At 51.6% G+C, this 70,514-nt stretch overlaps 2 protein-coding genes across 2 annotated transcripts in view; both read left to right on the top strand.

The window, feature by feature from the left end:
• The first annotated feature begins 39,314 nt into the window (after positions 1-39,314).
• LOC119536550 (tumor necrosis factor receptor superfamily member 10A-like) lies at positions 39,315-52,119 on the top strand. Its single transcript, XM_037839414.1, has 9 exons — positions 39,315-39,839; positions 39,997-40,141; positions 40,236-40,315; positions 44,548-44,671; positions 45,864-45,992; positions 47,572-47,683; positions 48,797-48,870; positions 49,679-49,807; positions 50,355-52,119. Exons 1-9 carry the CDS (start codon positions 39,315-39,317, stop codon positions 50,543-50,545), a joined length of 1,509 nt encoding a protein of 502 aa, XP_037695342.1. The 3' UTR covers positions 50,546-52,119.
• A 7,176-nt stretch (positions 52,120-59,295) lies between these two features.
• Positions 59,296-70,514, top strand: part of CARS1 (cysteinyl-tRNA synthetase 1) — a 57,864-nt gene continuing 46,645 nt past the window's right edge. Inside the window, exon 1 of the mRNA XM_037838424.1 lies at positions 59,296-59,378. Coding sequence (XP_037694352.1) covers positions 59,354-59,378 — 25 coding nt within the window. The 5' untranslated portion in view covers positions 59,296-59,353. The remainder of the gene's footprint in view (positions 59,379-70,514) is intronic.

The following is a 70,514-nucleotide window of genomic DNA, read 5'->3' as shown; positions in this document are numbered from 1 at the left end:
AAATGCTCAAATAATTCTGCATTTCCCAAAATAACCCTTTCAAGACAAGCAAATGCCTGGAAGCCAACATAAACTCTAGAAGAAAATAGACCAGCCAAATGAACAAACTAAAAACCTGGAAGAGACACAAAAGTTGGGGCAATTAAAGAAGTAAAAAGAAACCTCCAAAATAATTTCAATGTGATGGCTAAAGACAGAAAAGAAATTCAGAATACTCTAGGAGAGCATAAAGAAGAAATTGAGAGAGTAAATTAAAAATTGCAGATTTTATGGTAATAAAGGCTCAAGACCAAATTAAAAAGAAACCAGAGTCACAGAACAGCAGATATGAAGAAGAAGAGAAAGAACAGATGAACTAGAAGGTACGGTAATCAAGCATGAACACCCAGAAGAACAAATGGTGAAAAAATCGAAAAATTTGAAGTGGATCTCAGAGAAATGATGGAGTACATGAAGTGAACAAATATAAGAATCACTGGTTTCCCAGAAGGAGAAGGGAAGTGCGGCATGCAGGGAAGGGAGTGTAGAGAGGGAAATTTATAGCTCTAAATGCACATATCAAAAAGCAAGAAAGAGCTAAACCCAAAGACCTAACTGAACCACTGAAGGGGCTAGAGAATCATCAGTAAACTAACCCTAAAGAAAGTAGACCAAAGGAAATAATAAAGATTAATGCAGAAATAAATGAGCTGGAGAACAACAACAACAAACAGTAGAGAGAATAAATAAAACAAAAGTCATCAACTTTTGAGAAGATCAACAGGATTGACAAACTGTTAGCTAGACTGACAAAGTCAAAAAGAGAGAAGACTCAAATAAACAGAATCAGAAATGAGAAGGGGATAATTACTACAGATCCTGAAGCAATAAAAAAAGTCATAAGAGGATAGTATGAACACTTGTATGCCAACAAATTAGAAAATTTAAAGGAAATGGACAATTTCCTGGAAACACGTGGACAACCTATACGGACCCAAGAAGAAACAGAAGACCTCAACAAACCAATCACAATCAAAGAGATCCAGTTGTAATAAAAAATCTACCTACAAGTAACCCAGGGCCTGATGGCTTCACAGGGTAATTTTACCAAAATTTCCAAAAAGAATTGCCATCATTCCTGCTCAAACTCTTTCAAAAACTTGAAGAAAAAGTAACACTACCTAACTCATTTTGTGAAGCTAATAAAACTCTGATACCAAAACCAGATAAAGATACTACAAAAAAAGAAAACTATAGGCAAATCTCCCTAATGAATATAGATACAAAAATTATCAACAAAATACTTGCAAATCAAACCCAAAGTCACGTTAAAAGAATTATACACCACAACCAATTGGGGTTCATTCCTGGCATGCAAGGGTGGTTTTCAACATAAGAAAATCAATTAATGTAATACAATACATTAACAAATTAAAAGGGAAAAATCAAATATCATCTTGATAGACACGGAAAAGCATTTGAGAACATTCAACATCCCTTTTTGATAAAAACATTTCAAAAGGCAGGTATTCATAAAACCTTCCACAATATGAACATATATGAAAAAGGCACAGCCAGCATAGTAGTCAATGGTGAGAGGCTGAAAGCCTTCTCCTTAAGATTGGGAACAAGACAAGGATGCCCGCTGTCAACTCTATTATTCAACATTGTGCCGGAAGTTCTAGCCAGAACAGTTTGCAAAGACAAAGAAATAAATGGTATCCAAATTGGAAAGGAAGAAGTAAAACTGTCATTATTTGCAGATGATATGATCTTACATTTGGAAAATCCTGAGAATTCGACCACAAAGCTACTTGATCTAACAAATTCAGCAGAGTGGCGGGATGTAAGATTAGTGCACATAAATCAGTAATGTTCCTATACACTAGTAATGACCTACCTGAAGAGGCAATAAAAAAATTCCATTCACAATAGCACTAAAAAAGTCAAGTACCTAGGAATAAACTTAGCCAAGGGCGTAAAAGACCTCTACACAGAAAATAAGAAAACTTTACTAAAAGAAATAAAAAAGGACCTAAATAGGTAGAAATATATTCTGTACTCATGGATAGGAAGACAAAACATCATTAAGACATTAAGTATACCAAAAATGATCTACAGATTCAATGCAATTCTAATCAAAATCCCTAAAATATATTTTGCAGACTTAAAAAAGTTAGTTATAAAATTTGTTTGGGAGGGGTGACCATGTGATTGGGAAAGCCATATGGACCACACTCCCCTTTGTCCAGTATATGGATGGATGAGTAGAAAATGGGGGCAAAAAAAAAAAAAAAAAGGCACCCAGGGTTCTTTTTTACTTTAATTGTTCTTATTATTTTTGTGTGTGTGGCAATTAAAATGTTCAAAAATTAATTTTGGGGATGAACGCACAACTATATAATGGTACTGTGAACAACTGAATATATGCTTTGTATGACTGCATGGTATGTGAATATATCTCAATAAAAATGAATTAAAAAATTTATTTGGAAGGAAAAAGGGCTCAAATTGCCAAAAACATCCTGCAAAAGTAGAATGAATTAGGAGGACTTACACTAAAGCCACAGTGGTCAAAACAGCATAGTATTGGCTCAAGGGTAGATATATTGATCAATTGAATTGAACTGAGAGTTCACAAATAGAATCCCAGATCTATGGTTGACTGATTTTTGATAAGTCCCCCAAATCTACTGAATTGGGACACAACAGTCTCTTCAACCGATGTGACTGGGAGAACTGGATATCCATAAACCAAAGAATGAAAGAGGATCCCTACCACACACCTTATACAAAAATTTACTCAAAGTGGATCAAAGACTTCAATATAAGAGATAGCACAATAAAACTCTTAGAAGATAATTTAGGGAAACATCTTCAGGACCTAGTAACAGGAGGTAGCTTCTTAGACCTTAAACCCAAAGCTTAAACAACCAAAGGAAAAATGGATAAATGGGAACTCCTCAAAATCAAAAGCTTCTGTGCCTCAAAAAACATTCTCAAAAAGGTAAAGAGGCAGCCATCTCAATAGGAGAAAACATTTGGAAACCATATATCTGATATGAAACTGATATCCTGCCTGTATAAAGAAATCCTACAATTCAACAATAGTACAAACAGCTCAATTATAAAATGGGCAGAAGATATGAACAGGTATTTTTCCAAAGAGGAAATACAATTGGCTAAGAAACAAATGAGAAAAAAATCATCTTCACAAGCTACTAGGGAGATGCAAATAAAAATGACAATGAGATACCAACTCACATCAATAAGAATGGCCGCCATTAAACAAACAGGAAACAAACGCTGGAGAGGATGAGGAGAAATTGCCACTCTTATCATTGCTGGTGGGAATGTATAACGGTACAGCCACTGTGGAAGACAGTTTGGTGGTTTCTCAGAAAACTAGGTTTTCAATTACCCTAGGATCCGGCAATTCCACTTCTCAGTATATACCTAGAAGGTCTGAAAGCAGTGACATGAACAGACATTTGTACACCGATGTTCATAGCGGCATTGTCCACAATTGCCAAGAGATGGAAACAATCCATGGCCTTCAACAGATGAGTGTTAAACAAAATATGGTATATACATATGATCGAATATCATGTAGCAGTAAGAAGGAATAAGGTGCTGACACATGGCAACATGGGTGACCCTCGAAGATTTAATGCTGAGTGAAAGGAATCAGACACAAAAGGAGAGATATTGTATGTTGCCACTAATGTGAACTCCCTGAACAATGTAAAACCAATGTCTCATAATTGAAGACCTAGTGATACACAGAACCTGGTCAAGGGAAATGATAATCTAATATGTTCACAAATGTTAGTGATGGTGAATTCAAAGGTATGGGAATGGGTGGAGGTCATGACTGTTAATGGGATTATAAGTATCAGAGCTGTACTGAAGGTGAATAGGATTGAGAGGGGTTGTTTAAAGGCCTGTATCCCACAGATTAGCACCACAAATATAGAAAGGTGCTTGCATGATATACTTCTAAGGTATGACACTAGTACAGAGAGTTGACAATGAACGGTATATGGGAAAAATCCACCTTTTGTATACTAGGGACTGTAATTAATAGTAATACTGTAACTAGTACCACACAGATACTAGGGGCAAGTAATTTAGGGCTGGAAAGTGCTACAAAGTGTTTTGGGTCAAGAGAATTATATAAAATGGCGAGTGAAGAGTATTTGTACAACGAAGTGATGATAGTGTGAGATAGAGATGGATTATCGTGGACACAACATGTGCTATGTGAACTTTGGAACCCCCTGGTTTATAAGCCAAGCCCTCAATCTTGAGGCTTGCTGTGCCAGTTTGAATGTATTATGTCCCCCAGAAAAAGCCATATTCTTTGATGCAATCTTGTGGGGGAGATGTTTTAGTGCTGATTAGATTGGAATCCTTTGAATGTTTCCATGGAGATGTGACCCACCCAGCTGTAAGTGATGATTCTGATTGGATAGTTTCCATGGAGGTGTGGCCCTGCCCATTCAGCGTGGGCCCTGATTAATTCACTGGAGCACTATATAAGCTCAGACAGAAGGAGCGAGCTTGCTACAGCCAAGAGGGACACTTTGAAGAATGCACAGGAGCTGAGAGAGGAGCTGCAGATGAGAGACAGTTTGAATACAGCCATTGAAAGTAGACTCTTGCTCCAGAGAAGCTAAAAGAGGATGAACACCCCAAGAGCAACTAAGAGTGACATTTCTGGGGAGCTGCAGCCTAGAGAGGAACATCCTGGGAGAAAGCCATTTTGAAACCAGAACTTTGGAGCAGACACCAACTATGCACCTTCCCAGCTAACAGGTTTTCTGGACGCCGTTGGCCATCCTCCAGTGAAGGTACCCGATTGCTGATGCGTTACCTTGGACACTTTATGGCCTTAAGACTGTAACTGTGTAACCAAATAAACCCCCTTTTATAAAAGCCAATCCATCTCTGGTGTTTTCTGTTCTGGCAGCATTAGCAAACCGGAACACTTGCTCTTGTGAAAATTATGGCTGTAAAATGGAGGCTAATCTCATGTATAATTATGCCTAGGAGTCACCCCCAGAGAACCTCATTTGTTGCTCAAATGTGGACTTTCCCTAAGCCTAATTCTTCAAATAAATTCATCACCCTCCCCCCAACATGGAACAGGACCCCCAGATGAATAAGTCTCCCTGGTGACATGGGACACGGATTCCAGGAAGGAGCCTGACCCTGGCATCAAGGGACTGAGAGTGTCTTTTTGAACAAAAGGAGGAAAAGAAAGGCAACAAAATATTTCACTGGCTAAGAGATTTCAAATAGAATCAAGAGGCTGTCTAGAGGTTACTTCTATGCAAGCTTCAACTAGATATGCCAAATGGCAGAGTATGATAAGCCTAAGTCAACAGCAATCCTGAAAACCCTAAAGAATATCTGGTCCCTATCCGAGACTCTATAAAAGTTTCACTCACTAAGTTTATTCTTCAGAAAATGAAATTCTCAGGGAACCCCTATGCCAGCTAAGTCCCCATATCCAGAGGAAACAGCCTCTTCAAGAACATCAACCAGATGTGCCCCACAGAGCAGGGGCACCCCCAGGCCCAGGCCCCACGGCCATCCCCCTCTCATCCCCTCATCTGTCCACCTGGAGCCTCCCAGGCTGACCCAGCAGGTGTTGGTAGCTCCTCCTAGCCGGCCTGTCAAGCCCTGGGGTCAGCCTGCTGGGTCAGGGGTCAGTGTGTGGTGCCCCCAGCACACACATCTCCTTCCTTTCTGCTCACGGAGGCCCTTGGGCTCACTTGGGTGACACAGGAGCTCCCAGGCTCCTGTCATCACAACACTGGGGTGGGGTGTGAAATGCGACAGTGCTCGGGCCTGGCTGATGTCTAGGGTTCCACAGACTAATGTGGTGGGGTGGTTCTCCATGGGGATACCCTCGGGCACCCCCATATCCCTGCAGAGAAAGACAAGTCCCTCTGTTAGAGGCATCGATGCTCCCACTGGGCAGCCAGGCCTGGGGCTGTGTCATCAAGCCCAGGCCATGTCCCCAAGTCCAGGTCACCCTGGGCTCTGCAGCCCCCACTTCCCCACTGCTGTCCAGAGAAGAGGAGAGTTTGCCCTGCAGAAGAGGGGCCCGGGGAATGGGGTAAAGACACCAACCTCTGGGAGGCTCTGGGAGCCTCTGGAATGCTCTACCCATGCACAGGGTCTCCCACCTCACAGTCAATGCCTTAGCGAGCACCGTGGGGTCCAGCCCCACACAGGGAACTCAGAGAAGGCCCCACAGGAACGTGCCTGACGGCCTGGGACCCACCCCCAGTCCCTTCTCCCAAGCCCTGGGCCTGACCTGGGACCCCGAAGTGGGACCCCGGCTGCTTCATCCTCCACAAAACTGCACCTGAGCCCCTGACCCCACCTGCTCTCTCCTCTCCCAGCCACCTGGACCCTAATCTTGCAGCTGCTGGAGCAGAGAGGACAGCAGCCAGGACTGCAGGGAAGTAAATAAACAACCCAGACAGGAGCAAGAAACGTGTTAATGCTTGTTCACTTCTGCTGAGGCCTGTCTGAAGTGGGTTTCTGGGCTTTGAAGAGACTACTTCTGGTTTGCGTTCTCAGGCCTTGCAGGGAAGAGGGTTCTGGGGGCATCTGTGCCTCACCTGGGACGGGCCTGCCCAGGGTTTTCTCAGGATTCCCGAGCAAGGCCGGCCCTGCCCAGCATGGCCCCGAAGACACAAGGTCCAGGGACAGCCTCATCTGTGGGTGGGAGAAAACAAATTAAACCAGAGCAGAGCGCCTCTATAAACCAGATGTTCTTGGGATCTTCATTTGATGGTCACCACCAGAGGGGTGAGCCCTGTCACGGCCACGTTGACAGCTGGGAAAGGCGAGACCAGGAGAGTTAAAGAGCTCGTCCAGGAAATTCTCGGCAGACCGTGCCTTTCCCACCAGAGACCTTGATATTTCCCGGGCACACCCGGCCCCTCCACTGGGTGTCCAGACCTGCCTGCTCCGAGAGTGTGCAAGACCAGGGCAGCCCTCACTGGGCGCCCAGCAGGGGGTCGGGCTCAAGGGAACCTCCAGGGAGACTTTGTCCAGGGACCGGGAGCGTCGGACTCAGGGACAGCAGTGGGGGAAGGGGGTGGCCCTCGGCAGGGGGAGCACACGCAGGAGGCCTGGTGGACCCGCCTGCTCCTCTCTCTCCCCCCCCCCGTCTCCCTCCCTTTATCACACTCATGCTCACTCACTCACTGAAAGATCTTCCTTCTTTACTGATGTGTCCTTTCACTGCTCTAAATTTTCCTCTAACCATTACTTTCACTGCATCAAATTTTGCTATTCTGTATTTTCATTTTCATTTAGTCCAAAATTTCATTTAATTTCTGTTAACACTTCTACTTTAACCCCTCTGTTTTTAGAAGAGTATGGTATTTTTTTGTTTCTATATTTAATTGATATTTATTTCAGGACATGCCATATCAAAATAAAACAAAAAGTCAACCCTTGACTTTAACAATAATGTTGCATTATAAAAGCACTTTATAACTGTGTCCTATCTTTGAGCATAAGCTAGTGGTATGTGGGATAATGAGTGTCTGAAAGCATTTCTCTACTCAGATCCATAATCCAAGGGCTCTCTGATTATTACAAGGTGACAGTAAGTGGGAAGTGGAGGAGGAAGAGGAAACAGAGGGGAAAAAAATTATTCCAGTTAAAGGGTTTTGTTGAAATGAGGAGAACAGGAAGTATGAAGATGTTGTCTTTTCATCTTTATACCCTGGTAAGTAATGCTTAAAACATAAATTCAGCTGGCTGAGCTGTAACTCAGAAATTTTCTTCCTGCAAGCAATGTATTTACAAATGTGTTCAATAACTTACACAGCAATGTAACAATAACCAGTAAAGAGGTTGCACTCCTAGTATATTTGTTTGCAATGTTTTAAGGGAAATATATATTGCCAGGGTGATCACATTTTAAATAGAGTCAAGAAAACGTCCAAATGTTGAAAGCAGTTAAGAAAAGAAGGCAAAGAAATAAACATCACTGAAGAAAAAAATTAACTGTAGGTTAAATATAAAACTAAATCGCCGATTAATTAACTTAACTATATAGATCTAATAAAAAGCAAAAGCAGCCTGAAAGAAGCAACATTTTAAAAAAAGGCATAAATCTGCACAATATTGAGTTTTATTTCCATTTGCTCCCTTCCCTCTTCTTGTATATATGCTTTTCAGCTCTGCCTGTAGGGGCTGATGAGAAAACTGTTTCCTTCTTCAATTTGTCCTCAAACATCCTGAGCAAAGTATTTGCTATTCTGCTGAGGGTTCTGTGATGGTAAGTTTTAGATCTCAAATTGTTTCTATTGCTTATAGTAGTTTTGATCGTAGTGCCAAATTTAAATTCATCCACTGGTACCTCTTAAAGGAATTTGTTTTGAACAGTTCCTTGCCTGCACAGCATTTAAAAAGAAGGAAAGAAAACTGAAGCAAAAGCTATTGTTTGGAAAGGCTTTTCTAACAAACAGAGTAACTCTAGGAATTTTTTCTATCTTGTGAGAAATACTTCATTAGAACTTTTTTATTTTACCATGGAGAGTTAATCATTTAAAAACTGCACTGACTACTTGTTCACTTATCTCTCCCAGAGCTTAATCAAGCACTTGTGAAAGGGTCATTTGTTTTGGTCAGAAATACGTTTTATGTTCTTCTACTTGTAAGTACTCAACATGTTCATTGGGATCCATTTTGGAGATGCACCAAACCCTTTTCTCATTCAAGCCCTGCCCACCATGAAAGCTGAGATTTGACCTCAGAGAAGCTCTGAGGAATTTCTATCAGTGCTCAAGAACACTTTTGGTCATCATGACCAAGGCCCACAGCCAGCAATATCCCTAAACTTAAAGATAATTCCTGTGGGATTGATCTGACTTCCGCCTTGCCATCTCCTGTTTGTTCTGAAGAAGGGAGGGTGAGAATATGGATTGGCTAAAGGAGAGGTGAGAAAAACAGGGAGAGATCAAGCAGGGAGGCAAAAGCCCTTGTAAATATATTGCCCCTTAATCAAACCACACTCGTGCTGTTGAGATTTCCATCATTTTGAAGTTCATTGTCATAACATTAAAAAAGGAAACAAATGTTAAGAAAATGTGTCTCATTTTTAAAGTTATCACTGGAATGTTCTGGTGTTGCCGACAGGGCGGCGCAGGAATGAGACACAGACACAAAGTTAAGAATTAAGGGAGCAGGGGGCCCACTGCATCTCGTGCTAAGTGGACAATAATGCACCTTTGCTCCAGTTATTTATTTCAGAAGATCAAGGAGTCTATGCTAAATGCCCTCAGGCTCAGGAGAGCCCACCAGATACCTATGTTTACATCCTGTTACATATCAGAAGATACAGTCTAGGTTTAGGACAATGGTAAATGTTGTCGTCATAGTCACAAGGCACATATCTTTACAGGGTGGCCGCAGGGCGTTCCATGCAGGCCTGAGGCTTAGTGTTCTAAGCCACCACCCTAGATATGCCTCAGGCAACATGGAAGACTCAGTTTCCCACATTCTGGAATCCTTTGGCTGTTTGTAAACTATAAATGATCTTTTGTGCTTGTGGCGCTAACAGGTCACCTCCAGGGGCTGCAGCCGTGATGAGCTGCAATCCGTCATTCCTGTAGGGAAGGTTCAGCCGGTGCTCAGAGGCCGTCAGAGGAGGAGGAAGGGCGTGAGCAGGGAGCTCCTGCGGGAGGCTGACGAGGCCACGGGGCTAGGGACCCGCGTCCTTCCCTGACCCCTGCTCCTGGGCTTGTCCGGTTTCTCGTCCCTCCCGTCTTCTCTCCTCCGTCCCGGGCTCTCCTTCCCGGGCGAAGCTGCCGCAGCGCTGCGGAGAGGGGCTCCCACTGTCCTGCTCGGGCACCGGCCTCAGTCAGCAGCTCTCCCCTCGCCCTCCTCGGCCGACACGGGCCGCTTGTCAGCAACATGTGTTTTATTGCCCACCAGCATGGCGATGACGTCACTTCCGCTGTCTCTTCTGACGTCATCACCAGGCTGTTTTACTGCCCACCAGCCTGGCGATGACGTCACTTCCGCTGTCTCTTCTGACGTCATCACCAGGCTGTGCTGGCGGGAAGGAGCGGACATCTGCGGTCTCCTCACTCCCAGGGCTGCGGGGGAGCGCGGGTGCGACTGGCCCGAGGCCCCGGGAGCCCCCGGCCCGCAGAGTCCCCCGCGGTGGTTCAGCTCCAGATCCACCGACGTGGTGAAGCGCCAACCGGTGCCCGACGGGGTCGTCAGACCGTCACCCGGGAACCCGGCGATCAGGGAGGAGCCCCGGCCGGAACTTCCCGCCGCGGACAGGAGGGAGCCGCACCCCGCGGCCGGGGAGAGCGAGAGCAGGTGGGCGCCGGGGGCGGCGCAGCCGAGGGGGTGTGTGTGTGTGTGTGTTTTGCGTGCGCTGTGAACACACTTTGAGATGCCCAGAAGAAAACCGCCCCACTTGGGCAGGAGCAGGCAGGGTCCCCCAGGATTTAGGGGCTCTCATTTCCAAAGCAAATCCCATGAGAGGGGAGGGAGCCCTGACTCGGATCAGAATTTTCCGGGGGACACCGTGGGGGGCGGGGCTCGTGCCCACAGCGGGGCGCACACTCGGGGTGCGCGGGACCCAGGCCGGTGGGGGACGGGAGCCCCTCTCTGCCCACGCGCAGTGCGCCAACGGCTCCACCCACCGGGGCCCCGGACACCGCACCCCCCACTCCCCCCGGGGCCCTGGAAACGCAGGAGCCTCGGAGGGCACTGCCCACCACCCTGTCCCCTGCCACCAGCGGGGGTGGCTCTGAGACCTGCGGGCGGCCAGGGCCGGAGGCCAGGATGGGGGAGGTCAGGACCCCCCTTCTCCACCCCTCCCCCGTCCCAGCTGCTGTTGGGGGGCAGCCCCGGGAGGAGAGGTTCCTGTGGTGGTGCCCCGTTTTGTCGAAGGGCCACAGGCTGCAGCAGTCAAGGCCCCCAGTTCTGGAGAACGGAGCCCACTCGGGAGGGGGACTGAGAATCACGGCTCTGAATCCTCCCTGGCCCGGTGCTGACACTCAGGGGCTTGTCCTGGGCTGGGGTCCCTGGTCCCTGGACCCCCTGAGTCCAGGCCCCTCAGGCCCTCACCTGCCTGGCTTTAGTCCCTGCCCAGTCTCGTGGGGTTGGGTCACTCACCACCTTTGCCATCGAGGACACAGTCTCTGAGAAAGTCACCCTGCTAACTTGCCTGTCACGGGGCTGCTCTGACAGGGCCGAGTTGGGGTCCGAACCCCAAAGCAGGGGCTCTGCACAGGAGCCCCAGGAGGGGACCTGAGCCCAGCATGAGGGCGAGAGCAGCATGGATGGGGCGCTCTGAGGTGGGCAGGGGCTGGGAGGTTCCCAGGTGCAGGAGCTCTAGAGAAGGGCAGTGTGGGTGGGGGGAGCCCCTGGGGGCCTCTGGGCCAGATCACGCTGGCTGGGATGCCCGGTGAGGGAGTCAGGGCACTGCAGGGTTGGGGTGAGCGGGGGGACCCTATCCAGCAGGCTGTCCTGCCTGAGCCACAGCCTTCCAGGGCTGGAGGGAGCTGAGGGGACCCCTGGCCCCCACCCCCACCCAAGCAAGGAACCCCGAGCACAGCCTAAGGTGAGGGGCTGGCCCAGTGCCCCCCTGTGCACACGGGGCCGAGGCAGCCTCTGTCTCCCCCCAGGGGTGGGCGTCCTGCCTGGGAGCCCCGACGGGCTACTGGTCAGTGTCCCCCTCCAGGAGAGGACGTGCCAGGGACCGAGGGGACACCCCTGCCCACCTGGATGCTCTCAGACCTGCCCCCCTTGTCCACCTGCAGGCTGACGAGGACGGGGCTGCGGTCGCCCCTGCTGGTTGACGAGCAGCAGTGAGGAGTCACCCTGCAGACCCCTGCGACAGAGCAGGTGCGCACCTGGTGGCCTCAGGCCAGGTGGAGACAGAGGCAGGAGGTGCTGCTGGAGGCCGAGCTGACGCCCGAGGCTCCAGGACAACAGGGTGTTGAGTCCCCAAACCCAGGGGACGGCGAGACCTGCAGAGGCCCTGGAACCTACTGCGCCCCAGGTGGGTGGTCGGCTCCAGGGCTCCTAGAAGCTCTGCTCCCGAAGTGGGTGCAGAGTGGGGTACCCTGGGCCCAGGAAGTAGGGAATGGGGGAGGCAGTCAGGGAGAAGGAGAGGGACAGTCACCTTCTTCTCTGTCCTTCAGGGGACTTAGGGACGGGACTGGTGTCCAGCTCCACGTCGGACTAGGGGAGCAATAACACCCCAGTCTCTACCCCTAGCACCTGGTGCCCTAATCCACTTCTGTCTCTGAGGAGTTACCTTTTCTAGGCAGGTCAGATAGTGGAATCACTCACTCACTCCTTGGCCGTCTGCTCACTTCCCTCAGCCTCACATTCTCCAGCCCGTCCCTGCCGCGTGGTCACGACTTCAGCCTTGTTGACGGCTGAGTAATATTTCATTCTGAGCCTGCTCCACACTGTGCTGCACACTTGGGGGCTTCCCCCTTTTTGGCTGTTGTGAATAATGCAGCTGTGAACCTGGCAGGAAAGCGTCTGTCTGAGTCGCTGTTTTCAGTTCTTTTGGGGATATCCCAGAAAGTGGGATAGTCGGGTTATATGTCACTCTCTGATGAGTGTTTGAGGAATGCCTGTTTATTTTCCACAGTGGCTGCACCATTTTACATTCCCATCAATAACATACAAGGTTACCAGGTTTTCTGCATCTTTTCTAATGCTTTTTTTTTTTAAAATAATAGCCTTACAAATGTTTGTGAAGTGGTCCCTCTTTGTGGTTTTGATTTGCGTTTCCCTAATGCCTAATGATGTTTAACAGGCTTTCCTGTGATTATTAGCAAGTTCCATCTCTTTTTAGGAGTAATGTCTATGCAAGTCTTTTACCCATTTTTTCTATAGTCATATGTACTTTTTTTGGTGACTTTTATTAGTCTTTTATATATTCAGAATAAACAAAATATCAGCTATATACATTTCACCCATTTTGTAAGTTGTCTTTTCACTTTCTTACTAATATTCCTTGATGCACAAAAGTTTTTAATTTTCATGAAGCCCATTTTATCTATTTTTATTTCGTTACTCATGCTTTTAGTGTCATATTTAATAATAATTGGCAAATCCTAGTCATGAACTGTTTGTTTCCATCTAAGAGATTTTTAATTTTAGCAGTTATATTAAGGTTCTTGCCCCTTCTTGAGTTAATTTTTGTATATGGCGTCAGGTAGGGGTTCACCTCCTTTTTTTCACATGTAGACGGCCCCCTCTCCACCTCTCCCTCCAGCACTTCCTGACAAGACTGTTTTTTGCCCACACAAGGAGCAATGGATATTCTGAACAGGCCTGTATCTGTTAAAGTAATTGAATCAGCAATTAACAATCTTCTAGCCTGGGAAGCTGCTGAGTCTCAAGCCTTCCTCTGGAAAATGGGCAGAGGAATGTGGCAGCCTCCTGGACTCGTGACGTTTGCTGCGTTAATAGAGGGACCCGGGCTCGGGGTGGGCACAGGGTGCTCTGCAGCCATTCTCCTGCCCCAGGCGTGGGGTGGGGCTGCCTTTCGGGCTCTCCTTGAGTGGAGCACAGGGGCTGGGGGACGTGGGCACCAGGCCACTGACCCCGTGTCCAAGCAGCTTGTCCCCAAGGAGGAAGAGGGAGAAGGAGAAAGAAGGCTCTGCTCCCCTGGGAGCTCATGGTTGGGTGGAGACACACACTGAGTCCACCGAGGCAGGGACCCCTGAGGATCTGCCACTCCGGGGAGCCCAATAAGCCTCCCACCTGGTGGCAGACAGGGCCTGGAGGTAGAGGCTCTTACTCCCCATCTGACAGGTGAGGAAACGGAGGCTCAAATCACAACTAGGCAGCTGTAGGTGGAACCCAAACCCCCTGTGGCCTCGTCTTCCATCCCTGAAGCTTCACTGATGATAACAGTGACCGAAGAGGCTTTTCCTGAGGTTCTGTGAGCAGGACCCCCAGGGAGGGGAGGGGGTGACCACTTCCTCAAGCTGTGTGTGCGAGTGGGGTGTCTGTGCCTTCTCTTAAATGTGGGTATCCCCACCCACCCTCACCCCAGCACCTTCCTTCTATCCTGGGGAGCCTCTGGGGAGCCCCTTTGCATGTCCAGTGACCCCTCCAGAATCGGGTGTGAGCCCAGAGTCCAGCCTCACCTGCGTGTCTGAGTCACGTACAGGTGAGGAGGTTCCAGGGAGGCATGCACAGGGAGCTCAGCTTTCTGGGGTCAATGTCCAATCTGCCAAGTCCTCCCTTTCCCACCACTAAAACCCTGGAGAAACCCAGAGACCCCCGATTGGCAAGGTGGGAGCCGGTGGTGCGTGGCAGGGCCCTGGGGCTGGGGTGGGGTGGCAGGGAGCTGGCCTCATGACAGGCCCTCCTGTCACCTGCAGGGTCCCTGACGGTCAGGGCTTCTAGGAGTGATGCCTGCAGCCCTCCATCACCAAGGGCAAGGCCGGTGGGGATGAGGACGGCCTCGTCCTCCACATCTGAGAACCCAGGGCAGGAAGCCCACCCGCCAGCCATGCCTCTGTCCGGGGACCCTCACCCTGACACGGACCGTCCACATCACTGACCCCAAACAAGAGGATGCTCAGCCCTGTGGGACACCCTCTTGTCCCTCCAGCCTCCCGCCAGTGTCCACCTATTACAGGGACAGCCCCGGTGAGCACCTGACCCAATCGGGCAGTCTCTTATCTCATCCTCAGGTGTGCCAAGACCTCCACCAACCTGTGCCCTACACCCTCCCAGATGCCCACCTGCCCACCCGATCCTGTGGACTATTCCCATGATGCTACAGGGACGTCCTTTGCCACCTGCTGTAAGTGGCCATCTGCCATCAGGAAGCCCAGGGTGACCTCCTGGACCGACTGCGAGAACTGGATAAGGCACGTGGGGTTGAACTCTGGGCGGGGGAGGAAGATCGGAGGGTCCCAGCCGCATGGGTCAGTCAAACGACAGGCGCCTGGCCCTGCCCTGAGCCCTGGCCTGGGTTCCAGTCCCTGTTAGTGACCTGCCAGTCGGGACACATTGTGCAATCCCCTAACCTCCCTGAGCCGCGCTGACCCCGTCTGTGAAGTGAGGACAGCGGCCTCTGACTGAGCCCAACTCTGCGTCAGGACCTGAGATCCTCCGTGTGCTCAGCGCAGGGCCGGGGGCACAGGGACACACGGACGGAAGCAGATCCCTGGTTCCCGGGGTCCGAAGGACAGGAGAATGCAGAGTGACTGCCGAGTGGAGTGGGGTTCCTGATTGGAGTGCAGAAATGTTCTGGATGAGACGTTTGCACAGCAGGGTAATGTACCCAAGACGCTGATATGCACACTCCAAAAGGGTAAGAAAAACAAAAAATTTAATTCTAACAGTACTTTAAATATGATAAATACAAAAAACCATGAAATAAGTAAAACATAAAGAAAAAACTACTCACCAAGATAAAAGATGCTCTCTCCAGAGACAAAGAAGTGTCCTTTTCTCCCTGAGGCCCTGGCAGGAGCAGGGCAGCCAGGGCTCCATCTGGTGCCTGGGGCGGCTCCAGCTCGTCTGCTGCTGTCCCCGGGATGGGGAGGCCGGAGCCAGGGATGGTGCTGCGTGGAGCTTGGTATCTGGACAAGGGGATGTCACAGGCACCAAATCCTGTGGCTATGGTCCAAATCCACAGTGGTGCTTGAGCTGGTGCCAGCTCTAGAGTTGGCCCTAGATCTGGCAATGCGGTTGACCCTGGCTCCAGAGGTGGTGCAAGAGCTGGCACCTGAGGGGATTCAAGATAGCAGGTGCTGCCCGTTCAGGAGCTGGTGCTGAGCAGGAGGGACAGTGGCCGTGCAGCTGGTGCTGGAGGTGGCTGCAGCTCTGGAGCTGGTGCTGTGGCTGCCGTCTCTGGGGAACACGACTCGGCCTGGCTCCAACTCTGAAGCTGGTGCTAGAGGTGCCACTCACTATCGCTGTGGAACTAGTATGGGAGCTCCATTGGGGCCGGCTGTCTCTTGAGTTGACATTGGCTTTAGCTCTGGAGCTGAGCCCTGAACAGGCTCTGCCTCTGGAGCAGGTGCTGGAGCTGGGGCTGGCCGTCGCCCAGCCCTGGAGCTTGTGTTAAAACTGGAGTCCGTTCTAAGAGTCTGAACTTGCTGCTGACAATAGCTTGAGTTTCTGCTGCCTTGAGCACGGGCCCTGGTGCTGGAGCTTGTGGTGGCCCTAGAGCTGGTGCTAGAGTTGGCACAGAAGTGATGCCGCTGAAGCTACCAATAGATGCGGTGTTAGAGCTGGTCCACAAACCGGTTCTCTGTTTGGATGTGTGCTGGTTTGTTTGGAGCTGGTTGCATATCAGAAGCTAGGGTTGGATCTAACTCTGGAGCGGGCCTTGCTCTGGAACTCCAGCTGGCTTAACTCTGGAAGTGCTGTGAGAGCTGGTGCTGCTGTTAGCTGTCTCCGGAGCTGGCTCTCATGCTGCTGCTGCAGGAGCTGACACTAGAGCTAATGCTGGAGCTGGGAGCAGCCCTGGGCCTAGCTGATTTTCCAGAACTTGTGCCAGAGCTGTCACTAGCTCTCTAGTGGACGCTGTCACTTACTCTGGAGGTGGCTCTAGCTTTGGAGATGTTGCTGTCTCCAACTCTGGAACTGCTGCTGCAGTTGGTTCTAGCTCTAGATCACACTGGACATCATCCTAGAGATGTCACAGGAGCTGCTGTTTGCCCTGGCTCTATTATTAAAGCTGTTGGAAGAACAGGACTATAAGATGGTTTTGGCTCTGGAGATTCCGTTAGAGCAGGTGAGGGACTGCATCTATATCTCTAACCAGTTTTAGGCCTGGTCCTAACTCTGTAGCTTCACTAGAATTGGTGCTAGAGATGGTGCTGGAGCTGGAGTTGGCTGTCATTCTGGAGCTGGTTCTAAATCTCCAGCCGGCTCTGGGGCTGCACCTGGAGCAGGCTGAAGAAGTAGAGCTGGTGCAAGCACTGGTGCTGGGTGGGCACTGTCCCTCCACGTGTGAATGCACGAAGAGTTCTTTGACTTGCTGGGGAGCACCAGAGAATTGCTTCCTCCCTTGCTCATTTCCCCCAGGGAATGCCCGATGTTCCAGCTCCGAGCCAGCTCCAAGCCCACCTGCACCTGGAGGCAGGGAGAATGCGGGGGCTGGCAGAAGTCCTCTGAGCAGCCGTCCTTCCAGGTGCCCAGGAGGGAGGGCATGGCACTCCCTGTGGGGGAGGTAGCTGGAAGGCAAGTCAGAGGCCAGGCCTTTCCTGACCACCCTCTGAGGGCACCCCTGGGGGGACTGGGCTCCTGGGCCTGCTCTGCCCCTGCTGAGCCGGGCCCCTCCCCCTGTGCTCGGCCTCAGTGGCTCCAGGCGCTGCAGCTGGGCCAGGAGAAGGTGGGCACGACGCTGCCTGTCAGTGTGGCATGGTGGGCTGCGGGAAGGACGGGTTCTCTCAGGGGCTGTCTCTGGGTCCCCAGTCAGCCCTCTGCTCCCAAAGGGTTGAGACCCTAACCCCATCTTCCTTTCAATCCTTTCCTCCTGCAGGGAAGCCCCGGACCTCAGGCCTGTAGGGGAGATCATGAGATAGGTGGGAATGGGGTCCTGCCCAGCCTCCCCCAGCGACAGTCCCCCAAGCTGCCCTCCTGGTAGGCGGAAGCTGGGCCCCTGTTCCTGACGTAAAGCCCACTCACCCTTTCAGCTGATCCTGGAGGTTTCCTGAACTGTCTCAATATGGGGGACCCATCTTATCTAGAGGGGCCATGAGGGGTCCCCTCTAACGTGCTGTGCACCCAACCTGCTCGATATGTCTGGAGTCACTATCGACTCCCCGACTAGAATGAAAGCCCCAGAGGCAGCGATCTTTCATTTGTTCACTGTGTCATGCTCAGAGCCTGAAATGTGCCTGCACATAGTAGGTGCTCAATAAATGTTTGTTGATTGAATGAACCTACCTGAATCGTTCCAGGTATCTCAGCACACCTGGGCCCTCTGCCAGCCCCTGGGGAATCGTGTTCTCACTACACCAGGGACAGGGATCCCCTAGATGGACTCTCCAGTCTCCCGTACGAAAGGAAAAGTAGGTTTGTCCACATCTAGAGGGTCGTGAGGGGTGAGGCAGGTGTGGATACATGGAACCCCCAGCCCTTCCGCTGTGAAAACAACCATCCTGAGCAGGATGGTGTGTGAGGCGGGGAGAAGATGGGGAAGGCCATTCCAGCAGATTGCTGCTGAGCTCCCCGGGTCAGAGGGTTGAACCACAAATGCAAGAGCAGGAAGCAAAGATGAACCTGACACAGAGGAATAAAGAGTATAAAGCCTCCTAATTATCAAATTTATTTGGAGGTGTAGGGGCCTCAAACAACCAAAAAAGTTTTGAAGAAGCATATTATAAAGCCACAATGATAAAAACAGCACGGTACTGGCATAAAGATAGACATAATGATCAATGGAATCAAATTGTGAGTACAAAAATAGACCCTCAGATCCATGATCCATTGATGTTTTTTTTTCTTTATTCAATTTTATTGAGATATGTTCACATACCGTAAGTCATCCAAAGTGTACAATCGTTTACAGTATCATCCTATAGCTGTCCATCAGCACCATCAATTTTTGAGCATTGTCTTTACCACAAAAAAATAAAGTAAAAAAGAGAGCCCAAAACATCCCATACCCCACATCCCTCCCTATAATCCGTTTACTCTTTGTCCTCATTTTTCTACTCATCTGTCCATACACTGGATAAAGGGAGTGGGAGTCACAAAGTTGTCACAATCACATGGTCACACAGTGCAAACTATAGTTATACAATTGTCTTCAAGAATCGAGGCTACAGGCCTGCAGTCCAACAGTTTCAGGTTTTCCTTCTAGCTATTCCAATACACTAAAAACCAAAAACAGATGTCTGTATAATGCGTAACAATAACCTCCAGAGTGATCGTGACTCCATTTGAGATATCTCAGCCACTGAATCGTAATATTGTTTCATTTCTCTTCCCCCTTTGGTCAAGAAGACTTTCTCCATCCCATGATGCCACATCCAGACTCATCCCCGGGAGTCATGTCCCATGTTGCCAGGGAGATTCACAGCCCTGGAGTCATGTCCCATGTAGGGGGGATGGCAGTGAGTTTACTTGCTGAATTGGCTTTGAGAGAGAGGCCACATCTGAGCAACAAAGACGTTCTCTGGGGGTGACTCTTAGGCACAATTATAAATAGTCTTGGCCTCTCCTGTACAGTAAACAAGCTTCATAAAGGCAAGTCCCAAGATCAAGGGCTCGGCCTTCTAAATTGGTAGTCCCCAATTAGAGAGTCCTCATTCTCTCAATCTTCAGGGAGATCCAGGCAAGGACCATTCTAAATTCTTCATGGTGACAAGGGGTGTCCACATTATGGGTTAAGGGGATTATGGTCTTGGGCTGACTGGCACCTCTAGGTTTCAGAGCTTGTTTGGCAAGGGAGCAATCTGGAGGCTATAAGTTTCTGAAAAAGTAAACTTAATAGGTAAAACTTTTATAGAGTCTTAGATAGAGCCCAGGGTCTTCTTTAGGCTTTCCAGGATTACTATTGGTTGCAGCTCAGCACGCTGTGGCAATTTGCAATATCTGGCTGAAGCTTGCATAAGAGTAAACTTCCAGAATGACCTCTCAACTAGATTTGAAATCTCTTAGCCATTGATACATATAGTTTCATTTCTATTCTCCCTTTTAGTCCAAAAGGCATTGTCAATCCCACAATGCCAGGGCCAGGCTCATCCCTGGGAGTCGTGCCCCACATTGTTAGGGAGACTTACATCCTTGGGAGGCACATCTCAGGGAGGGGAAGGGTCGTGAATTTGTGCAGGGTTTGGCTTAGAGACAGAGGCCATATCTGAGCACCAAAGACATTCTCCTGGGGTGACTGTTAGGCATAGCTATAATTAAGCTTAGCTTTGCCATTACCGAAATATGTGTGTAAGGGCAAGATCGAGGGCGGGGCTTATTAAATTGGGATTCCCTAATGCTTGTGAGAATATCAGGAATTCCCCAGGTGGGGAAGTTTAATATTTCCACATTTTCCCCCAGTCACTCAAGGGACGTTGCAAACACACTTTTATTCTCTGCCCAAATTACTCTGGGATGTATTGGGGCTTCATGCTAACGTGTAGAAACCAACCAGATCTCACTCCTATTTAAAATCACATGTAATTATGGTGTTTGAATAAACTGACCATACAAGTTAAATTGTATAGTGTGCTAGAGAAAATACAGATTTTGCACCAAATAAACATCTCTTCTTTTGGTCTCACACAGAAGTTGATGTTTTGAAACACCATCAATATCGTCCTTTGTCTGATTTGTATGGTCAATTGATTTTTGACAAGACTCCCAAGTCCACTCAACTGGGACAGCACACTGTCTTCAACAAAATGATGTTGGGAGAACTGGATATCCACAACCAAAAGAATGAAAGAGGACCCTTATCTCAGACCCCATACAAAAATTAACTCAAAATACATCAAAGACCTAAATATAAGAGTCAGTATCATAAAACTCCTAGAAGAAAATGTAGGAAAACATCTTTAAGACCTAGTGATATGCAGTAGTTTCTTAGAACTTATACCCAAAGCACAATTAATTAAAAAAATAGGTAATAGTTGAGAACTTTTCAAAAATAATGACAGCCATCAAATCATAGATCCAGAGTACTCAGAGAACACCCAGCAGAATAAATCCAAAAGGCCCACACCCTTTCTGATAGGATTCAAACTTCAGAAAACCAATGAAAGAAAGACAAATCTTGAAAGAAGCCCCAGAAGGGTTTAGGAGACCTTACTTACAGAGGGACACGGATGAGGATAACCTTGGACTTGTCTCCAGACCCATGCAAGGAAGGAAAAGTGGAATAAAATAGTTAAAGGCCTGAAAGAAAAATAATACTAACCTAGAATTCTGTATTCAGGAAAATATCCTTCAATAGTGAAGGAGAAATAAAGACTTTCTCAGACTAACCAAAACTGAGGGAATTTCTCATCAAATGACTGGCATTTTGAGAATAAATACATGTTTCTTCAGAGAGAAGAAAAATTATATAGGTCAGAAACTCACAAAGAAAGCATGAGCATAAGAGAAGGAATAGACAAGGGCAAAATAAAATCTTTTATATTACTTATTCCTAATAGATATAATTGATGTCTGTTCAAAATAATAAGACCAACAGTGTAATGGGAGGTGTGGTGGTCTGGATGTAATATGTCCCCCAAACGCCATGTTCTTTGATGCAATCTTGTGGGGCAGATGTATTAGTTTTGATTAGGCTGAAACCTATTGGTTGAGTGTTTACATGGAGGTGTGACTCAATCAACCATGGATGAGACCTTGATTGGGTAATTCCCATGAAGGTGTTACCCCACCCTGAAAGTTTAGGGTTAGGGTTAGGGAAAGGGTGGATCTGAATTAAATCACTGGAGCCATATAAAAAACTCAGACAGAAGGAGCCCACTGCTTGCTGCAACTTACAGAGACATTTTGAAGATGGCCTTTGAAAGTAGACTTTTGCTCTGGAGAAGCTAAGAGAGGACAAACGCTCCAAGGAGCAACATTTTGAAGAATGCACAGGGGCTGAGAGAAGAGCTGGAACACAACCCAGGATCAGCAGATGCCAGCCACGTGCCTTCCCAGCTAACAGGTTTTCTGGACGCCAATGGCCTTTCTCCAGTGAAGGTGCCCTATTGTTCATGCCTTACCTTGGACACTTTATGGCCTTGAGACTGTAAACTGTGTAATCAAACAAACCCCCTTTATAAAAGCCAATCCATTTCTGGTGTTTTGCATAAGGCAGCTTTAGCAAACTGGAACAGGAGGTTATATGGATAACTCAAATGATAACAATGATATAAGGAATTGGATGGAATATTGGGAATATTCTGTTAACACATGACAATATCTGTGAAGTGGATTTAGATTAGTAGCAAATTTACATTGCAAAGTTTAGGGCACCCACCACAAAAATGTGATAAAAGATAACTCATTGATACACTAAGAGAGGAGAGTAATTGATCAATAAAATGTTCAATGAAAACCAGAGATTGCAGATAAATTGGACATGATAGAAACAAAGAACATGTGCAACAAATAAGAAACTGTTCAAATATGGTAGGCATTAACCCGAAAATGTTAATAATCACTTGAAATTCCAAGTGTTTAAATACTCCAATTAAAAGCAAACACTGACAGAGTGGAGATAAAACAATACAAAACAAAACAAAAACATAGAAAATAAGATACAACTATACTAACATCTGTTATTTAAAAGAAAGCCACTTAAAATATGAAGACACATTATAATTAAAGGTATGTACAGAGATAGATCATGTGAAACAATCAGAAGAAACTTAGAGAAGCTTTATTGGTATCAGTGAAAGCAGACTCGTGAACAGGGAAATTCTCAGTGCCAAGGAGGGGCATTGCATAATGGCTAGATGGTGGACTCTGCAAGAAGACACAGTAATTCTTAGTGAGTGTGCACCTGCCCACAGAGCATCAACACTCAGGCAAATCACATGAAACTACACACAGAAAGGACAAACGCTCTGTGCAGTCGGATGAGGCTAAACTCTCTCAGTAACGGGCACGTCCAGAAGGCAGACATCAGCGAGGACCCAGCAGCCTCCTCCCTCAGCTGGACTCACTGGCATTTATGGCGCAGTCATCCACTCAGAGGGAACACACAGTCTTCTCAAGGTCACGTGCACCTGCACCGAGCAGACCTCCTTCTGCAGCGTAGATCACAGGAAATATTTAACAGCGTAGACGTCATCGAAGTTTGCGTTGCTCACGCGCTGGGACGAAGCAGGAATTAGGAAGAGCCGCAGCCCCAGTGTGGGGAGGAAGCCCCGGCCCTGCCGCGCCCAGGCCCGCGCCCCGCAGGTTGGGCTGGGGGAGCCCAGGCGCCGCGCGTGTGTTGGGCTGTGGGGGGGGAGGGGTCCCCACGCGGCTCCGGCCGCGCCCCCCCCGCCTCGGGGACCCCGGTTCCGGTGCTGGGGGTGAAGGCAGCGCGCGCGGGGAGCCCCAGCACCCCCTCGGCTGCGCCGCCCCCGGCGCCCACCTGCTCTCGCTCTCCCCGGCCGCGGGGTGCGGCTCCCTCCTGTCCGCGGCGGGAAGTTCCGGCCGGGGCTCCTCCCTGATCGCCGGGTTCCCGGGTGACGGTCTGACGACCCCGTCGGGCACCGGTTGGCGCTTCACCACGTCGGTGGATCTGGAGCTGAACCACCGCGGGGGACTCTGCGGGCCGGGGGCTCCCGGGGCCTCGGGCCAGTCGCACCCGCGCTCCCCCGCAGCCCTGGGAGTGAGGAGACCGCAGATGTCCGCTCCTTCCCGCCAGCACAGCCTGGTGATGACGTCAGAAGAGACAGCGGAAGTGACGCCATCACCAGGCTGGCGGGCAATAAAACACAGCCTGGTGATGACGTCAGAAGAGACAGCGGAAGTGACGTCATCGCCATGCTGGTGGGCAATAAAACACATGTTGCTGACAAGCGGCCCGTGTCCGCCGGGGAGGGCAAGGGGAGAGCTACTGACTGAGGCCGGTGCCCGAGCAGGACAGTGGGAGCCCCTTTCCGCAGCGCTGCGGCAGCTTGGCCCGGGAAGGAGAGCCCAGGACGGAGCAGAGAAGACGGGAGGGACGAGAAACCGGACAAGCCCAGGAGCAGGGGTCAGGGAAGGACGCGGGTCCCTAACCCCGTGGCCTCGTCAGCCTCCCGCAGGAGCTCCCTGCTCACGCCCTTCCTCCTCCTCTGACGGCCTCTGAGCACCGGCTGCACCTTCCCTGCAGGAATGACGGATCGCAGCTCATCACGGCTGCAGCCCCTGGAGGTGACCTCTTAGCGCCACAAGCACAAAAGATCATTTATAGTTTACAAACAGCCAAAGGATTCCAGAATGTAGGAAACTGAGTCCTTCATGTTGCCTGAGGCATATCTAGGGTGGTGGCTTAGAACGCTAAGCCTCAGGCCTGCATGGAACGCCCTGCGGCCGCCCTGTAAAGATATGTGTCTTGTGACTATGACGACAACATTTACCATTGTCCTAAACCTAGATTGTATCTTCTGATATGTAACAGGATGTAAACAGGTATCTGGTGGGCTCTCCCGAGCCTGAGGGCATTTAGCATAGACTCCCCGATCTTCTGAAATAAATAACTGGAGCAAAGGTGCATTATTGTCCACTTAGCACGAGATGCAGTGGGCCCCCTGCTCCCTTAATTCTTAACTTTGTGTCTGTGTCTCATTCCTGCGCCGCCCTGTCGGCAACACCAGAACATTCCAGTGATAACTTTAAAAATGAGACACATTTTCTGAACATTTGTTTCCTTTTTTAATGTTATGACAATGAACTTCAAAATGATGGGAATCTCAACAGCACGAGTGTGGTTTGATTAAGGGGCAATATATTTACAAAGGCTTTTGCCTCCCTACTTGATCTCTCCCTGTTTTTCTCACCTCTCCTTTAGCCAATCCATATTCTCACCCTCCCTTCTTCAGAACAAACAGGAGATGGCAAGGCGGAAGTCAGATCAATCCCACAGGAATTATCCTTAAGTTTAGGGATATTGCTGGCTGTGGGCCTTGGGTCATGATGACCAAAAGTGTTCTTGAGCACTGATAGAAATTCCTCAGAGCTTCTCTGAGGTCAAATCTCAGCTTTCAAGGTGGGCAGGGCTTGAATGAGAAAAGGGTTTGGTGCATCTCCAAAATGGATCCCAATGAACATGCTGAGTACTTACAAGTAGACATAAAATGTATTTCTGACCAAAACAAATGACCCTTTCACAAGTGCTTGATTAAACTCTGGGAGAGATAAGTGAACAAGTAGTCAGTGCAGTTTTTAAATGATTAACTCTCCATGGTAAAATAAAAAGTTCTAATGAAGTATTTCTCACAAGATATAAAAAATTCCTAGAGTTACTCTGTTTGTTAGAAAAGCCTTTCCAAACAATAGCTTTTGCTTCAGTTTTCTTTCCTTCTTTTTAAATGCTGTGCAGGCAAGGAACTGTTCAAAACGAATTCCTTTAAGAGGAACCAGTGGATGAATTTAAATTTGGCACTATGATCAAAACTACTATAAGCAACAGAAACAATTTGAGATCTAAAACTTACCATCACAGAACCCTCAGCAGAATAGCAAATACTTTGCTCAGGATGTTTGAGGACAAATCGAAGAAGGAAACATTTTTCTCATCAGCCCCTACAGGCAGAGCTAAAAAGCGTATATACAAGAAGAGGGAAGGGAGCAAATGGAAATAAAACTCAATATTGTGCAGATTTATGCCTTTTTTTAAAATGTTGCTTCTGTCAGGCTGGTTTTGCTTTTAATTAGATCTATATAGTTAAGTTAATTAATCGGTGATTTAGTTTTATATTTAACCTACAGTTAATTTTTTTCTTCAGTGATGTTTATTTCTTTGCCTTCTTTTCTTAACTGCTTTCAACATTTGGACGTTTTCTTGACTCTATTTAAAATGTGATCACCCTGGCAATATATATTTCCCTTAAAACATTGCAAACAAATATACTAGGAGTGCATCCTCTTTACTGGTTATTGTTACATTGCTGTGTAAGTTATTGAACACATTTGTAAATACATTGCTTGCAGGAAGAAAATTTCTGAGTTACAGCTCGGCCAGCTGAATTTATGTTTTAAGCATTATTTAACAGGGTATAAAGATGAAAAGACAACATCTTCATACTTCCTCTTCTCCTCATTTCAACAAAACCCTTTAACTGGAATAATTTTTTTCCCCTCTGTTTCCTCTTCCTCCTCCACTTCCCACTTACTGTCACCTTGTAATAATCAGAGAGCCCTTGGATTATGGATCTGAGTAGAGAAATGCTTTCAGACACTCATTATCCCACATACCACTAGCTTATGCTCAAAGACAGGACACAGTTAATAAAGTGCTTTTATAATGCAACATTATTGTTAAAGGCAAGGGTTGACTTTTTGTTTTATTTTGATATGGCATGTCCTGAAATAAATATCAATTAAATATAGAAACAAAAAAAACCATACTCTCCTAAAAACAGAGGGGTTAAAGTAGAAGTGTTAACAGAAATTAAATGAAATTTTGGACTAAATGAAAATGAAAATACAGAATAGCAAAATTTGATGCAGTGAAAGTAATGGTTAGAGGAAAATTTAGAGCAGTGAAAGGACACATCAGTAAAGAAGGAAGATCTTTCAGTGAGTGAGTGAGCATGAGTGTGATAAAGGGAGGGAGACGGGGGGGGGGAGAGAGAGGAGCAGGCGGGTCCACCAGGCCTCCTGCGTGTGCTCCCCCTGCCGAGGGCCACCCCCTTCCCCCACTGCTGTCCCTGAGTCCGACGCTCCCGGTCCCTGGACAAAGTCTCCCTGGAGGTTCCCTTGAGCCCGACCCCCTGCTGGGCGCCCAGTGAGGGCTGCCCTGGTCTTGCACACTCTCGGAGCAGGCAGGTCTGGACACCCAGTGGAGGGGCCGGGTGTGCCCGGGAAATATCAAGGTCTCTGGTGGGAAAGGCACGGTCTGCTGAGAATTTCCTGGACGAGCTCTTTAACTCTCCTGGTCTCACCTTTCCCAGCTGTCAACGTGGATGTGACAGGGCTCACCCCTCTGGTGATCCTAAGAACATCTGGTTTATAGAGGCGCTCTACTCTGGTTTAATTTGTTTTCTCCCACCCACAGATGAGGCTGTCCCTGGACCTTGTATCTTCGGGGCCATGCTGGGCAGGGCCGGCCTTGCTCAGGAATCCTGAGAAAACCCTGGGCAGACCCATTCCAGGTGAGGGCACAGATGCCTCCAGAACCCTCTTCCCTGCAAGGCCTGAGAATGCAGACCAGAAATACTCTCTTCAAAGCCCGGAAACCCACTTCAGACAGACCTCAGCAGAAGAGAACAAGCTTTAACACGTTTCTTGCTTCTGTCTAGGTTGTTTATTTATTTCCCTGCAGTCCTGGCTGCTGTCCTCTCTGCTCCAGCAGCTGCAAGATTAGGGTCCAGGTGGTTGGGAGGGGAGGGAGCAGGTGGGGTCAGGGGCTCAGCCGCAGCTTTGTGGAGGATGAAGCAGCTGGGGTCCCACTTCGGGGTCCCAGGTCAGGCCCAGGGCTTGGGAGAAGGGACTGGGGGTGGGTCCCAGGCCGTCAGGCATGTCCCTGTGGGGCCTTCTCTGAGTTCCCTGTGTGGGGCTGGACCCCACAGTCCTCGCTAAGGCATTGACTGTGAGGTGGGAGACCCTGTGCATGGGTAGAACATTCCAGAGGCTCTCAGAGCTTCCCAGAGGTCGATGTCTTTACTCCATTCCCCAGGCCCCTCTTCTGCAGGGCAAACTCTCCTCTTCCCTGGACGAAAGATCACAATGGACGAAAAATCTCAATATAAAAGAAAGTACCATAAAACTCCTAGAAGATAATGTAGGAAAACATCTTCAAGACCTTGTATTAGGCGGCCACTTCCTAGACTTTACACCCAAAGCACAAGCAACAAAAGAAAAAATAGATAAATGGGAACTCCTCAAGCTTAGAAGTTTCTGCACCTCAAAGGAATTTCTCAAAAAGGTAAAGAGGCAGCCAACTCAATGGGAAAAAATTTTTGGAAACCATGTATCTGACAAAAGACTGATATCTTGCATATATAAAGAAATCCTACAACTCAATGACAATAGTACAGACAGCCCAATTATAAAATGGGCAAAAGATATGAAAAGACAGTTCTCTGAAGAGGAAATACAAATGGCCAAGAAACACATGAAAAAATGTTCAGCTTCACTAGCTATTAGAGAGATGCAAATTAAGACCACAATGAGATACCATCTAACACCGATTAGAATGGCTACCATTAAACAAACAGGAAACTACAAATGCTGGAGAGGATGTGGAGAAACTGGAACTCTTATTCATTGTTGGTGGGACTGTATAATGGTTCAGCCACTCTAGAAGTCAGTCTGGCAGTTCCTTAGAAAACTAGATATAGAGTTACCATTCGATCCAGCAATTGCACTTCTCGGTATATACCCGGAAGATCGGAAAGCAGTGACACAAACAGATATCTGCACGCCAATGTTCATAGCAGGATTATTCACGATTGCCAAGAGATGGAAACAACCCAAATGTCCTTCAACAGATGAGTGGATAAATAAAATGTGGTATATACACATGATGAAATACTACGCGGCTGTAAGAAGGAATGATGTCGTGAAACATATGACAACATGGATGAACCTTGAAGACATAATGCTGAGCGAAATAAGCCAGGCACAAAAAGAGAAATATTATATGCTACCACTAATGTGAACTTTGAAAAATGTAAAACAAATGGTTTATAATCTAGAATGTAGGGGAACTAGCAATAGAGAGCAATTAAGGAAGGGGGAACAATAATCCAAGAAGAACAGATAAGCTATTTAACGTTCTGGGGATGCCCAGGAATGACTATGGTCTGTTAATTTTTGATGGATAGAGTAGGAACAAGTTCACAGAAATGTTGCTATATTAGGTAACTTTCTTGGGGTAAAGTAGGAACATGTTGGAAGTAAAGCAGTTATCTTAGGTTAGTTGTCTTTTTCTTACTCCCTTGTTATGGTCTCTTTGAAATGTTCTTTTATATTATGTTTTTTTTTTAATTTTTTTTCATACAGTTGATTTAAAAAAAAAAAAGTTAAAATAAAAAAAAAAACAAGGAAAAAAATATGTAGTGCCCCCTTGAGGAGCCTGTGGAGAATGCAGGGGTATTGGCCTACCCCACCTCGATGGTTGCTAACATGACCACAGACATAGGGGACTGGTGGTTTGATGGGTTGAGCCCTCTACCATAGGATTTACCCTTGGGAAGACGGTTGCTGCAAAGGAGAGGCTAGGCCTCCCTATAATTGTGCCTAAGAGCCTCCTCCCGAGTGCCTCTTTGTTGCTCAGATGTGGCCCTGTCTCTCTAGCTAAGCCAACTTGAAAGGTGAACACACTGCCCTCCCCCCTACGTGGGATCGGACACCCAGGGGAGTGAATCTCCCTGGCAACGTGGAATATGACTCCCAGGGAGGAATGTAGACCCGGCATCGTGGGACGGAGAACATCTTCTTGACCAAAAGGGGGATGTGAAAGGAAATGAAATAAGCTTCAGTGGCAGAGAGATTCCAAAAGGAGCCAAGAGGTCACTCTGGTGGGCACTCTTACGCACACTTTAGACAACCCTTTTTAGGTTCTAAAGAATTGGGGTAGCTGGTGGTGGATACCTGAAACTATCAAACTACAACCCAGAACCCATGAATCTCGAAGACAATTGTATAAAAATGTAGCTTATGAGGGATGACAATGGGATTAGGAAAGCCATAAGGACCACACTCCCCTGTGTCTAGTTTATGGATGGATGAGTAGAAAAATAGGGGAAGGAAACAAACAAACAAACAGACAAAGGTACCCAGTGTTCTTTTGTACGTTAATTGCTCTTTTTCACTTTAATTATTATTCTTGTTATTCTTGTGTGTGTGCTAATGAAGGTGTCAGGGATTGATTTAGGTGATGAGTGTACAACTATGTAATGGTACTGTGAACAATCGAAAGTACGATTTGTTTTGTATGACTGCGTGGTATGTGAATATATCTCAATAAAATGAAGATAAAAAAATTAAAAATAAAAAAAAAGAAATTTCCAAAGTTATTATGAGTTATAGTTCCACAGTTTCAGCCATTTCCTTATTATGAAATCTAACATATAGACAAAAAAGTATAGCTTTCAAATTACAATTTAACAAGTAGCTATACAACAAATTCCAAAGGATGTTATGGGTTACAGTTCCACAATTTCAATTTTTTCCTTCTAAATATTCTAATACCCTAGCAACGAAGGAAAAGAAAATTATATAAAGATTCAGTATTCATAATCCTTTGTTAAATTCCATCTTGTTTTCTTCTACCCCTTCCTCTAGTTTACTCATTTCCCAATCTTCAGGGATGTCTAGGCAGTGACCACCCTAACCTGTTCATCTTGGAAAGGGGTGTTGACATTATGGGAAAAGGGGCCACATCTGGTTGATGTTCTTGAAGAGGCTGTTGCCTCTGGGTTTGGGGACTTAGCTGGCATAGGGGCACCCTGAAGGATTTAAGTTTCTGAAGAATAGACTTAGTGAGTGAAACTTTTGTAGAGTATTGTATTCCTATTAATTATAGTCCCTAGTACACAATGTGTAGATTTTTCCCATGTGCCCTTCTGTTGTGTACTCTCTGTGACAGTGTCATCCCTTAGAAGTATATCATGCAAGCACCTACCTATACTTGTGGTGCAGATCTGTGGGAAACAAGCCATTAAGCAACCCCTTTCAAGCCTATTCACATTCAGTACAGCTCTGATACTTATAATCCCATTATCAATCAATCATCTCCCCATCCATTTCCACACCTTTGAATTCACCATCATTACCATATCTGAACATGTTAGACTATTGTTCCCGCTCACTAGCTACTGTCTATCACTAGGTCCCCAATATTTTTACAGTATAACACATTGATTTTACTTTGTTCAGCTAGTTCATAGAAGTGGCAACAGACAATATCTCTCCTTTTGTGTCTGACTTATTTCGCTCAGCATTACGTCTTCAAGATTCATCCACGGATCAGACACACAGGGGAGTGAATCTCCCTGGCAACGTGGAATATGACTCCTGGGGAGGAATGTAGACCCGGCATTGTGGGACGGAGAACATCTTCTTGACCAAAAGGGGGATGTGAAAGGAAATGAAATAAGCTTCAGTGGCAGAGAGATTCCAAAAGGAGCCGAGAGGTCACTCTGGTGGGCACTCTTATGCACACTTTAGACAACCCTTTTCAGGTTCTAAAGAATTGGGGTAGCTGGTGGTGGATACCTGAAACTATCAAACTACAACCCAGAACCCATGAATCTCGAAGACAGTTGTATAAAAATGTAGCTTATTAGGGGTGACAATGGGATTGGGAAAGCCATAAGGACCACACTCCCCTGTGTCTAGTTTATGGATGGATGAGTAGAAAAACAGGGGAAGGAAACAAACAGACAAAGGTACCCAGTGTTCTTTTTTACTTCAATTGCTCTTCTTCACCCTAATTATTATTCTTGTTATTTTTGTGTGTGTGCTAATGAAGGTGTCAGGGATTGATTTAGGTGCTGAATGTACAACTATGTAATGGTACTGTAAACAATCGAAAGTACGATTTGTTTTGTATGACTGCGTGGTATGTGAATATATCTCAATAAAATGAAGATTGAAAAAAAAAAAGATTCATCCACGTTGCCATATGTTTCAAGACCTTGTTGGTTCTTACTGCTGCATAGTATTCCATCTTATGTATACACCACATTTTGTTTATCCACTAGTCTGTTGAAAGACACTTGGGTTGTTTCCATCTCTTGGCAGTTGTGAACAGTGCTGCTATGAACATTGGTGTACAAACGTCTGTTCCTATCACCAATTTCAAATCTTCTGTTTATATACCAAGAAGCGGAATTGCTGCATCATAGGGTAATTCAATATCTAGTTTTCTGAGAAACTGCCACACTGTCTTCCACAGTGGCTTACCATTATACATACCCACCCGCAGTGAATAAGAGTTCCAATTTCTCCACATCCTCTCCAGCATTTGTTGTTTCTTGTTTGTTGGATGAAAGCCATTCTTATTGGTGTGAGATGATATCTCATTGTGGTCTTGAAGATGAACATTTTTTTCTTGTGATGTTTAGCCATTTGTATTTCCTTTTTGGAGAAATGTCTTTTCATATCTTTTGCCCATTTTATAATTGGGCTGTTTGTACTATTGTTGAGTTCTAGGATTTCTTTATATGTGCAAGATATTAGTCTCTTATCAGATACATGGTTTCTAAATATGTTCTCCTATTGAGTTGGCAACCTCTTCACCTTTTTGACAAATTCCTTTGAGGTACAGAATCTTTTGATTTTAGGAGTTCCCATTTATCTATTTTTTCTTTTGTTGCTTGTGCTTTGGGTGTAAGATCTAAGAAGCAATCCCTTAATACTAGATCTTGAAGATGTTTCCGTACATTATCTTCCAGGAGTTTTATGGTACTGTCTCTTGTATTGAGGTCTTTGATCTTCTTTGAGTTAATTTTTTTATGGGGTGTGAGGGATCCTCTTTCATTCTTTTAGTTATGGCCTTCCAGTTCTCCCAGCCACATGTGTTAAAGAGACTGTTCTGTCCCAGTTCTGTGCTTTGGGGGCCTTATCAAAAATCAAAAATCAGTTTCCAAACTCTCAATTAGATTCCATTGATCAATATGTCCTCTTTTATGCCAGTATCATGCTGTTTTGACCATGGAAGCTTTATGGTAGTCAAAGTCTGGCAGTGAAAGTCCTCCCACTTCATTCTTTATTAGGATGTTTCTGGCAATTTGAGGCCCCTTTCCCTTCCAAATAAATTTGATACCTAGCTTTTCCATGTCTGCAAAGTAGGTTGGGATTGCACTGAATCTGCAGATCAGTCTGGGTAGAATTGACATGTTAACAATGCTTAATCTTCCTATCCATGAGCCTGGAATATTTTCCCACCTATTTAGGTCCTTTTTTATTTCTTTTAATAAAATTTTGTAATTTCCTGTGTAGAGGTCTTTTATGGCCTTGATTAAGTTTATTCCTGGGTAGTTGATTTTTTTAGTTGCTGTTGTAATGGAATTTTTTGTTGTTGTTGCCTCTTCATTAGGTCATTACCAGTGTATAGGAACTTTACCAACACATGTGGATTAATCTTATATCCCCCACTCTGCTGAATTTGTTTATTGGCTCAAGTAGCTTTCTGGTTGAATCCTTAGAATTTTTCAAATATAAGATCATATCATCTGCAAATAATGACAGCTTTACTTCTTCCTTCCCAATTTGGAATTCTCTTGGTGAATTGCTCTGGCTAGAACTTCTGGCACAATGTTGAATAACAGTGGTGACAGTGGGCATCCTCGTCTCATCCCCGATCTTGGGGGATGGCTTTCAGCCTCTCACCATTGACTACTATGCTGGCTGTGGGTTTTCATATATGCCCTTTGTTCTAGTTTGCTAATGCTGTGGAATGCAAAACACCAGAGATGGATTGGCTTTTATAAAAAGGGGGCTTATTTGGCTACACAGTCACAGTCTTAAGGCCATAAACTGTCCAAGGTAACACATCAGCAATCGGGTACCTTCACCGGAGGATGGCCAAGGGCATCCAGAAAACCTCTGTTAGCTGGGAAGGCATGTGGCTGGTGTCTGCTCCAAAGTTCTGGTTTCAAAATGGCTTTCTCCCAGGACGTTCCTCTCTAGCAAGCTTGCTCCTCTTCAAAACGTCACTCACAGCTGCACTGAGTTCCTTCTCTCTGAGTCAGCTCATTTATATGGCTCCACTGATCAAGGCCCACCCTGAATGGGCGGGGCCACGCCTCCATGGGAATATCTCATCAGAGTCATCACCCACAGCTGGGTGGGGCACAGTCCAAGCAAATCCAACCAGCACCAAAACGTCTGCCCCACAAGACTACATCAAAGATAATGGCGTTTGGGGGACACAATACATTCAAACCGGCACACCCTTTATCATATTGAGGAAGTTTCCTTCAATTCCTAACTTTTGAGGTGTTTTTATCAAAAGGGGATGTTGAATGTTGTCAAATGATTTTTCAGTGTCTATCGAGATGATTGTTTGATTTTCCCTCTTGATTTGTTGATGTGTTGAATTACACTAACTGATTTTCTTATGTTGAACCACCCTTGCATGCCAGGAATGAACCTGACTTGGTCGTGGTGTATAATTCTTTTAATGTGCCTTTGGATGTATTTTGTTGAGAGTTTTTGCATCTATATTCATTAGGGAGATTGTCCTATAGTTTTCCTTTTTCGTAGTGTCCTTATCTGGTTGTGGTATCAGAGTGTGATGTTAGCTTCATAAAATGAGTTAGATAGTGTTCCTTTTTCTTTAATTTTTTGAAGGAGTTTGAGCAGGAATGGTGTCAATTCTTTTTGGAAAGTTTGGCAAAATTCCCCTGCGAAGACGTTTGGCCCTGGGCTTTTATTTGTAGGAGAATCTTGATGACTAATTGGATCTCTTTGTTTGTGATTGGTTGGTTGAGGTCTTCTGTTTCTTCTTGGGTCAGTCTAGGTTGTTCATGTGTTTCCAGGAAATTGTCCATATCCTCTAAATTGTCTAGCTTGTTGGCATACTGTTATTCATAGTATTATCTTATGATTTTTTAAAATTTCTTCAGGATCCATAGTAACTATCCCTTTCTCATTTCTGATTCTATTTATTTGGGTCTTCTCTATTTTTGACTTTGTCAGTCTAGCTAAGGGTCCTTCAACCTTGTCATTCTTCTCAAAGAACCAAGTTTTGGTTTTATTTATTCTCTCTGTTGTTTTTTTTCTCCAGCCCATTTATTTCTGCTTTACTATTTATTATTTCTTTTTGTCTACTTGCTTTAGAGTTAGTTTGCTGATCATTCTCTAGCCTCTTCAGTTGTTCAGTTAGATCTTAAGTTGTAGCTCTTTTTTGCTTTTTGACATATGCATTTAGAGCTATAAATTTTCCTTCTCAGCACTGCCTTCACTGCACCCCACAAGTTTTGATATGTTGTGTTCTCATTTTCATTCATCTCTAGATATTTACCAGTTTTTCTTGCAATTTCTTTGATCCACCGGTTGTTTAGGAGGGTGTTGCTTAACCTCCCTGTGTTTGTGAAAGATCTGGTTCTTGGGTGGCTGCTGATTTCTAGTTGCATTCCATTATGGTCAGAGAATGTGCTTTGAATAATTTTGAGCTCTTTAAATTTATTAAGACTTGTTTTGTGCCCCAGCATATGATCTATCCTGGAGAACGTTCCATGGGCACTAGAGAAGAATGTGTATCCTGGTATTTGGGGATGTAACAATCTATATGTCTGTTAAATCTAATTCATTTCTCATATTGTTTAGGTTCTCAATTTCCTTATTCATCCTCTGTCTAGTTGTTCTAGCTATAGAAGTGATTGGTGTATTGAAGTCTCCAATTATTATTGTAGATGCATCTATTGCTCCCTTCAGTTTATCCAATGTTTGTCTCATGTATTTTGGAGCTCCTTGATTGGGTGCATAAACATTTAGAATTTTTATTCTTGGTGAATTATCCCTTTTATTAATATATGGTATCCTTCTTGATCTCTAATGACACTTTTGCATTTAAAGTTTATTTTGTCCAATATTGGTATAGCTACTGCAGCTTCCTTTGGATTGCAGTTTGCATGGAATATTTTTTCCCATCGTTTCACTTTCAGTCTCTTTGTGTCACAGGGTCTCAGATGAGTCTCTTGTAAACAGTATATCCCTGGGTTATATTTTTTTAATCCATTCGACCAGTGTGTATATTTTAATTGAAGAGTTTAATCCATTCACATTCAAAGTTATTACTGTGAAGGGAGTTCTTAAACCAGCCATCTTATTCTTTGGTTTTTATTTGTTAGATCTATTTTGTAACCCTATTTTTTTTTTCCTTTAAGTTATCCTTACTAATAACCCTTCAATTCTGTGCTTTTCTCCAGACTTCTGTCTCCTTTATTCTTTACTCAGCTGGTAGAGCTCCCTTTAGTATTTCTTGCATGGCAGGTCTCTTGTTAACAAATTATCTCAGCATTTGTTTGTGTAAGTTTTAAACTCTCCCTCAATTTTGAAGGGGAGCTTTGCTGGATAAAGAATTCTTGGCTCGAAATTTTTCTCTTTCAGAATCTTAAACATGTCATACCACTGCCTTCTTGCCTCCATGGTGCCCACTGATTAGTCAGTACTTAGTCTTATGTGGTTTCCCTTGTATGTGGTGAATCGCTTCCTTCTTGCTGATTTCAGAAGTGTCTCTTTCTCTTCAGCATTTGACAATCCAATCAGTATATGTCTCAGAGTAGGTTTTTTGGATTTACTCTTTTTGGAGTTCGTTGAGCATCTTTAATTTGGATATTTACATCATTTAGAAGGATTGGAAAGTTTCCCCAACAATTTCTTTGAATACATTTCCTAGCCCTTTTCTCTTCTCTTCCCCTTCTGCAACACCACTGATTCTTATATTTGTGCACTTCATGCTGTCCATGATTTCCCTGAGATTCTTTCAAAGTTGTTTATTTTTTTCACCATTCGTTCTTTTGTGCTTTCATTTTCCATCACCCTATCTTCAAGGTCACTAATTTGTTCCTCCACTTCAAATCTGGTGTTATGTGTCTCAAGAATATTTTTGTCCTGATTAACAGTATCTTTTATTTCCATAAGATCCGCTATTTTTTTGTTTACTCTTGCAATGTCTTCTCTATGCTCTTCTAGGGTCTTCTTGTCCTTTATATCCTGAGCCATAATATTGATATTTGTCAGTACTTCTTTGATTAATCACTCCAAATTGTGTGTCTCTTCTGGTTTTTTAATTTGTTCGTTGGCCTTGTCCATATCTTCTATATCTTTCAAGTACTTTGCAATTTTCTGTTGGCATCTGGGCATTTTCTTGTCTTGATGGGGTTATTTTGGGAAGTGTAGAATTAGTTGAGTATTTATATATGATGTGATTTGCTGGAGTGCAGTTTCCCAATCTTGCCAGCAGGTGGACGCCTTGAGGCACAGCCTGCTGGGGTGCAGTTTCCCAATCCTACCAGCAGATGGTGCTCTCAAGCCAATCTTCCTGAACTCTTGTGTGGTAGGCAGAGTCTAAACGGGGTGGGGAACAAGTCAGTGCATGGGATCTCCTGTGCTCTGGGGAATCCTGGTCCTGGGGCTGCAACATGGGCCCCAAGCGGGTAGGCAGCAAGTCTGCTCAAGGGCACCGGCAGGTGGGACGTGGGCCCTGCCTATCGGCTCTCTGCCTGCCTTGCACCCAGGAGTCTCTGGGGTGTGGGAGGGGCTCCCGACAGCCAGCATGGTGCCTCTCCCTTCCCCGCTTCTCACCGCTACACCCCCCTGGACTCCTGTGGGGGGAGAGCCATCACAGCCAGCAGGGCTCCCCCACGTCTGGCTGTGGAGGATCACCCCCAGCAAACCTTCCAGGTAGGTGGATGGGAACAGAGAGCCACTGCTCACTCCCTGCCCTGCAGCAGTTTTGCTGCTGCTGGCCTGGAGATTGGGGAGGTCTGGAACAAACTCCCCCCATTCCTTGAGCCATAGTCTCTCCTCCATTTTTGTCCCTGTCCACTCCACGTACTGTGGGGGACCCTCTATGGCCAGTCACACCCAGGAACCGCAGTCCCTGTTGTCCTCCGGCCCCTTTCTATTTACTCCGTCTGCCTCACCTACTCCACCATCTTCCCGGAAGTCAGACCTCTCCATTGTTCTTATCATCTGTTAATCTGCCTGCCCGCTCATTCCCCATGTGGCAGAGCGGGGCTTCTGGATGGTGGGTTTTCTGACCAGGAACTGACCAAGGACGGCTCGTCACAGCTGTGCTCCTGGAAGGGCAGGTAGAGGCCACTGCTTCAGGAGGACTGTCCCTCACCTGCTCACACCCACTGCAGTGACACTGACATGGCTCTCTGCAAGGTGCTGCTATGGTTCTCAGATCCACCCAAAGCGACCGCAGGCTTTCAACGGGAAAGAAGCCGTCTAGTCCTTCCTGCCCTCCCAGTTCCAGGACACGTCCACACTCCCACGGGCCCTGCAGCACCCAGCGCCAGCCCCACCCTCTCTTCCCTCACATGCTCCAGTCCCTCATGCTGCCCAGACTCTCCACGTCTAAGAGCTGCTGCTTGTTAGAGTGTTGATGCAAAGAGAGTTTCACCTTAAGGCAATAAGGCAAACACCTGCTGTTACATCTATTCTAACAGGAATTTGAAACTGAAACAGAGCTTCCTTGCCTTGTAGGCAAGTGCACAGACCCTGGGTGCTCTGGTGCCTTGGGAGGTGACACCATGCACCCAGACGAGGCACATGGGGGATGGGGGTTCTTGGGGTGGGGACCACAGGCCTGAGAAGCCTCCTGTCCTCCTGGCCTGGGGCACCAGGGGTCTCTGGGGAAGGCCCATGACCCACACTCACTGCTCAGTTCAGAAATGGGAGTCCAAGCTCTTGCTCTCCCCAAACATCAAATCCAGCACCAGTCCTTGGAAATGTTCCCAACTGGGTCCCTGCATTTCTTTATCCTGGGCCGGCAGCTTTAGCTCTCGCCTACCTGTGTCCCTGAGCTCTTCAGGAAGGGAAATGCCGGGGCTCCAGCCAGGACTCTCGCTCCCGACACTGGGTCAGCCCCAACCCCCGTCTCCTCTGTCTCCACCATCCTCCTTGCGGCCTCCTGAACTATCAGGTGTGTCCTCGTGGGGCTGGCCCAGGCCGCCAGCTCCCGAGAGGATTCAAAGGGTCCCATAAGGTTCTGCTTCATGGGGGCCTCCTGGATTCCCCCCCTCCTCCTGTCCATTGCTGAGGAGGGTCCCAAGGCCCAGATCTGGAGGCACACTCGTCTACACCCTTCGCAGGGCCTCCCTATCTGGACTTTTTGGGAGAGGCGCCAAGCAACACAGCAGGCCTCTCTGGGGCCTGGAGAGCCATCATCTCCTGCCTTGACTCCCACAACGTGCCCTCCAGGGCCTGTGAGTTGCTTTCCAGTCTCCTAATGGGCCTTCTCCCTGTGGGGTCCCCTGTGGGTAGACCCCTCCCCCTGGAACGCGTTTCCCACCCACCCCATCCCCATCCCCCGTCTAAGTCAGCCTCCGGGCACCAGGGCCCCTCCCTGGGGCTCATCCCAGGCCCTGGGAGACCCTGAGACCCCTGGGTGCCCTTGTCCCCTCTCAGCGGCTCATCTCCAGGGCTCGACCTCGACGGTGACTTAGATCCCAACGCGTGGAGACCTGTCCCTAGTGCCCGTGTCCCTGCAGCTGCACCGCGACCCCCTCCCACCCTTCGCCCACACTGGTCCCGGACCCTGTTGAAAGCTTGTCGCCCAGATGCGCCGTCCTGGCGGGTGGAAACCCCCTCCCCGCAGGCCTCGGGCGCCACTTCCCCAGCGCGCTCTCCCTCGGCGCCATGCGCTCCCTTTCCCGGGCGCTGAGCCTGGGTGCCTGCCCCCGGGTGGGTCGCTGTCCGGTGAGTCGCTCCCCTCAGCTCCCCGCGGCGGTGAGTCACGCGTCTGGACTCTTCCTTCTGCCGGTCACCCAGGGGGAAAAGTGGGCGGCCCCTGTCACCCGGGCAACCCAGGGGCAGGGACTTCCCGCCCGGCTCCAGCGGCGGAGGCAGGCGGCTCCTCCGGGTTAAAACTGGAAACCGCGATGTGGGGGCACCGCGGCCCGGGGCTCGGCCCTGCCTGTGCGCGCAGTCGCCCGGCCACCGCCGCTCCTCTGAGCCGCTTTGTTCGCGCTCCTCCATCACCCCCGGGTAGGGGGAACCACAGACTTTTTTGGGCCGCGATGGGTCCCAGGCCAGGGCTGCGCTCTGGCGGCGAGCTCGGTGGCCGCTTCCTCCCGGGCGTGGATTATTTCGGTGGCCGGAGGGGGTTGGGGATAAGTGGGGGGGGGGTCAGGGGTGGGAAAGCCCCCGTTGCCCTTCCTGGGCCGTGTCCTGTTCACCCCGGTCCCCGTGAGGGCACAGGGGAGTCCGTCGACATGGCCCTTGGGATAACGAAAGAACGCCTGGAGGGGCTTGCGGCTCCCCCAAATCCCTCCCAGACTCCAACCCCCACCGCGCACGAGGCTCCAGGGGGACTCAGAGAACTTGGGGGCGTGAGGGGAGACGGAGGGTCGGACGCTAGTGGGGGCCTCAAGACACAGGGGGTGACAACACGGCTGGAGCCTGTGCTCACCCTTACCGGGCGCTCGGTGGTGGGGTGTGACGGGGAGGGGAACCCTGTCAGGAAAGACGTGAACTTGGGGTGTATAGTGGGTGGTGAAAGTCGTCGCTACCCCGTCCCTCCCCTTGCAGCGACAGGACAGCAGGTTGGGCCTCTTGGGGGGTAGGAGGGCGGGGACCGCGGTCCCGGGGGCGCCGATGCCGCTGCGAGGTCTGGGGGAGGCCAGAAGCCTCGGCCCGCGCTGCACTTCGGGGATCCTGGGGCGCCCTGGGTCCTAAGGTTCCGCGGACGCCTGTCGTCAGGCGGCTCTTTGCGCGCTGGGTCCCCGGCGTCCGGGCCTGACGCTGGCGGGTGGCGGCCTCGGCCTGGGGCCGGAAGCTCTCCAGGGCCTGGAGCGCAGCGTTGGCCTCCGGGCGCCGCCTCCGGGAGCCCCGGCCTGGGGAACCCGTGGGCCGGGGGCGGGGCCGGGGGTGCGGCCGGGGGCGCCGATGCCGCTACGTGGTCTGGGGCGGGGCCTGCACACTGTGGCTATAACTGCGAGGCGCGCAGCAGTTTCGTCAGATGCGCACGATGTTCGCGCTCGCTGCCCTGGCGCTGTCGCTGCTGCTGCTCCGGGTGCAGGTGGGTGGGCGTCAGCGGGTCGCGGGGCAGGGAGAAGGGAAGGGGTCCCGGGGGGCGAGGACCCCGAACACTGAAGGCTGCCGGGTCCTGCCGCGCGCCCCGAGGGTTTGGCGAGGACGGAGGGACCGACTTGGAAACACTCGCGAAGTGTCGGCTCTGAATCCAAAGGGAGCCCCGAGACGCCCCGCACTCCCGGCCCCCCGCGACCCCCCCCCCAGCCCGATTCGGAACAGATCGCGGAGGCGAATCCCCTTCCCGTGTCCCCACCTCGCAGGGCAGCCGGGCGCGCCCGCTGTCTTCCCGTTGAGCGCGCCCGGAGACCCTCTCGGAGCCCGCCCTGGGCAGGGTCACGGGATCGCGGCAAGTCGTCCCCTCCTGGGGCTCTCGGGGCGGCTAACGGGGACTCGGAGCGCGTCGTGGGGCCGGGGGCGGCGGGGGACGGCCCGGGAGACACTGGCAGAGCCTCCTTCGGGCTCCACTTGGCGGCCGCGCGGCGCCTCCGCGATCTGCGCCGGTGGCGGGTCCCGAGCTTGGGGGTTGGGGGGGTGGTGCGCGGCCCCGGAGGTCGTGGACGAGACCCACCTGGGCGCGAGGGCAGGTGAGGCTGAGGGGGCGGGGCCTGCCCTTTCTTTGGCAACTGGATTCTTTCTCTTTATCACTTTCTTTACTTCTTTCTTTCTTCACAGGAAATGCACATTGTGAGGCCATTTATTGCCTTACAATTTATTTATAATTTGCGGAGGGAGGTTAACTGCCTTATTGAGGTAGGACAGACAGACATCCACTGCCCATATTTGAAGTGGACACTTTGAGAAGTGCAAACCCCTCAGGAAGCCCCTAAGCCCCCAGGTGAGAACACGCCCACCTTCCCAACGCCCCCCCCCCCCCCCCCAGGCCCTTCCAGGCTCCCTCTCTGGTGAGTGCTGCATTTTCTAGAATTTATTACATGGAGCCTGCACCACTCTGTGTCTCATGCGCCTTCTTTCACTTCGTAGAGTGATTTTGAGGCTCATCCATGGCCTGAATGGGTCATTCATTCATTCATTCTTCTTTGTGCCTTTCTCTCAGTTAACTGACCAAATACACATAACCTAGAAACCATTTGAGCCACATTGAATTGGACAATTCTGCAACATTAAGTACACTGATATGCTCATGTAACTCCCACAGCCAGCTATTTCTAGAACCTTTTCCTCATCCCAAAAAGAAACTCATCTCCATTTGCAGCCCCTCCCCTTCCTCCACCCCAGCTCCCCGAAACCTCTGATCTGCTTGGGCCTCAGTGATTTGCTGGTCCCAGGATTGTGCATGAGAGGGGCAAGGTTCCCCGGCTGTGCCTGGCTGGGGTCCGCAGCCGCCGTCCTCAGGGCCATCCCCGCTGTGTCCTGTCTGCCCCCGGCTGTCCTTTCATGGCTGAACCATATTCTACTGCGTGGGGAGACCACCTGGGGTCCCCACTCCCCTGCCAAGGCCCCTGGGTGCTGCCACCTTGGACTGCTGAGAACACAGCTGCGGGGACGCTGCCACCCAGTGTAGGGCGCGTCCTGGTATAGACGCTTCTGGGTCTGTCCCTGGGCTGCGAGGGCCGGTCTCAGGGTGGGTCTGGGCGAGGGCTCTGAGGACCCCCAGGGTGTTTCCTGTGGGGCTGTTCCACTGTCACCCCCACCAGGTACAGGGCTGAGGTTTCCACTCATCTGCACCAGCAACTGGTGTTGTTTTTTTTAGCTATGAATTTTATTGACAAACACTCTACATCCACCAAGCAAACACACACCCCCTCCCATCACCCCGGACCCTCTAATCTACTTTCTGTCTCTGGAAAGTTGCTGCCTCTAGACACCTCTTACCCGTGACACTGTTCAGTATGTGTCGCTATGTGTCCTGCTCATTTCTCTAGGATGTTGGAAGGTTCTGCTGTGATACAGCAATCCCAACCCAAATCCCAGCAGCCTACTTGGCAGAAATGGAAAAGCCAATTACCAATTTATTTGGAAGGATAAAGGGCCCAAGGATCCAGAAACCTCTGGAAAAAGGAGAAGGAAGTTGGGGAACTCACCCTTCCTGCCTTCACAGCACATGACAGTTGCCTGCAATCAGGACTCCTGCCTGCCTTCTCCATGGGTGACAGTGAGACCCTGCCCCAGGGGCTCCTCTCCTGCCCCATCCCCACCCAACCCCACCACCTACCCTCGCTGGCCTTATCCATCGCACAGCGTGCAGCAGGGTGGCTGAGGCTCTCGCCTGCCTGCTGGGGGTCCCACCCAGGGGTTCCCTGCAGGAGGAAGCAGAGCAGGTGCCGGGAGGAGCAAAGGAGAAACCAGCCCTCCCTGCGATGGCCGTGCTCCTGGAGTAGACTCTCTGCTCTCGGGTCCGCCCCACTCCAGGCCTCCAGCCCCGGGACTGATGGGACAGGCCTGTGCTCCTGTTGGCCGCAGGCTGTGGTGGGGTCAGGGACCCCAAAGTGTCTGGAGGTGGAGGGCAGAGCCGTGGAACCAGGGCAGCCCTGCCCCGGCCCTGCTCAGGCTCCCTTCCGAACCCCCACGGGGGGAGCAGCAGTGGGGGGAGGAGGGATCTGGGGCCTGGAACCCCCCCACTTCCTGGGTGAATCCGCTTCGGGGGCGCTGAGCCCTCTCCCCCTCCCAAGGGAATCCCCACACCCCCAGGAATCCGGTGGTGACCCAGGATGTGCTGCTGCGGCTCCGGGGTCCTCTACTGTCACCTCTAGGCTTCCCACAGCCACGACCCCCTGGGTCCCCAGTGACCCCTGTCGCTCTGTGACCCGGAAGACGGCCGGGAAAGCAGCTTCGTGGCTGCCCTGGGCCTTCTCAGCCTGGAGCCCCCTTCACTCGGGACTCGGGGGTCTCCACGTCAGCCAGAGCCGGGGGGACAGCCAGCGCCCCCGACCCGAGAGGAGCCGTCCAGACTCTCCTGCTCCCCCCTCCTCACCGACTGAGGAGGCCCGAGCCCGCCTGGCCTGGGGGGCAGGGGTCCCTGGGTTCCAGCTGAGGTCAGCAATGGAAAAGGGTCAGGCGTCGGCCACGTGTTTGCCTGAGGTGGCCGAGGAGCGAGACTGGGGAGACCCGGCAGCACGCGCCGTGCTGGGACAGGGGCCCCAGGGCGCTTTAAGGGGGCTTTAATGTGGCTTTAAAGTGTCTGTGGGTGTCGGTTGTTTCCTCTGTGAGGTTCTCACAACTGTTTTGCTTCATCATATTGCAGCAGCTCAGGTTAGAGACCTAGAAACGTGGGAGGTTTGCAGTTGAGACACCACATGTATTTTGTGGTTTATAATACGATTCGCCTGTACATAGCAAGTCCTGGGAGTTAATATCTGCACGAGACCCGTTTCCTGTGATGTGTTAATATCTACTACTTCATAACTCTTGATGCATTTTTATTGGAATTCTGGACCCTGGGGAGCTCAGCGTTCTTTAGGTTTGTTTTCACAGTGGGAGGGTTTCAGGTGAGGTTTTCATTTTTCTCAAGGGCTCTGTAAGGAATCCTTTAAGGAGCAATTTTAGGATCGGATGCTCTTGGCTGACTGGGCCAACGATTGAAGAGCACAGTTCCCTTCCTGGGGAGCCTCAGGAGGATTTCAGCCTCCCTGCTTGTGGCTCCTGGCTCCGCTGGCAGCAGGTGCCCCTTGGTGGCCGCGCACAGCCCACTCGGTCCCCATTTCCGCCATCTCCGGGCCACCTGGGCCCTCTCCAGGGAGCCCCTGCCCCTTCGGGGTCCCGGCGTGTGGGCCTTGGCCGTCGGCCTCTGCACTTCCCCCGCCCGGACGTTCCTTTGGGACGTGGGTGAGGGTTTGACTGAATTCCTGTCCCCGAGGAGAGCCTGTGCGCTGTCCTGTCACCCCAAGGAGGGGGCAGAGAGGAGGGTCCCGCCCGCCCCCAGCAGTGCGGCTCTGCCCTCCGCGCTCTCCCCAGTGCGCTGCTGCGGCCCCTGCGGGACCGGGGTAGGGCCGTGTCTGGTGGGCCGGGCGCAGGTGGGGGGCGAGACCCCCGGGGCTGTGTCCCGGCTCCCTTGTGACCCGGGGGCTGGGCTGGTCGCCCCCCGCCCCATCTATGTCTATCAGGGTGTCAGTCGTACGCACCTCCGGGTGGGAATTACCATGAATCGAGCACCTGATCACTCCCTGCTGAGGAAACACCTCCTGACACAGCGGCCACTGCCCTGGGCCCTTGCTGACCCGCGTCTGTCCCCGCGTCTGTCCCCGTGTCTGTCGTTTCCAGATGACGGCCACCCCTGCCCCGCCCCACCTGATTCCCACCGGGAGCCGGGAGGCCGCTGACCCGCTGGGCTGTGGGCCCCACGAGTACTGGACGGCCGGACGCTGCTGCAGGCCCTGCCCTCCCGGTGAGTCCCGGGGGCCCCACCCAGACCTCGGCACCCCTGAGCGGGGAGGGAGGGCTGGGGCTCCCCTCGGCAGCCCCCACACGGAGACCCTGGGCTGGAGGGTCCCGCCCCCCCCAGGCCTCCCCCTCCTCCCCGGGGAGGGTCCCAGGGGCTCAGGAGGCGCCTGTGTGTGTTTGTCCCTCCGAGGGCAGAGGGGGCCCAGCAGGCCCTCCCGGTCCAGGCCTGAGTCACCCCCACCCTCCAGGGCTGAGCGGGGCCAGGGGAGGGCGGGAGGGCCTGAGGGACAACTGGGGGTGACTCTTGCAGGAGCCGGCCCCCCCGGGCAGTGAGGAGGGGAGTCCGAGCAGTCCAGGGGCGTCTGGTTACCCCATTTGATCGAGGACCCTCCTGGGCCCCTGCTGTCTGTGCACTGGGGCGTGCTCTCCTACGGGGACCTGTGTCCCTGGGTCGGGGCCACAACCACCCTCGGGGCCGATGACTCCCTGGAGGTCAGAGGACGCAGAGAGGCTGTGAGACCCCCCAGGGAGAGGACCCGGGTTAAAACCAGCCAGGGAAACGCACCCCGGCAGGGTGAGGGGAGACCAGGCTCCAGGGGACGTCTGGGGTCCAGGGATCACCCTGGGGTCAGTCACAGGGACGTGAAGCCCCGGGGCTGCCCTGAGCGCCTCAGTCTGCAGCCCCCCACCCAGAGGCCCCCCTGATGCAGCGCGGCCAGACCCCAGGGGACCGGGAGTGGGGTCATCTTACAACCCATCTGAACCCAAACTACCCCAAGAAGGCTTGTCCCAAGGAGGCTGGAGGAGGCTGAGGAGTGGGCACTGGCCGCGGACACCCTTCTGGGAGATCTGGCTGCCCTGGGGGTCGGGGAGGCCCCTGCTGGCTGAGGGGTCCCCAGGGAGTGTTTCCTGCGAGTGCTCAGGACCCGCAGCCCCCTGTCAGCTCTCGGGTCCCTGCCCGGCAAACCCGGTTAGTGACTCCGAGGGGAGCAGGTGGAGTCCTGATCTCTCCCTCTGCTCAGGGGATTGGGGCGCAGGGTCAGCCGTGCTGTCCCCCTCCTTCCCGGATGTGTGGAGACCCCGCCCTCCCTTCTGGCTGCTCAGACCGAGGACGAGGCTCGGGGTAGAGGCCGGGGCTCATCATGGGGCTGGGGGTGCCCCCCTGCGGCTCTCACCACTGCCCCTCCCCTGCACAGGCCACCACGTCTCCAAGCCCTGCAGGAGCCCCCACACCCGGGGGAGGTGCGAGGCCTGTGCCCCCGGGACGTTCACAGCGCACCCCAACGGTCTGCCCGCCTGCCTGCCCTGCTCCACCTGCAGCCAGGGTGAGTCCTCGGCTGCAGGCCTGGGTGGGGGGACCCCAGGCCTCTCCCCGGCTGCTGAGCCGGGACCTGGGGGCCAGAGACTGGGGCCCCAGCACTGGTGTGGGGGGCAGTGCGTTCTCCCAGCACAGGGTGCAGCTGCACAGAAAGGTGCATGGAGAGAACTCACGGATAAAGTGTCCCCCGATGATGGGAGAGCGGGAGGGAGGGGACAGCAGAAGGTGCGCTGACCAGTGCGCAGCCATTTGTGTCACGACAACTGCCAGCCTGTAGAGAAGCTGAAGGAGAAGCACAGTGGGCACTGCCGGGTCTGCCCCGTGAGAAAGACAATTGTTAACATGTTACCGTGTGTGTGCTTGTGTGCATGTGTGTGCTTGTACGTGTGCATCTCTGTACAGGTGCTGTGTGTATGCATCTGTGTGTGTATTTGGGTGTACATCTGTGTGTGTGTATATGTGTTAGTTTGTGCATGTGTTTATGTGTGTGTATTTGTGTGTACATGTGTAATGTGCATATGTGCATGTGTGTGCATGTGCATGTCTCTTTGTGTGTGTGTGTGTGTCTTTGTGCAGGTGTGTGTATACATGTCTGTACGGTGTATATCTATCTGTGCATGTGTGTTTCCATGTGCATCTGTGTAAGTGTGTGTACATGTGTGTATTAGTGTGTATTTATGGGTGTGTATATACCTGTGCCCATGCATGCGTGTGTGTGCGTGTTTGTGTGTACATGTGTGTATGCGTGTGCGTGCATGTACGTGTATATGGGCATGTGTGTGCAGATGGCCCCTTTCACAGTAAGTTGCTGGGGTCGCCCTGGCCTGCAGCCCCCGATCCTGAGAGTAGACACGTCCCCAAAGACCCTTGGCGTCACCTCAACCACAAGACCAGCAATAGTCCCCTTACGGCGTCCAGCAGGCATTCCTCAACCAGACTTCCTACAACCTGATTTTTCTTTAAAATGTTGCTGATAATCCATGCGCAGAGTGTGGCCGGGGCATCCCAGCCCACAGGGTGCAAGGACACTCTCAAGGGTTTGGTGGAGGCTGCGGGGAGAAGGCTTGTTAGGAGTGTACAAGGGGGAGCCCCCAAGCCAGGGGGGCTGCAGGAGATGGCACCTGAGGAAACGGAAGGTGCAGGAAGAGGGGAGCAGATTCCCAGGATGTGTCCCAGAGCCGGCACACGGTATATCAGATACCGGCAGACCGTGGGGGTCCGGGGTCCAGGGCCCGAGCCGATGGCGCCGTTGGGGTCCGAGTCTGGCCTGTGCTGGGCCTGTGAACCGGCTCCTCCTCGTGGAGGCCGCTGGGGCCACTGGAGGTTAAGGATCAGCCTGGAAGTGCCCACCTGAGACCCCGCACCAGGTCTGGGTGCTCCCCCGGGCCGTGTCCTCGTGCGAGTGCAAGTGTGGGTGTCCCCGGCCGTGCTGCTCACAGTCCAGCCGTGCGGGATCCTCTCGGGTGTCTGCCAGGGCCGTTCCGTCCAGGGCAGCCCTGGGCACCTGCTCGCGTGACCTGTGGCCGCAGGCTCGCAGGGGACAGGGTGCTCCCACCTGGACTGACCGCGTCTCTCCTGAACCGCAGACCAACTGGCTGTGCAGGAGTGCTCCGCGGCCAGCGACCGGCGGTGCCAGTGCCAGGACGGCCGCTTCCACCGGGCCGCGGGGAGCGAGGGGCCCTGCAGGCGCTGCAGCACGTAGGTGACCCTGAGCGTCCCTCACCCCGTGACGTGGGACCCGGGAGGGTTTTCTTATCACCCCCAAGTCACAGAAGTCACCACATTTCCATTACTTCATTTGGACAAATTCTATCTGAACAGCTCGTTTCTCCTTCCACGTGTTTTCTGATGGCCTTTCATTTTAGAACATGATTTGCCTTTCGAGCCTTTCCTTCCCCACGCTCCCCAGGCTCCTCCTTGGTCTTCTCCATCATGGATTCCGGGGTCCCCTGGGCCCCCTGGCTCTGCTCTGAGGCTCTGCTCCCAGGGGGCAGCCGGGGACCTCCATTCCTACCCCCCAGCGCCGCCCCTGCCCTCCCCTTTCTTGGTTTACGCCTTTGTGTGGCTGAAGCGCATCCTCACCTAACACCCGCGGAAAGGATGCAGGACGTGGGCCTTGACCCCTCCAGTGTCCGGCTTCCGGGGCCCCAGCGCCCCAAGGCTGCTCTCAGTCCACGAGGCCTCGAGACCGGCGGACAGGGGTCCCTCACAGGGGCGTCTGGCTGGAAAGGTCTCCCTGTTCCCTGCTTTGTGATCCGGAGTGTGGGGCTCTCAGCGGAAACGTCCATGATTCCCTGGAGAGGGTTAGTCCCTGGGAAATGGATCCCAGAGAAACCCCCTCTCGTCACCCGGCCTGAGGTGCAGTCGGCTGTGGATGTTTCCGGTACTTACAGGTGCCCCAGCTTACGAGGACCCAGAATAACCCTAACGCAGCAGGAGTGACCCGCCCGTGACCTGCAGAAACTCAGAGTCGCCCAAACTCAGAGCTTCATTAAATCCACACAAGAGCCTCAGTGCCTCAGGCCAGGGGCCCACACACGCAGCCGTGAGCACTCCCAGGGGAAAGTTCTTGGACGTTTGTCGTCGTAAGAATCACAGCGACTACATCTCCAGGGTCAGGGCGAGAGTCCAGGCCCCTCTCGGGATCTCCGATGACACCACCCGGTGGCCCCAAATGAGGTTGGGGTGGCAGGACCCCCACTTCCCGAGTCGGGGAGAGGGTCCCAGCTTCCACCTCCATGGGGAGGCGAGGACCCGGCCCCGAGGCCCTGAGCGGGCACTGGGGGGTGACCGACAGCTTCCCTCCCGCAGGTGCCCCAAGGGGATGGCCATCCTGCAGAAATGCAACGCCACAGCGGACACGGTGTGCGGGGAGGCGCGTTCAGGTAGGGGGTCTCCAGCCACTTTGCTCAGTGGGGTGGGGTTCACCACCATGACGTTAGCCTTGAGAACCCCAGCCCTGCACCCTGAATGTGCTCTCTGACCCGATGGGCTCCCCGGTTCTGGACATTTCAGGGACCTGGACTCAGACCGTGGCTGTCCTTCTGCATCTGGCGCCTTTCACGCAGCAGAACATGCTCCACGTCCGTCCCTGTCCAGGCCTGGGTCCCCCTCATTCTTAGGAGCCGAGACTGCTCCGGATGATATTCCACAGGGGGATGTCCTGTGCCCGTCCGGGGCCGATGGACTCTTACGAATAAATTTTAAAAGCAGTAAACCCTTGAGGGGAAGTGGACAGCCCCATTGGTGTTTCCAGGCCGAGGCCCGGGGAGCCAGGCCATCAGGGGGATCCTGGGGATCCCACGTTCCTAGGTCCTGTGCTGGGGGGACGTGGCCATCCCGGGCTGCTGGGCTCAGGGTTCTGGGACGTTCACGCTCCACCAGGCCACCCTGGAGGCACTGGGGCCCGGACACTCGTTCTGGCTCCGCAGGCCCTGCCAGTTTTGGGGTCCTGATGCTGTTTCCTGAGGGGACTGTGCCGGAGGTCCTGGGGGCGGCACAGAGTTCCCTGCTCTGAAACCCCCAGGTGACCAGGTGTGTCCCTCAGGCCACCTGGGGCCCAGCCCTGCCTGCCCCGGGTCACACCTGGGCGGCCTCTTCCCCCACCCTGCGCTCCCCCCACCGCTCCCTCCCCAGGGGCCCTTCTCTGCTGGCTCAGCGAGTAGGGACCTTCTCTTCTTTGTGCTCCTGTAGGCGGGAGACACCACCTGTGCGTGATGGGAGGCGCTGGGATTCCCATACTGGCTGCAGTGCTCCTGTACTTCTGTTCAAAGCGAAGAGGTGGCGAGCGGTGCTGCGTGGGGTGTCAGCCCCCCTGGGACGGTAGGCAGCATCGAGGCGGGACCCTCTGGGTGCTGGATGTGGGACCCGGGCTCAGGGTGGCTCTGGGGGCTGGTTCGCAGCCCCTAGGTCCTGGGGGAGCTCCGGCCCCTGCCCAGGCTCGGGCCCCAGGCCCCGGGGAGACGAGAGGGAGCTGGTCCCCAGCCCGGGGCCTGGGCTGAGGCTCTGGCACCTACAGCCCCAGGACGGGGCCCCCAAAGGCTCTGCAGCAAGGAGCTCAGGTCGATCCTGGGCAGCTAGGGCTCCACCCCGGCTGTGTCTGCGGCTGGCTCGGGGAGAGGCTGGGGACTGTGGGCTCTCCCTGGTGACCTGGGCTCTCGGGGACATGGACACACGTCAGGGGAGACCCCAGACATAGAGGGACCCGATGGCGGTGGGGTGGGTGGGCCCTGTCAGGCTCACCCTGGCAGCTTCCCTGCAGGGGCCTGGAGCTGTCCCTCCCCTGGGCAGGGTGCAGCTGCACCCCACAGGATTGGGGGTGCAGGGAGCATCTCCTCCCTCCCTTACCCCGATTTTGCTGACTTCACAGGATGCGCTGAGCGTGTGACCCAGACACAGTCCCCCCGGAGCCCGGGACAGGCCAGGGCCCACCTCACCCCCCAGCGGGGCGGCCGTGCCTCAGGCTGCACCAGGATGGGCTCCAAGAGGACAGTGTCGGTGCCCGAGCCCAGCTCTCAAGGCCGTGGAAGGCTGAGGACCCAGAGCTGGGGGGAGCCCTAGGGTCTCGGGGTTCCACTCACGGGGGCGACACCAAGGGGCCAGGGTTGGCCAGGGTCATCCAAGCTGCGGTCAGGGTCCCACTGAGCCCAGAGCTGACTGCACAGGGTCCCCAGGCCCTGCTGAAAAGACATGAATCTCCCGAGTCCAAAGGAACTAATTTACGATTAAAGGAAGACTTAAAGGCAGAGAAGAAATCTGGATTTGGGGACAATTTGGTTTTGAAATGGAATATACAGTCTAAAAAACCAGATGAGGTGGAAGGTTGGGAGCCTCCAAAAATTGCAGCTGAAGATGTAGCAGCTGATTCAGGGGACACCTTGAGTGACCGCTGTCCTGGCCAGCCGGGGAGGATGACACTAAGGGCCCACTGAAGTCACCACCGGCCAGCTCAGGAAACAGCTGCAGGGGGAGCGTGGACTCAGCGGGAAAGGTGGTCGGGATTAGAGGGCAAAGCAGAGACAACCTGCTGACACCGGGAAGAGTCAGTGACAGTGAAGGAGGAAACACTATGCAACGAAAAAGCCCCCAATCTCCATATACCTTCAAACCAATATTGGCTTAATATTGCACTTTTGTATATAATTTTATCAATTATCTTAGAATTTGCTGGTACCATAGTATTTTTTATTAGTGTATCATTAAGCTGTTTAGTCTGTTTCCCATATTAAAAACAGCAGAGAATCTTATTTCTTGCCTATGGTTCACATTTGGAATTTTATTATTATATGCTGAATTTTGAAATTCCCAAACATACTGTGATTCTTAGTGAATATATACATGTGTTGTACATCTGATTTCCTTATTGTACAATTTTCAATCCATGTGTCGCTGAAGCAGGGATGTGAATTTTTGATGCTGTCCCCTAAGTTATCAGGTATGATTTGCAGTTTGCCACAAAAGTATTTTCGTGCCGTTCTTAGTTGTATTTCTTGGTTTCAGAGTTCACAAACTTTATTCTTTCCTGCAACATATATATGCAGTCTGTGAACAAGGAGGACGCAGTTGTGAAATTCTTTTCTGTTGCCAGAAAATTGCAATCCAGGTGGCAAAATGAACCTTCCAAAGGTTGTATTAAATGTGTAACAAGTTAAAATTTCTTATGATTAAAGGAAAAAATATGTAACCAAATTAAAAAACAAACAAACAAACAAAGGACTCCTGTCTCCAAGGCTCTACTCGACTTCTAAGGCCCCTGATGGTGGATGTATCAGCACGTCTGGTGGCTCTACGGCATAAATGTCTTAAAAGTTCTCCCTTGAGGAGAGCCAGGCCCCTGCTCTCAATCCCCCGGGAGGGAACCTCTGCTGGGAGTGGGACCCCCAGAGCCTGCCCAGGCCCCTCCCTCCTCCAGGAGAGCAGGAGGAGAGACCCGGTCCCAGGTGACGGTCAAGGCCGTGGCCGTGCTCGCCAACCGGAAGATTGGGGGCTGCTGGACGGGGATGCAGTGAGTTGGGTGCTCTTTTTTTTCACTTTTATATTCCATTCTTATTTTTATTCTTTTTGGTGTAAGAAAAATGTTCAAAAATTGATTGGGGTGATGAACACACAACTATATGATGGTACTGTGAACAGTTCGTTGTACACCATGGATGATTGTATGATATGTGAATATATATCAATAAAACTGAATTTTTTTAAGAACGATTCCTTTTCTGTGAAGATCTTATATTCTGGGCAGATGTGGGAACAATTTACAAGTAAGTTAACCAGAAATCAAGATGTGATAATAAATCCTCAAGGCCAGAAATACGAATTGTGAACACAAGGTGATTCCCCCTCTCAGATGTGGGCAGGGGGATCTATTCTGGTGTCTGAAGATGAGAACTATGTAATAAAGCTCCAAGGGAAGAGTTCCAGTAGGAATCAAAATAGAGTTTCCAAATAGGACCAGCCGAGATTTAGGAGGAGAGTGTATCTGAGAGAGTCACAGAACCATTGAACAGGTATAAGAAATAAACTCTGGAAATGTGATCAGTGTCTAATGAGAAGGGCCTCCTGTTCTTGTTTGCTAATGCTGCTGTTATGCAAAACACCAGAAATGGATTGGCTTTTATAAAGGGGGGTTATTTGGTCATAAAGTTATAGCCCTAAGGCCACAGGAGTGTCCAAACAAAGGCACCAACAGTAGGTGCCTTCAGTGAAGAGCACCGATGGCGTCTCGGAAACCTCTGTTGTCTGGGAAGGCACGTGGCTGGCTTCTGCTTGCTCCCAGTTTGCATTTCAAAATGCCTTTCTCCCAGGACGTTTCTCTCTAGGCGTCTGGGGATATTTTCTTAGTTTCTCCCAGGCAAACTCTGCAGTAGCAAAAGTCTACTTTCAATGGTCGTCTCCAAAATGTCTCTCTTGGCTGCACCAACATCAGGGTCAGCAGCTCCAAGCACGTCTGAGGATCAGCGTCAGCAAACGTCTGGGCCTGTGTGGCTCCTTTTCATGTGCTCCAGCAAACCATGAGGACCCACCCTGAATGGGCAGGGCCAAATCTCCATGGAAACAGTAAATCAGAGTTATCACCTACAGGTGGGTGGGTCACATCTCCATGGAAACACTCAAAGGAGTCCAACCTAACCAACACTAATACATCTGCCCCCACAGGATTGCATTAAAGAACATGGCATTTGGGGGACATAAGACATCCAACCTGGCACAACTCAATCACCAATGATGGTCACAGAGTACACGGAAGATTAGCAACAGAAACTGTGGAAAAGGCTTGAAGTCATCCCAGCACAGTGCAATCCGCTCAGGAGCACAAAGCTCGAGAATGGAGAAGCGTCAGCCCCGGCTCTAGTCTTGAACTTCGTCATGCATTGCAGTTAGGGGAGAGGCTGCAGATATGTGGCGAGTGTGGAAAGGGCATCGATTACAGCTCAGTGCTCCCCGTTCATCAGAGTGTTCCCACAGGAGAGAAGTACTGTGGGAATGAAGCGAGGGCCTCAGTCCGAGTTCACACCTGCAGATTCCTCAGGAAGTCCTCCCAGGAGAGAAACCCTACAAATGTAGGTGTGTGCTGAGAGCTTCCATCAGAACTTCTCTTCCCATGTAGGAACTTATTCACACAGGAGAGAAACCGTAAAAGTGTGACAGGTGTGGGAAGGCCTCAGTCATGGCAAAGACCTTAACATTTGCTGTGGACAACACTGGAGAGAGATCTTATAAATGTGTACAATAAAGTTTTCAGACATCACGACTTCATGCCCACGGAGACAAAAGATACAAGTAGAAAGCATGCGATTGGGTACTTTTAATCAGAATTCTGGTCTTCATCAGCAAGTCCACATGGGAGAGAAACTATATCAATGTGAGGTGTGTATTAAGCTTTTCAGGAGGCTGCAAACCTTCAAGCCCCTCAGAGAATACACACTGGGGAGAAACCAGACAAATGTCATATGTGTGATGAGAACTTTGGCTGTAATTCCCGTCTTCAAGCCCATGAGACACTAGACACAGCAGAGTAGCTACACACTTGTGATGCATGTGGTAAGGGCTTCAGCTGGAGTTCACGTCTGCAGGCCCATCAGAGAGTCCACATGGAGAGAAACCCTACAGATGTGATGCACGTGGCAGGGGCTGTAGTCAGCGCTCATGGGTTCAGGTTCACCAGAGGGTCCATAAAGGTGAGACAACCCACACACGTGACGAGGGTGGTAAAGATGTTCTTCAGAAGTTAGACTTCTCATTTTCATCACAAAGTCCACACGGCAGGGAATATTTTTGAAATGTAGTGTTTTAAGGATTCAAGACTGAGCTGTTTCTCAGTCATGAGTTCTTTTGTGTGACCCGTGGCCAGCATTTCAAGCAGAGCTCCAGTTGTCACAGTTATCAAGAGAACACACAGCAGAGAAACCCAGTAAAAAGGGGTCACATTCAACAGGGGCAATGCAAGAGACAGACCTAGAGAGAAGGGCGGGAGGCCGCCCAGGACAGCGGTTTCAGGGTGCGAGCGGCCAGAAAGGGCCTTCCACAATATGTGGTGGGGACTTGGACGAAAAGCAGAGAAACTGTGCCCCAAAGAACCGGGTGAGTTTATTCAGCCTGGCCCTCCGCGGGGGCTGGCAGCAGAGAGAGGCCACCGAGCAGGGAGAGCAGCTCTCCCCTCCCGTGCACCCATCTCGGCGATTAGTGGGGAGATGATCCTCCTCAGCCCCGCGGCCAGGAGCTCCGGGGAGGGAACCCGGGAGGCAGCGACCAGTGTAGACCCCATCTACTCTCCCCCACGGAAGCCCAGGTGTGCACAGGGGAGAGGCGGGGGTAGGTGAGGGAGCCCCACGGAAGCACCAGGAGCCCCTCCCACAGCCCGAGGGTGACCAGACCCAGCATGCCCTGCAGCGGACCCCCTGCTGAACTGTGCAGGGCCACCCCCCACCCCCTAACCTCCACCCCCCGCATCCCCAGAGCACATGGAGTACTGGGGCGCTGGTTGGATCCCCACCCGGTTTGGACCCCGCCAGGGCACAGGTGCAGATGGGGCAACACTGGCTTGAGGGTGAGAGTTGGCTCAAGACCGCCATCTGCTGGGAATGCGGGGGAAGTGCACCCCACCAAACTGGCTCTGCCAAATTATATAAAGATGTCTAAATAATCCTGCATTTCCCCAAATAACCTTATCAAGAGAAGCAAATGCTCTGAAGTCAACAGAACAATCACAAAGCATATCAAGATCCAAGAAGACATGGATAAACTAAACAAGCACATTAAAAAGCCAGAGGAGACACAGAAATCGGAGTAATTAATCAAAGAAGTACACACAAATCTCCAAAACAACTACAAATTGCATTGGTTAAAGACATGAAGGACATCAAGAAGACTCTAGAAGAGAATAAAGAAGAATTTGAAAGAGTAAATTAAAAAATATCAAATCTTATGGAAATAAAAGATACTGTTAATCAAATTAAAAATATACTTGTATATATTTATATATTACATGTATTCAGTATATAATTACATTATACATATCTTATATATTAATATGCTTTTATACATTTAATATGCTTTTATCGAGCCTCTGTTTAGTCATTCTATCTATTGGAGGAAGTGGTGTGTTGAAATCTCCCTGTTATAGAGTCATCTGTTACTCCCATCAGTTTTGCCAGAGCTTGCCTCATGTACTTGGGGCATGGACAATTATGAGTGTCATTTCTTCTTGTATAATTGCCCTTTTTATTACTATATAGTGTCCTTAGTTATCTCTCATAACAGTTTTGCATTTAAAGTCTATTTTGTCTGATATTAGTATAGCTACCCCAGCTTTCTTTTGGCTACTAATTGCGTGGAATATCTATTTCCATCCTTTCACTTTCAACATATTTGTATCCTTGGGTCTAAGATGAGTCTCTTGTAAACAGCATAGGGAGGGATCATATTTTTAATCCACTCTGCCAATCTGTGACATTGGATTGGGGAGTTGAATCCATTAACATTCCAAGTTATTACTGTAAAGGCTGCTCTTGATTCAACCATCTCATCTTTTGTTTTGTTTTGTTTTTTTGTCAGATCTATTTTTTTCTCTCTCTTTTTATCCTTTAAGTTACCCTTACTAATACTCTTCAATTCTGTGCCCTCTTCCAGACCTCTCTCCTGTCCTTTCTTTTCAGCTGGAAGGACTTCCTTTAGCAGTTCTCATAGGGCTGGTCTCTTATTAACAGACTCTCTCAGCTTCTGTTTATCTGTGAATATTTTAAACTCTCCCTCATTTTTTGATGGACAGCTTTGCTGGACAGAGAATTCTTAGCTCTCAATTTTTCTCTTTCAGCATCATAAATATATCGTACCACTGCCCTTTCACCTCCATGGTGTCTGATGAGAAATCAGCACTTAGTCTTATTTGGCTTCCCTTTTTTTGTGGTGAACTGCTTTTCTCTTTCTGCTTTCAGAATTTTCTTCCTCTTTTCAGCATTTGACAGTCTGATTACCATGTGTCTTGGAGTGGGTCTATTCCGATTTATTCTGTTTGGACTATATTGGGCTTCTTGGATTTGCATATTCATGTAATTTATAAGGGTTGGCAAATTTTCAGCCACTATTTCTTTGATTATTCTTCCTGGCCCTTTTCCCTTCTCTTCTTCTATACATGTCCATGATGCATACGTTTGTGTACTTTGTGTTTTCAGTCAATTGAGACCCTGCTCAAGTTTTTCCACTTTTTCCCCCCTTTGTTCTTTTGTCTGTTCAAATTCAGTTCATCCATCTTCCAGCTCACTTATTCTTTCTTCTGCCTCTTTAAATCTGCTGTTGTGTGTCTCTCGTACATTTTTAATTTCAGCTACAGTGTGTTTTATTTCCATAATGTCTGTTAGTTTTTGTATGTTTTGTTTCAAATTCTTTATGTTCTTCTAGTGTCTTCTTAATATCCTTTATCTCTTTTTAAACATTTTCCTTCATTTCTCTGAATTGATTTAGGAGATCTGTTTGCATATCTTTGATTAATTGTTCCAGATTCTTTTTTCTCCTCTGACTTTTTGATCTGTTCCATCCCTGTGGCTGGCGTGGCAGAGCTGGGCCATCTTCAGTCTGTCCCGTAGGGGTGTGAGCTGGCCCTGAGGAACCAGGCTGAGCCAGACTTGCCTGTCTGGTGTTTCCATAAGAAGAGACAGATGCACACGAGGACAGGGGCCGGGACTGGGGTGCTGCATCTGAGAGCCGACACCTGGGCTACCAGAAGCTGGAGGGTCAGGGAAGGACCACCCCAGAACCTCCACACAGCCTGGCCCTGCCAACATCTGGGTCCCCAACTTCTGGACCCCAGACCTGGAGAGAATACCCAGCACCTCAGGAAACTCCCACCAGCTCTCCCAGACCGTCCGTCAGGAACTCTGTCTCAGAAGGTTCAACCTGGAGCAGAATCCCCTTTCAAAGCAAGATTTACTGGGCTGGGCCTGGTGATACCACAGAGAACTTTTAAAGACATTTGTCATGGAGCCACCAGCCATGCTGTCAGCATCCACTATCGTGGGCCTTAGAAGTCGAGCAGGCTCTTGGTAGACTTGAGTCCTTTTTTTTTTTTTTTTCCTGATCTTAATTATTCTGCTTATTTTCTGCTATAAGACATAAAAGGCTCATTGCAGAGTTTTATGCATTCTCAAAGCTCAAAGCCACATTATTTGCATCCTGAGAATCTATTAGTTGCTTCCTATAGCAGGACCTACCTTTGCTGCTGACGTCAAGCATTGGCCCTGATAACAGTACATACTCCAACAGTTGATTCTTCTCTCTGAACCCATCTCCAGGCCTCCAAGACTGGTCACAACAATCTATCACAGAAGCAGCAGTTTTCCTTCCCTCCCCTTCTCCCCACCCCATGTCTATCAGTCAGGACTTGGTTTGTGTGGATGCTTTGTGCACCTTCTGTTTGTCCAGCACCCTTTTTGCTCCTGGATGGGGAAAGCTCCTCCCCCTCAGGTGACTGGAAAAATTAACCCTTTGTGAGGGAGAGCAAGAGAAAGCAAGACCTCTCCAGCCCGGGGGGACCTGGAGTCCCTTTTAAAGTATCGAAGTCTAGATAGTTTCACCTTAAGACTGTGCAATAAGGCAAACTCTGCTGTGACATTTATTCTAACAGCAATTTGAAACTGAAACAGAGCTTCGTTTCCTTTGGGGCAAGTGCACAGACCCTGGGTGCTTTGGTGCCCTTGGAAGGTGACACCATGCACTGAGATGTCACCTCCCCCAAGGAGCCCCTGTGCCACGAGGGAGAGGGGGTTCTTGGGGTGGGGACCACAGGCCTGAGAAGCCTCCTGTCCTCCTAGCCTGGGGCACCAGGGGTCTCTAGGGAATGCCCGGGACCTGCCCCCACTGCTCAGTTCAGAAATGGGAGTCCAAGCTCTTGCCCTCCCCAGACACCAAATCCAGCACCAGTCTCTGGAAATGCTCCCAGATCGGTCTGGCATTTCCATCCTGTGCTGACAGCTTCAGCTCTCGCCCACCTGCATCACCTGGGCTCCCCCCATCTCCCTCGTCCCCACCATCCTCCCTGTGGCCTCCTGAACTCTAAGGTGTGTCCTCGAGGGGCTGGCCCAGGCCACCAGCTCCCGAGAGGATTCAAAGGTGTCCTGTCGGGTGCTGCTTCGTGGGGGCCTCTTGGCTCCATCCCCCTCCTCCCGGCCACTGCCCAGGAGGGTCCCAAAGCCCAGATCCAGGGGCACTTGTGTCCACACCCTTCCCAGGGCCTCCCTGTCTGGACTGTGTTGGGAGAGGCGCCAAGCAGCACCGCGGGCCTCCCTGGGGTCTGGAGGACATCATCTCCTGTCTTGACCCCCACAACGTGCCCTCCAGGTCCTGTGAGTTGCTTTCCCGGCTCCTAATGGGCCTTCTCCCTGTGGGGTCCCCTACAGGCAGCCCCCTCCGCCTTCCCACCCACCCCATCTCCCCTCTAAGTCAGCCTCAGGGCACCAGGGCCCCTCCCCGGGGATCCTCCCTCCTCCGGGAGACCCCGTGACCCCTGGGCGCCCTTGTCCCCTCTCAGCGGCTCATCTCCAGGGCGCGGGCCCGACGGTGACTTGGACCCCAACGCGGGAGCGGACCTGTCCCTAGTGCCCGTGCCCCTGCGGCTGCACCGCGACCCCCACCCACGTCTGTCCCACGCTGGTCCCGGGCCCGGCCCCCGGCGCAGGTGCGCGCGTCCGGGCGATGCTCGGGCGCGGCCCCGCGGAAACCCCCGCTCCCAGCATGCCGCGGGCCGCCGCGTCCCCAGCGCGCCCGGTTGCCTAGCGACCGCGCGTGCCCGGAAGGCGGCCCGGCGGGGCGGGGCTTCCGGCCGCGGTTGCATCAGATTCTGGGACGCGCCTGTCGCGGCTGCCGGCCGGGATTCCAGCGATGGCGGGTTCCTCCGCGGAGCAGGGTGAGCGCGCGGCCGGGCGGGCCGGGGCCGGGGTGGCGCGGAGCGGCGGGGCGGGGGCTGGAGGCCGCGCCGGGGGTCCCCGCGGGGGCAGGTTCCCCGGTCGGGGCGCGGGCGGGGAAGCGCCCTGGGCACCCCGGGGGCCCCCGGCCCGGGCGCGACCCCCTGCTGGAGCCGCGGCGAGTTCCCGGGGCCGGACCCCGCGGTCGGGAGTGCGCCTCTGTTCTCGCTCCGCGGTCACCCGAAGCCGCGCCGGGCCAGGGGTCCCCCTGCCGGGCCACCCCCTCTCCCAGCCTCGGGGTCCCCTTCTGTTGAGACGAGGAGCCCCTGCGCCCCCAGCCCCGGGGCCCAACCTAGCGTTAAACCTGCATCTCCCCTGTTGTCCCGGGGCCGCACCTGCCCCCTTTGCCCCCTGTCCCCTAGCCGGACTTTGGGGGAGAGGCCACGGCCCGGGGCGGGGGGCTTGCGTTGGTGCCCCGTCGGGGCGCGTCCTGTGGGTGGAGGGCGGGTGACTGGTCTTTGGGGAAATGGGGTAGAGGACGCTGGCGGAGTGGGGACACAAACATAAAAGTGCTTTAGGGTTTGGGAAGGCTTTCATCTCCCGCTGGGCACTCGGGCACTACTGGGACGTCGCAGGTCCGAGGCGTCCTGACCCTCATAATTGCCATTCTGGAAGGCGTGGGAGAGGTCACCGGCTTGGCTCCACGAGTCACCCCTGCTTATGACAAATGCCTCCTTGCCAGGGCAGACAGGGCTCCCCGGGAGGGCACGTTCTTTTCTCACCGTCCCTAAAGCAGGACTCTATGTGCCCTGAAGTCTAGAGACTGTCACCAGGATTCCTAGCAGGAAAGATTCTCAGTGTGTAGTTTTTATTCTGTTCGTTGCCACAAATAACATGCAGAGCCTCCTGCCATGCCCCCCACCCCCTGGTTTGGGTTGCCCCAGATTCCCTTGGCATGAGCTGGCCCTCGCTTATGAGTGCAGGGCAGGGGTTGGGGAAGCTGCTGGGCGTCCAGGCCACTTGGGTACCTGGTGATGTGGGAGGAGCCCGATAACAGGGCTGGGAGAGCATGTCAGGCCTGCTGGGTCCCAGCTCCACCCGCCCCAGCCCCAAGCGACCCCAGAAGCCCGCCCAACTGTCAACCACAGAAATGAGAAATTCCGCCTATTGCAGGGTTAACAGGTGCTCCTTCCCACCCTGGGACCTTGGGCAGGTTCCAGAGCCTCTTTGTGCCTCAGTTTCCCTGCAACAAAATGGGGATAATAGTTCCACCCAGATAGGAAGCGGAGAGCATCCAGTGAGTCAGAGGATGCCAAGCCTGGTACAGAGTAAGTGCTGGGCTGGGCGCTTGTTGAAAACTTGGGCTTGTTTGTTTTAAATTAAAAGGATCGTTTTGATTCATTTTAGAACATAAATGACATACCGGTTTTGTTTTTGTTTTTGTTTCCTTTTCTTATGGGTTCTGAGCTTTGGGTTTTCAAAGCCTTTGTAAGAACTGGCCTATTTTTGGAGATAGATGCCTGTGTCCTGTCCGTTTTCCCAGCCAGTCCTTCTCCCGAGGTCATAGCCCCCCGCTCTTTCCTTCACTGCTATCAGCACCCACCACCCCCACCTCCATCACACACATCCCGGGTTCCCTAGAGCCTGCCCTCAGAGAAGAGGGAATAAAAGTGAAATCGTCAAGGCCCCAGGAGACCACCACAGTTCTTACAGACCTAACTGGTTTCCGGTTTCAGAGTGTTTTTGATTCCCAAGGTTGGATCATCTTCCCAGATTTTCCAAGAAAGTCCTCCTTTCGAGTATTCTCCCCGTTTTCTGATCATCTACCCCGGGCTGGCTCAGAACATTTATTGGGCCACCCATGGTCTCACTAGATTTATGTCTCCTTGCTCGTGGACTGGCAGAGGCTCAGGGCCTGCTCGGGAGCCTGGTTGTCCCAGGAGGACGGGGGCAGTCCTCCCAGAGCCCTTCTGCATACTCGGGACCTCGCTTTGGCAGCTGCTTTTTGGGTACACTTGTGCAGTTTGGTTTTTTGTGCAGCCAGGCCCCGCTCTCAGTACTTGGCATCTGCTCTCTCCTGTGATTCTCAGAGTAACGCTGGGTGGTGGGCACTGCTGATACTGTTTTCCGGAGGAGGACCCTGAGGTTCAGAGAAGCCAGGCGGTTTGTCCAAGGCCACTCAACTACCAGGAGGCAGAGCCAGCTCTGAGCCCTGGGAGTCTGGCTGCCCTTGGAGCCTTCACAGTGGTTGTATTGTTGGTGCTTTTACTTATTCTATTTCAAATAACTGAAGGGGCGCCCATCCCAGAGCGAGTTAAGGTGTACTGGAGAGCTGGGGGGCCTTGCTGGGTTCCCCGAAGTAAACTAAGAAGTGCTGGGTGTGACTGGGGCGCCTGCCAGTTGGGACTGGAGTGGGGCCTTGGCGAGTGCAGACCCCAGGCCCCCAGGCTGCCCTCTAACCCGGACCCGCCTCACTGGGGGCTTGCTGAGTCCCCGCCAGCTGTGAACATCTGCACTGGGCCGTGCTCCCCAGGGCTGCTGAGGTCTGGAAGTCCCTGTGTCACACTTCAGCCAGCACTGGGGTCCTAGGGAGCTTGTTTGGACACCCATTCCCGTCCTATCCCCAGAGATTCCACCACAGAAGATCTCCAGGAGGCCTTGGAATGTGTGTTTCTAACAAGCTTCCAGGTGAGGCCGGGGCTGCTGGCCTGCTTTGAGTAGCCTGGGAGACAGCTTGTCCAGGGGGTGTAGCCTGGAGTGGAGGAGGGAAGAAGGCAGGAAGAAAAATGGGGACCACTGTGGGGCGTGTAAGGCCGGAGCCCCCCACCCCGGGCAGTTGCAGACATAGGTGGGAACGAGCCAGAGCGGGGGAGCAGGGATCCCGCAGTTTGTCCATCCGCGTGGCAGGGGCTCATTGTCTGTGGCCTGGGCCCAGCGTCTCTGCCGAGTGACCACCCGACACCTGCATGGGGTGATGGCGCAAACGTCTTGTAGAGACTCCAGCGTCCTCACTGCAGGCGCCGTCTGTCCTCTGGCGGGTGCAGGAGTTGGGCTGCAACTCTCACAGGCAGTTGGGATTCCCATCACCCTGGGGACAGGGCAGTGAACTTCCGGCAGGTGCTGGGGCAGGCTGGGCCCTGAGCCACCGCCCCATGGGGCCAGCCTCTAGGGGTGGTGCCTCTCTGCTCTGCAGCCTCGCAGGAGACGGCTCCACCTCAGTCCGGCCCAGTGACCACTGGAAAGCTGACCTTTTTTCTGTTTCCTCAAGACACACTTAAGCACAGCTACCGTAATTACCAAAATCACCCTCTGCCTCTGCATGCTGGAAGCCCGTCCTTCCGGCTGTGCGTCTGTGGGCCCCAGGCCTTTCCGTGCTGAGCAGGGCCTGCCCCGTGTGGGCCCTGTTCTCTTATGGGACCCACCTTTGGGGTGAGCGTGTGCCCTGGGTGAACTCGCACACGGGACTCTATTAAAGGAGTGATTATAATAGCAGCCGACGTGGACTGCACAGTGGCCGCAGGCCAGGCAGTATTTTAAGCACTTTACGAGTCTACCTCTGTTTAACAGCTTTATGAGGCGCGTGGCGTTATTAGTCTGTGTCACACACGCAGAGAGTGTGACGATGTGTTACGACGTGTCCTCGGCAGGGGTGGCCGGCTGGTGGCAGTGGCCGGCCAGGCTGTCTGGCTGAGGTGGACATGGCTTGCGGGCTCGGGGGTGCATTCAGCAAACGGCACCTTCTGTACACATGCTACGGAATCCCAGGGCTTTAAAGCGCTGGGATTCTGTAGCATGTGTCATGTGTTTTCTCATAAAATCAGTGTGTGCTGATTGTAGAAGATGTGAGCCACGAAGAAAAGCACAGAAGACAGAAATAAAGTCACCTATCCCTGTATAATCCCCTCCACATACACTTCAAAGAGAGCCCCTCTTCGCATTTGGGTGGGCCCCCCCGGCTTCTCTCCCACAAGACCGCGTTGGGAGTGTGCAAAGCGGAGTCTGTCCCCTCGCCGCCCGGGGTCTAGGTGAGGTCAGAGCTCCCAGGTCCTCATCTGTCACTCTTGCCTGGTTCCCGCCCACTACCCTTGACCCCCATCTCTTGGAGATGGGGAAGGGGCCGTGCGGATGGCGGGAGCTGGAGTACAGCTTCAGAAAGGCCAAGACGGCCTGGCCCAGTGCGGTTCCCTAATGCAGCAGGGGTGCCCCTGGCCCAGCTGGAAGAGGGCACAGAGCACACGTGGGTCCCGGCTAGGGCCCTGGCCTGCACTTGAGGTGGGGGGCTTCGAGAGAGGAGGGATGGGATCTGTGTTTTCCAGCTGCTGGGTTGGGGCACAGGGGCCCCTGCTGAGGCTGCAGTGAGCCGAATGGGGGGTGGGGTGGCCCCTGGGTCCCCTGCAGTGGGGGCACCGCCTGGCGGCCGGGTGGGTGCTGCTGAGGCACCAGTGGAACCCGGGCAGGCCCGGGGGTGGGGCTGGGGGTGCTCTCTGGCCATGGTCGAGGGGGTGGTCCCGCTCCCGGGGGTGGAGGCCTCTGTCCTTGTCATCTTACCAGCAGGAGTTTTTCCAGAAAGTCTGTGTTTTGAATACAAAAGCCATTTCGAGAGTTCGAGGGGGGTTTTTCCATTTGGCACCACCTGAAAGCAGCATGCCCAGGGAGAGGCCAGTGTTCCTTAGGGGGCCCGGGGCCCGGCAGGACCCAGGGGGCCACCCTGGGAGGGGCGCGGCTGCAGCACGTGCGGGTTGGGGTGTGTCCCGGAGGCAAGTCAGTGACAAATCGAGGCAGGCGGGAAAGGCGTCTGCGTGTATACAGCCCCCCACTGCCTGCACTTTGCTGGTGGTATTTGTTCCAAAGAATTCTGGGGGTGGTGCGGGGAGCACAGATGTGGGGGGGGGTCCTCCAGATTTAGAATCTTTAAACCCATAAGAGATGTTAATTGGGATTGAACTTTTTGAAAATCAAAAATAAAAAGTCATTCCTCCCCTGCAACATGGAATGAGCTGCTTGGCTGTCCGTCCAGCCTGTTGGTGCAGTTGTCTTCCGTCTTCGGGGCCCCAATTATTTTGGGGGGGATGCTTCTGGAATCCCAGGGCTCCGTTCCCTGTGGGGTACACACGCTCGGCTCCAGGGGTCGTCCATTAGCACCTGGGCCCCTGGGCTGCCCTTGGGCCCTCACCTTCTGGGCTGTGGGTGGGGGCGCCCGGCCTGTCCACTGCGTCCCCACTGGGCCGGGAGCCTCCTCCGGGTGGGACCTTCCGGGTCCTCCCCCTGGGCAGGCGTATGAGAGGGCAGAATGGCAGCGTCTCCCAGGAGAGGGATGTGCTCGGGCTTTCCAGGTACTGTTTCCAGAGCTGGAAACCCCTGCCGTGGGCTGTCCCCCTCCCCACGGGGCCGAGCCCATCTGGCCTTGGCACCGTCCTGCACGTCCATCCAGAAGGCTCGAGGTGTTGGGGGCCAGGGGACCTCGGTGTCACCTTCAGCACGGTCCCCTCTGCTGACTGCCAGTCTCAGTCCCCATCGCCCCGTCCCCCACGGTCCTGCTGCCTCTTGGACACTGCTTAGCCTGCCAGGAATCTCGTTCCCTGGAGAGAGGCCAGGCTCCTTCTGGTTCCTTCCACCCCTCCCCTGTGGCACTGACCAGCTCTCTCCCTTCTGGGCACCTCCCTGAGGTTCTGATCCCAGCCCCTCCACCCCCCACCCAGGTGCCCGCCTCGCCGAGGAGCCGTGCAAGCACCCCCACAAGGGCCGAGGGTTGGCCTGACGTGGTGGCCGTGTCTTCAGGAGCCTTCAGGGCCGCGCTGTCTTCTGTGGGGCTGATCCCTCGAGCGTCAGGCCGTGTCCCTCTGCCTCCTGTTGGGGCACTCGGTTCTGGCAGGGCAGGGCAAGCCTGGCGGGCAGGGATTTTGTTTCTCCACAAAACAAAAGCTTCACGGGAGTCGGACCGGACGTGTGTGTGTCGATGAGTGGGTGTGTATTCGTCAATTCAGGCAGAGGCCAAAACGGATTCTCTGGCAGTGTGACAACAGCCGCCACTGGAAGCCTGTAGGGAGCCCCGTGGGACGCTGATTAGCACCACGTGGCCGCGTTAGGCTAACATAGGCCTGCCCTAAGTAAGCCTGCAGGGGGACAGGTGAGCAGCTAGCCACGTAAAGGAACTCTAGCGGGATTTCTAGATTATTCCATAAAGGCCTCTTTTGTAACGTCTCCTGATTTCCCCCCTTTGTGAGTATGAACTGGTAGGTGCCGCTCAGCAGCCGGGTGGCAGTGGCAGCCCTTTGGGTGTCTGGAGAGCCTGGCGTCCTGGGGGACGCACCCTCAGTGGCACCCTGCCCCACCCCCTCGAGTCTCCTCTGCACGGCAGACCCTGCGATTGCTGCGGTCGAGCCTCCAGCCCTAGGAATCCCGGACCCTTCCTGTGCAGCCGGGGCGCCGTGCGGGCCACCTGCCCACGTCCAGCAGGTGTGGCAGCCCCGGCGGCTTCCGGTCAGCCCAGGGGCCAGCACTTCGGCTCCGTTCCGTGCGTCCCAGGTCCGAATGGGGAAGGAGACTCATGCAACAGCGGATTAAATGTCAGCAAGTCACGGAGTAAGATTTTCCTTCAAGGGCATTGGATGCCTTTAAAATGAACCTATAAAACATTATACATGACATACCCGTGACAGTGGGAAAATCTTGGTAAAGGAAGGTGGTGACGGTAGCACGGATTTGTGAACGTAACAGCACAAGTTATATATTCGAATGTGGTTGAAAGGGGAAACGTTAGGTTGTATATATGCTACCAGAATAAAAATTAAAAAGAAAAATTCCTGGGAACTGCCCAACCCAGTAAGCCCTAAGTGAAGCCACTGAGTGCAGGTGACAGTGCAATTATAGGGCCACCTCCGAGGCACTGCAGGTTCAGTTCGAGGCCAACGTAAAGTGAACATCACAATTAAGTGAGCCACGTGAATTTTTGTGGTTTCCCAGTGCATATAAGAGTTATGTTTACACTAGACTTTAGTCTATTATGCGTGCAATAGCATTATGTCTAAAAGAACAATGTACATACTTTAATTAACAAGTACTTTATTGCTAAAAAATGCTGACCATCTCCTGAGCCTTCCGCGAATCGTCATGTTTCTGCTGGTGGAGGGTCTCCCTCGGGGTTGACGGCTACTGACCCATCGGGTGGTGGCTGCTGAGGGTCGGGGTGGCCGTGGCAGTTTCTTGCAATAAGACAACAGTGAAGTTTGCCACATCGATTGACTCTTCCTTCCATGAAAGATTTCTCTGTAGGACGTGATGCTGTTGGGTAACATTTTACCCACAGTAGAACTTCCTTCAAAACTGGAGTCAGTCCTCTCAAACCCTGCCACTGCTTTATCAACTAAGTTGATATAATATCCTCAGTCCTTTGCCATCATTGCAACAAGGTACACAGCATCTCCACCAGGAGATTCCATCTCAGAAACCACTTTCTTTGCTCACCCATAAGAAGAAACTCCTCATCTGTTCAAGTTTTATCCTGAGATTGCTGCAATTCAGATGCATCTTCAGGCTCCACTTCTAATTCTGTTTCTCTTGTTATTTCCACCACATCTGCAGTTACTTCCTCCACTCAAGTCTTGAAACCCTCAAAGTCATCCGTGAGGGTTGGAATCACCTTTTTCCAAACTCCCTTTAATGTTGATGCTTTGACCTCTTCCCATGAATGACAAGGTTCTTAATGGCATCTAGGAATGGTGAATCCTTTCCAGAGGATTTTCAATTTACTTTGCCCAGATCCATCAGAGGAATCACTATCTATGGCAGCTGTAGCCTTACAACATATATTTCTTAAACAAAAGACTTGAAAGTCGAAATGACTCCTTGATCCATGGATTGTAGAATGCATTGGTTTGCAAGAGTGAAAACAACATTCCTCTCATTGTGCATCTCCATCGGAGCTACTGGGTGCCCAGGTGCACTGTCGATGCCTCCTGTTTCGAAAGGAATCTGCTCTGAGCAGCAGGTCTCAATAGTGGACTTAAAATACTCAGTAGACCATGCTGTAAACACATGTGCTGTCGTCCAGGCTTTGTTGTTCCATCGATAAAACAGAGTAGATCCAGCATCATTGTTAAGAGCCCTAGGATTTCCAGAAGGGTAGCTGAGCTCTGGCTCACCTTCAAGTCACCAGCTGCGTTAGCCCCTGACGAGACGCAGCCTCTCCTTTGAAGCTTCAAAGCCGGGTGTCGACTTCTCCTCTAGCTAGGAAAGTCCTAAATGGCACCTTCTTCCAATAGAAGGCTGTTTCGTCTACACTGAAAATCTGTTGTCTAGTGCAGCCGCCTCCACCCATCATCTCAGCTAGAGCTCCTGGATAACCTGCTGCAGCTTCTCCATCAGCTCTTGCTGTGTCACCTTGCACTTTCATAGAGGTGGCTTCTTCCCTTAAACCTTACGAACCAACCTCTGCTAGCATCAGACTTTCCTTCTGCAGCTTCCTCACCTCTCCCAGCCTTCATGCAACTGAAGAGAGTTGGGGCCTTGCTCTGGATCAGGCTTTGGCTCAAGGGAACGGTGGGGCTGGTTGGATCTTCTATCCCGACCACAAAGACTTTCTCCATGTCAGCAACGAGGCTGTTTTGCTTTCTCGTCACCATGTCTTCACTGAAGGGCTTTCATTTCCTTCAAGAACTTTTCCTTTGCATTCACAGCTCGGCTAACTTTTTGGCACAGGAGGCCCAGCTTTTGGCCTCTCCCGGCTTTCGACCCTCCTCCCTCACTGAGTGTAATCATTTCTAGCTTTTGGTTTCAAGTGGGAGACTTGCAGCTCTTCCTTTCCCTTGGACACTCAGAGGCCGTTGCAGGGTTATTAATTGGCGTAATTTCGGTACCGTGTGTCTCAGAGACGAGGGAGCCGGGGGAGGGAGAGAGAGGGGGGTGCGGCCGGATGGTGGGCAGTCACGGTGCACATGACATCAGCGATTGAGTTTGCCGTCTTGTGTGGGTGAGTTTGTGGCGCCCCAAAACAGTCACAATAGTAACATCCAAGATCCCAGATCCCAGATCACCATAACAGATGCAATAATAATGAAAAAGTTTGAAATACTGTGGGAATTACCAAAACGTGACACAGAGACAGGAAGAGAGCACCTGTTGTTGGAAAAATGGTGCCGATAGGCTTTGCTTGACTCATCTTGCCACAAACCTTCAATTTGTAAAAAAAAACAATATCTGTGAAGTGCAATAAAGTTAGAGGCGCAATAAAATGAGGTATGCCTCTATAAAAACATGCTTCAGTCAATTGTAACAAATGCTGCACGCCAACGCAAGGTGTTGATAACGGGGTGGGATGTGGGAACCCTGTATTTTATGCACAGTTCTGTTAACCCACATCCTCTCTGATTAAAGAAAAAAGGAAAATTATACATGACTTTAGTAAGCAGCTAGATGTTTTATCAAGGTTTGCAGTTTATCAAGGTTTGCCCGTTAGCTGGCCGCAGGCCATCAGAAGCTGTGACCACCCGGGATTTTGCCAGAACTTACCTAGCGTAAGGAGCTCCTGGTGAGGACTGTCTCCCTCCCCACCTTGCTGCCCCCCCTTCCCCTCCCAGCCTCCACACCCGCACACACACAGGTGTGCACACACACACACCAGCCTGAGCCTTTTCCCTTCCCATTAGCCTGGCACTTGCGAGTGCCCTGCATCTCTCGGGAGGAGCAGGGACTCCTACAGACGGCACCCATTTCTCCTCTATGACTTGCTGGTGTGTGCAGCACATGGGTGACCTGTTGGCTGCATCTGCCAGGTGCTGGGAGGCCTGTGCACTCCAGCGTGATGGGTGAGCCTGTTTCAAAGCCAGGAGGCGGAGGCCGGGAGTGGACGTGAGCAGGGCACCTCGCTGAGCTCTGCTGGCCTGGAGGGAAGGTGCAGGCACTGCCCCCTCCAGCGCAGCTCAGCCAAGATGCCCGGTACTGCACCAGGTGTGGACACAGCTGAGTGAAGTTCTGAGCCCGTGGGTGTTTAAAGAGAGACAGATGTGCAGACAGGTGTACATGGCGGGGTGTGGTAAAAAGATGAGCTCCACTGGCAAGAATGTCCACGATGGGGGATTGGCTGCTGAGGAATGCAGGTACACCCCGGGCAGAGGGGGAGGGAAGGAGCAGGGCCTTCGGGGCGACTAGGACACCCCCAGCTGCACGGCCTGCGTGGCGGGAGGCTCGGCTGTGTTGGGGCAAGGTGGGTGTGACTCGTCACCATTGTGATGATGCCAGCTGAGAGCGTTCCAGCCCCGGCTAGGAGCTTCTGGCCCCTGGAGTCTCAGCCTCATCCTAGCTGGTGTCCAGGGGCTGCAGTGGGGCGTTCTGCTTGGGGAGAGTCCTGGCCTCAGGTCCGTGTGCTCAGCCGGGCCACAGACAGCACCCAGGGCTGGCGGGAAGGGCACCTGTGCCTGGACTAAGCAGGGGCAGGGAGGAGGGCAGGGACTGCCTGGCGAGAGCCAGCCGCAGGGGCTGATGAGGTGGAGGAGCTAGGAAGGGCCAGCCCAGGGGGTAGGGAACACAGGCTGCCTTCCAAAGGTGGGAAAAGATACTGTGGAGCTCCAGGCCATGCAATGTCTGGGTCAGAATCATGTGGCAGGTGGGAGAGCGGGGAGGGCCAGGTGCTCACCTGGCGTCTGATGGAGGTGTGGGGCCTGGGCCTGCCCTGACTCGCCATGGCTTTACTCAAACAGCTACTTTGGTCCCAGGCCATGGCATCGCTGCACCTGGGGCCTAGAGGTGGCCCTAGTCACTGTACATTCCTTCACTAGGCCTTGCTCCACCTGGCCCAGGTGAGGGATCCTTGGGGGCAAGAGGGCAGGGTCCCAGAGTTGTTGAGGGACAGACTGTTAGCCCACAGCCAGGCGGTGTGCGGGGTTGGGCCCGCTGTGGCTGCCTGTTAGCTGGCCCAGCCCCGGCTTGCCCGCTGCCACGCGCAGTGGTTGGCACGGAGCCACAGGGGAGCAGGCATCTGAAGGCCGGCAGAGCACCAGGGGGTCAGGAAGGGCACCAGGCATCCGTCCAGCGGGAGGGAGCTGTTGGGTCATCCTGGAACTCACTGCCCATGCAGAACTTGAGCCAAGCAAAGTAAAACCAGGGTCCTTGAAGACGGCTGGGTCGGAGGATTTATATCACAT

The sequence above is a fragment of the Choloepus didactylus genome, chromosome 6 (assembly GCF_015220235.1).
Source record: "Choloepus didactylus isolate mChoDid1 chromosome 6, mChoDid1.pri, whole genome shotgun sequence".
Classification (NCBI taxonomy): Eukaryota; Metazoa; Chordata; class Mammalia; order Pilosa; family Megalonychidae; genus Choloepus; species Choloepus didactylus.
Note: the sequence above shows the minus strand (reverse complement) of the source record. Positions and strands in the feature narration are given on the sequence as shown.

What these genes read in the sequence shown, in the direction of transcription:
- LOC119536550 (XM_037839414.1), top strand. Translation starts at nt 39,315, where the DNA reads ATGGGTCCCAGGCCAGGGCTGCGCTCTGGCGGCGAGCTCGGTGGCCGC. An exon ending in TTGCAGCGACAGGACAGCAG is followed by an intron (nt 39,840 to 39,996) that starts GTTGGGCCTCTT and finishes GCCTGTCGTCAG; the next exon opens with GCGGCTCTTTGCGCGCTGGG. An exon ending in AGCCCCGGCCTGGGGAACCC is followed by an intron (nt 40,142 to 40,235) that starts GTGGGCCGGGGG and finishes TATAACTGCGAG; the next exon opens with GCGCGCAGCAGTTTCGTCAG.